At 41.2% G+C, this 72089-nt stretch overlaps 1 protein-coding gene across 3 annotated transcripts; it reads left to right on the forward strand.

Annotated features, from left to right (window-relative positions):
* Positions 1–583: 583 nt before the first annotated feature.
* map3k12 (mitogen-activated protein kinase kinase kinase 12) lies at positions 584–50970 on the forward strand. 3 transcript variants are annotated; one of them, XM_042730571.1, is made up of 14 exons: positions 584–605; positions 9015–9535; positions 10975–11158; positions 17898–18089; positions 18206–18364; positions 25641–25799; positions 26562–26670; positions 32313–32422; positions 32814–32930; positions 43044–43163; positions 44118–44778; positions 47715–47782; positions 48301–48586; positions 48883–50970. In XM_042730571.1, the coding sequence occupies exons 2-14, from the start codon at positions 9112–9114 to the stop codon at positions 48997–48999; spliced, it is 2706 nt and encodes a 901-aa protein (XP_042586505.1). In that variant the 5' UTR covers positions 584–605; positions 9015–9111; the 3' UTR covers positions 49000–50970. The 3 variants fall into 3 exon arrangements, with proteins under 3 accessions (XP_042586505.1, XP_042586504.1, XP_042586506.1); XM_042730570.1 differs by lacking the exon at positions 584–605 and adding an exon at positions 1480–1699; XM_042730572.1 differs by lacking the exon at positions 584–605 and adding an exon at positions 1480–1699 and having other exon boundaries at positions 48346–48586.
* Positions 50971–72089: the final 21119 nt, after the last annotated feature.

A 72089-nucleotide genomic window follows, 5' to 3' on the forward strand; every position in this document is an offset into this window, starting at 1 on the left:
GTTTTGATTGCTTCTGTTGATTGCTTTCTGTTGTCCTCATTTGTCCTCATCAAGTCGCTTTGGATGAAAACATCTGCTAAATGACTACATGTATCTATTTTATTTATTAAGTCTATTATTATTATAATACATATCAATTAGTAACATTTCGTGCAGTCGTCGGTGTGTATCATATAGCTATTTCCATATCAAGTGTGATATGAATCATATCTATCGACGCAGCGTATAAACACCTTCGATCAAGAGAGCAGATTCTTAAACGCTTTTAAACGTGAATTTCATCAGAAGGTCACAGACACATCGCATGAGGCTTTGACATCATGTCCGCGCTGACTCTGACGCGCGCGCGCCCTAGCGCGGTGTCACAGCGCCGCGTGACGTCACTTCAGCACCGTAGAGGAGGAACAGCTCCTTCCGCTCGCCTAATGAAGCCCAAATCCGCGATCAGCAGTCCAGCCGACGGGATCCGGTGAAAGCACGCCGAGCCTGGAGAGCAGCAGCAGCGCTCGGTGACAGAGGAGAACGCGTTTACCGCGGAGGACCCCACAGCGGATACACCCGTCTCCTGACACCGCGACGGCAGCAGATCATCCTCCGGAGATACGGTACTTGCTCCCATCATCACCGCGCACGAAGCGACGCAGAGCTCGGGCCAGCCGCGGAGAGCGCTTTTAATCGAGACGCGGTTGTGTGTGTGTGTGTGTGTGTGTGTGTGTGTGTGTGGTGTGATGCTGGGAGCGCATCACTCGTTGCGGTAATTCACGCGTTCACACACGCCATTGACGCCACTGACATCACATCTGATCGAACGGTCCATTGACTGCAACTTTCATCCGCGTTGCGCGATGCTTTTGACTGCGAGGAATAGGTAACCTGACAAGATTGAAACAGCGTGTGACAGTGGGTTGCGTTACTGCAATCCATTGTAGAATGCAGAGAGCGACGGAACGCGGAGCGCGACCGATATGCGTTGCAGTAAGCAGGGCCAGAATGGATCGGTGCGCAAACAGCACATTCATCCAGCGTTGAAGATCATCATTTATTGCTTTGAGTAATGGGGTGAAATTAAGAATATCCAGCTCTGACAGCCTGGGGGAAATATTAATTAATGTCTTTTTGTTGGTTTTGATTGCTTCTGTTGTCCTCATTTGTCCTCATCAAGTCGCTTTGGATGAAAACATCTGCTAAATGACTACATGTATCTATTTATTTATTAAGTCTATTATTATTATAATACATATCAATTAGTAACATTTCGTGCAGTCGGTGTGTATCATATAGCTATTTCCATATCAAGTGTGATATGAATCATATCTATCGACGCAGCGTATAAACACCTTCGATCAAGAGAGCAGATTCTTAAACGCTTTTAAACGTGAATTCATCAGAAGGTCACAGACACATCGCATGAGGCTTTGACATCATGTCCGCGCTGACTCTGACGCGCGCGCCCCCTAGCGGTGTCACAGCGCCGCGTGACGTCACTTCAGCACCGTAGAGGAGGAACAGCTCCTTCCGCTCGACTAATGAAGCCCAAATCCGCGATCAGCAGTCCAGCCGACGGGATCCGGTGAAAGCACGCCGAGCCTGGAGAGCAGCAGCGCTCGGTGACAGAGGAGAACGCGTTTACCGCGGAGGACCACAGCGGATACTCCCGTCTCCTGACACCGCGACGGCAGCAGCATCCTCCGGAGATACGGTACTGCTCCATCATCACCGCGCACGAAGCGACGCAGAGCTCGGGCCAGCCGCGGAGAGCGCTTTAATCGAGACGCGATGTGTGTGTGTGTGTGTGTGTGTGTGTGTGTGTGTGTGTGTTTGATGCTGGGAGCGCATCACTCGTTGCGGTAATTCACGCGTTCACACACGCCATTGACGCCAATGACATCACATCTGATCGAACGCGTCCATTTACTGCACTTTCATCCGCGTTTGCGCGATGCTTTTGACTGCACGCGCGTAATAGTGTAATGACACGACGCGCGTGAAGAATCGTGTTGTGTGAGAACGCGTGCGTTTGTTATGCAATCCTGTCGTATTGTGCAGAGAGCGACGGAACGCGAGCGCGAGCGAGTGCGTTGCAGTAAGCAGGGCCAGCCCGTGGGATTGTGGGTAAATCACAAATAACATGTCCGTGAACATCAGGGGTTTTGTTTAGAATGGATGTAAATACAGACCTGTACAGTATATTCAGCTGCCCTGTCACCAGTTCACTTGAAATACATCGAGCAGCTCACCAAAAACAGCAGTGTGACAATGTCAAAACGGAATGTATAGATTTATTATAGAATTAGAAAAATGGTTTAAAATGGTTTTAGCTTAATATTTAAATATTGAATGTCAACTAAGCATTTAACCATGCAAAACAGTTATCTAGGCCAACAAAATCAATGTCAACAAAAAGTAGTGGAACAACAACATAACAACACAAAAAAAAAAAAAAAAAAAAAAAAATAGATGTAAATCTAAGCACTAAGCACTGAATATATGCACACCTCTTAGAGATCGACAAAGGTTCGTTTTTTAATGATGTGCAGCAGCGGTGGAGCTAGACTCTTATACATGTGGGGGCAAGGCTAATTCAGGGGGTCCATAGACCATGACAGAAAATCAGTGTATAACTCCAATCTGGCATTAAAAAAAAAAAATAGCATGAACAAATCCTATGATTGCTGATTACTTCACATTACCCCATTAGCTATACATTCTTACCGTAACTTGAAAACTGTTGGAATTGTATTGTAGGGTATTGGAACTTATTTCTCTTATTTCTATAATCTGATTAACCAGCGGTTTCGGCAAAAGATCTAACATTAACTTATACAGTGAATTTTATAAATATTGTTCAGGAAACCTAAAACTTCAGCTTACTTCCAACAGGACTGCCAACTTTTTGTTGGCCAATCAGATGTCAGGGGTGTCCAGTGCTCATATCAGTGCCACTGATGTGCAGATGAATTGCTCATAAAGTCAGATTATTTTTGAGAACACGATTACTGTTCTCATGCTGCAGTAAGTGCTGTCTTTGGCATCTGTCATCAGTCCTCCATTGTTTCACCGCCGGAGCAGATGTAGACAAGAATGTCTCCGATTAAGCGATTGAGGTGTTTTGTTATTGGATGTAATAATGAACATAGCAGTCGTCATTTACTCCCAACATCTGAGCTGCTGAAGACGCAGAGGATTAACATTACTTTCGTTTTTGAAGGGAATGCCCCCTGATCTACCTAAATGTGTCTATGTTTGTGCAAATCATTTGTGATCCAGCTTCACCTTCAGAAGAAGTGAGTATAAGGTTCTTCTATGATTCTTTGCAAATCACCTTTGCTAATAATGTGCTAGTCAGCCAGTTTTGCGGCTAAAAATGCAGCTAAATGTGGCTAAAGTAAACAGGACGGCTCGCCCCCCCCCATACAGAAGAGAGGGGTGGGGTCAGCAGAGCTCATTAGCATTTAAAGAGAAATGCAACAAAACTGGTTGCTTAAAGTAAAAAGTGTGTTTTTTACACAACCATTGAAACATTTTAACCAAAGTATGTTATAGAGTTTTCATTACAACCCTAAACAATTATATCAACTTGTGGAAAATGGGCATCCGATGACCCTTTAAGTTATTAGTCATTTGACATAATAAAGAGTTCATCTTTTACTTAATGTGTTGTTTGGCTTTTCTCAGTTATTAGTTGTTTAATTGTTATGAGTCATTTGAAACAATAAAGAGTTAATCTTTTACTGTTATATGTTATTTTGGCATGTCACTCACATTGCAGCAGTGCAAAAATGAATAATAATACAATAAATCAGCAGTAGTTAGTGTGAAAGTACTCTTGCACTGTACACATTCAGTATATGAAGAACAAAAAACATTCTTGCATCTGCAGTTATATTAAGACTATTTTATGCATATTTCCTCATATTGTCCCAGTCAGAATCAGAATCAGTTTACACATACAAGGAATTTGTTTTCGTGACAGAAGCTTCCGCAGTGTAACAGAATGACAGCGACAAAACAAAAAGTGTGATTTTGCCGGCCCTTTTGCTCACTCTGGATAAGTACAGTTCTTGAATAGAAGGGAGGGTTGTACCGATGATTCGCTCAGCAGTCCGGACTACCCTCTGTAGTCTTCTGAGGTCAGATTTAGAAGCTGAGCTGAACCAGACAGTTATTGAAGTGCAGAGGACGGATTCAATGATGGCAGAGTAGAACTGCTTCAGCAGCTCTTGTGGTAGGTTGAATTTCCTCAGCTGGCGAAGGAAGTACAACCTCTGCTGGGCCTTTTTAACAATGGAGTCAATGTGAATGTCCAACTTCAGGTCCTGAGAGATGGTGGTTCCCAGGAACCTGAATGACTCCACTGCAGGCACAGTGCTGTTCATGATGATGAGTCGGGGGAGAGCAGGGGGGTTTCTCCTGAAGTCCACTATCATCTCCACTGTTTTGAGTGTGTTGATCTCCAGGTTGTTGAGACTGCACCAGACAGCCAGCTCTTTAACCTCCTGTCTGTAGGTAGACTCGTCACCGTCCTGGATGAGACCGATGAGTGTGGTGTCGTCTGCGAACTTCGGGAGCTTGACAGAGAGGTCTTTAGATGTGCAATCATTAGTGTACAGGGAGAAGAGCAGTGGGGAGAGAACGCAGCCCTGGGGAGCTCCGGTGCTGATTGTACGGGTGCTGGATGTTTATTTTCCCAGCCTCACTAGCTGCTGCCTGTCTGTCAGGAAGCTGTTGATCCACTGACAGACGGAGGTGGACATGGAGAGCTGAGTTAGTTTGGGCAGGAGGAGGTTTGGGATGATAGAGATAAAGGCCGAGCTGAAGTCCACAAACACGATCCTCACATAAGTCCCTGGTCTGTCTAGATGTTGCAGAACATAATGCAGTCCACTGTTTACTGCATTGTCCACAGACCTGTTTGCTCTGTAGACAAACTGAAGAGGATCCAGTAAGGGTCCAATAATGTCCTTCAGGTGGGCCAGCACCAGTTTTTCAAATGACTTCATGACCACAGATGTTAGAGCCACAAGCCTGTAGTCATTTAGTCCTGTAATTTTGGATTTTTTTGGGATGAGGATGATGGTGGAGCATTTGAAGCATGAAGGGACTTTGGACAGCTCCAGTGATCTGTTGAAGATCTGTGTGAAGATGGGGGCCAGCTGGTCAGCACAGGATTTCAGACAGACTGATGTAACACAATCTGGGCCTGGTGCTTTTTTCCTTTTCTGCTTCCGGAAGACCTGGCACACCTCCTCTTCGCTGATCTGAATTGCAGGTGTGGGAGAGAGGGGGGTTGCAGGAGGTTTGAATGGTGTGAGCGGTTGTGAAAATCAAGTGAAAGTGAAAGTGACCCTTGCCAAGTATAGTAACCCATATTCGGAATTGGTGCTCTGCATTTAACCCATCCAAGTGCACACACACAGCAGTGAGAAGTGAACACACCATGAACACACACCCGGAGCAGTGGGCAGCTATATATCCAGTGCCCGGGGAGCAACTGGGGGTTCAGTGCCTTGCTCAAGGGCACTTCAGCCATGGGTATTGAGGGTGGAAGAGAGCGCTGTTCATTCACTCCCTTCCACCTACAACTCCTGCCAGCACCGAGACTCGAACCTGAGACCTTCGGGTTACAAGTCCAATTCTCTAACCATTAGGCCACAGCTGCCCCATTGTTTGGAGAGGTGTTCAGGGTGGGTTGCAAGAGGTGTGAATGGTGTGAACAGTTGTGTGGAGAGGTGTTCAGGGCAGGTGATGGGTGTTCTTTCAAACCTGCCATAAAACTCGTTCAGATCGTCCATTGTCCATATCAGTGGCAGCAGCTTCAAAAACACTCCAATCAGTGAGGTCAAAACAAGCTTGTAAATCCTGCTCTGCTTCATTAGTCCATCTTTTCACAGTCCTTACTACAGGTTTAGCTGATTTTAGTTTCTGCCTGTAGGTCGGTATAAGATGAACCAAACAGTGATCAGAGCGCCTCAAAGCTGCTCGTGGAACAGATTGATATGCATCCTTTATTGTGGTGTAACAGTTATCTAGTATGTTACTGTCTCTGGTGGGACATTTAACATGCTGTCTGTATTGTGGCAGTTCACGGGAGAGATTTGCTTTATTAAAGTCCCCAAGAATGATTAAAACAGAGTACGGGTGTTGTTGTTCTGTCTCTGTGATCTGATCAGCGAGTTTCTGTAAAGCTGAGCTCACGTGCGCTTGCGGAGGGATGTAAACACTCACCAGAATGAACGAGTGAAACTCCCGCGGCGAATAGAACAGCTTGCAGTTAATGAAGAGTTTTTATAGATCTGAACAGCACATCTTCTTTAACACTGTTATCTGTGCTCCACCTTTTGTTCATGTAAAAGCATGTCCCGTCGCTGCGTGATTTCCCCATTGATTCTGCATTGCGGTCTGCTCTGAACAGCTGAAAGCCCGGCAGATGGAGCACGCTGTCTGGAATGGCATCGTTTAGCCAAGTTTCCATGAAACACAGAGCAAAATCCTTATTTGTCCATAAAAGCACGGGAGAGCACAAGGAGTTCATCCGTTTTGTTGGGTAGAGAGCGGAGATTTGCCAGATGGATGCTAGGCAACGGCATTCGAAATCCGTGTTTTCTGAGTTTCACAAGCACACCAGCTCTCTTTCCTCGTCTTCTCGTCTTGAAGTGCATGATCAGCGCAGCTGCTTCACAGGCGAAAATGTCCAGCAAAACATCAGAATAGTTGAAAACCGGTAATATATCGGGAGATATGAGGTGCAGAATGTCCAGCAATTCGTCCCTGGTGAAACTGATTGCAGGAATATAACTAAAGACAGGACAAACTAACAAAAACACAAAAACAACTGCAGAGCATGTCACAGAGGCAGCCATCCTGTATCGGCACCAGCCTGTATCACCTATAGCAATGGTTTTCACCTGAGGGCCCACAACCCACTAGAGGGCACGAGAAAACCTAAAATTAATTTAACACAAGTTCTCCCATATTCTGTGATTGTTTCAGAGCAGCCCAAGTTGTTTCTTATTGGGCTGTGTTGAAGCTGCATGAGCCTATGATACACAAACTACAGCTCTCGGCTGGAAAAAGCAAACCAGTGTTGTGCTAGCAAAGTCTGATAGATGACGACTGTAATAGTGCATGTTCTCTTGCCGCACTGATCACTATAACATTGTATTTCTACTTGAACACAGTGCAATACATTCATGTAGTTGTCAAAATGAATGTACAGCGAGTGTTTTGGAGAAGTTGGTGAGGATCAGTGGTGTTTATGTACATATGGACATCAGATGCTTCAAACACAGACACTAAGGTTGTCACGATACCATAAATATATCCTAAAATACTATACCAGCTGAAGTATCAGGATACCATGAGGTATCATAATCCATTAATGAAAACAGACCAGGTTTTCCTTTAATTGCCAATAAGTGGCACTGAATCATTTCTTTCACTGATTCATTCAAAACAGATGATTCATTTAGAAACGAGGAATGGCTCAGTGAGTCATTTATTTGCCTGATTTGTTCAAAAACACAGAAACAAAACAGAACACCGCTGTGCTGTGTGTTGCTCGGAAAAGCACAGCAGTTCTGCTTTGTTTAGAACATCTGCAAAATACAGCAAAATACCATCTTTATTGACAATGTTGTGTCCAAAATGCTGTTTAATATGAACATTTTGTAAACTGAACTACTGTATAAAGTCACATTTGCAGTTGTGCTGATAATACGAAGAACAGCACTCTTGCTTGTACCATATTCCCGAACTATCATGTTATAAATAGAAAACCACTCATACAGGACCATTTTTTTAGAAGGATAACCGAGTGCATATGGCACTGTTGATGAATGGAATTGCATTCGTTATCAAAAGGGCGGTTCATCAGTGGGAGATTTTGAGTCCAAAAATGTATTTCACACATGGGTAGTTTGTAAAGTAGTGCTTTGTTTGACAAAGAATGGGCATGTTGCTGAAGTGATAATGATTCTTCTGAAAAAGGAATAAAAATCTAATTCCAGAAGTTAAAATCCCATTCGTTTTCCTCGATGGGGCATTGATTTTCAATGATAATTTATACACCCTTAAAAACAGAACTACTGTGAGTCATGAAGTTGTTAATCGATGATATTCGCATTTTGTTGAAGCCATCAGCCTACATTATTTAAACTTGTTATAACGTTTAGTTAAATAAGTTATTTAAGCTTGTGTTTTACAGCAGATTTCCTAGTGAAAAACTACATTACCCATGATTCTGCAGAGAGCTCTCCACCAATCAAAGCAAGCAATTGCACATCAGAATCACATCAGAAGAGCTCTTTATGAAGCACTGCAGATGATGTATGTCATTCACAATGTTTCGTGAGGAGCTTCGTCTTTTTGCCCGATTTTCAAGAACACAAATTAAGATATTTTTGATGAAATCAGAGAGCTTTCTCATCCTCCATAGACCCTCGCTACATAACTGAAATGCTTCCAGGCCCAGAAAGGTAGTACAGACATCTTTAAAACAGTCCAAGTGACATCAGTAGTTCAACCTTAATTTACGAAGCTGAATTAAAAGAAAACAAGCTACAAGAACAAGAAAAAGTTTGCAAAGAAAACAAGTTACATTGCTGTCTATGGAGGGTCATAGACCCCTTAGATTTAATATAAAAAATGTAATATAAAAATATCTTAATTTGTGTTCCAAAGATGAACGAAGGTCTTATGGGTTTGGAACAACATGAGGGTGAGTAATTAATGACTGAATTTTCATTTTTGGGTGAACTATTCCTTTAAATGTGCGTTTTTACTCTTTCCAACTTGAATTTGGTTGAGAACACTGTCTGAAAACAGTCTGCTTAGGTGGTTCCTACATACCTGAACAGATCCTCGCATTGTTGGTATTGATCCACACATGTTATCAGTGCACCATAATCACTACTTCTCCAGTACACTCCGCTATTTGATTGCCATTCATAGTAAGCAGTAAGCAGAATCATGCTCTTTCTCAGCACTCACGGCTTGTGTTTGATTGCTCTCTCCAGGTGTGTTGACGAGCAGCGCTGCTACAGAGCGAGTGGTGAGGGCCACTTTTCTTAAGGGTGGGTAGCGCAGTGGGCCACCCTCGCCCCTTCTGCCCCCATGGCTTGTGTCCATGAGCAACATGCCCCTTCCCCATCCCTCTCAGGGTTCAGCACCCCGCTCTCCGAACCCTCCTTCTGTCGGCCCGATTCGGAGGTGCCAGCGAGCACGCCAGACACCGAGCTCACCCCGACCCAGTGCGTGCTCCGTAATGTGCTATCCATTGACCCGGTGGGGGGCTGCAGTGGCACTCACACCCACAGCAACAGTCCCACCCTGAGTGACGAGCCCACCAACTTCTCCAACAGCGTGCTCAAGCTGCAGGAGGGCGGGGCAGAGGGCGGAGCCATGCGCAACCAGTCCGACAGCTTCCGGCTGCAGGCGGGTGGAGGAGGCTTTCTGGAAGGCTTGTTCGGATGCCTCAAGCCAGTGTGGACAATGATCGGGAAAGCCTACTCGACAGAGCACAAGCAGAGCCAGGAGGGTGAGTACGGCAGTCTGAAAACAGTCAGGGTGTTTTAATGTCGTTTTGGACGGGGATAATGGAATGTCCAACCCAGGCTCACTGGAAATACGTGCCTCCAAATACATTTCTGCATCACTGTTATTTTGTGCCTTACTGCATGTTTCCAGGCAGTTTCAAAGTAAAACGTCCAGTGAGTGGCGCTAAAGCGGAGGTTCAATTCGTGACCCTGGCATGTTTTTGTTATGTTGATATAAGCATCTATTGCTGTGTTTTTATTACGTTGCTTCAGGTACATATTGCGGTGGTTCAGAATTTGGATATCCAGGGAGTGTTGCTTAAAGTTAATGCTCTATCGTGTTGGAAATATCCCATACGACAAACCCAACCCTAAACCTACCCGATAGCGTTAACAAATGCAAAACTGGTATTAAAGCAGATTTTTTTGATGCAACTGTGCAATTTGAACCTCCTTATATGCAGGTTTGAATTGTTTTGTGGAACCATAGCTTCACAGGATTCGCACCCGAGCTCTTCACCTCTTAAGTTGAATGCCATACTGCATGAGCTACCGAACAAACCTTCTGAATATAAAACAGAGTGTCTATTTACACTAAATGCAAACAGCCCGCCTTGTTGGCAGAGGCTATTTACACTAACTCCACCCACCAAGGTGTGATTGGGGTAGACTACAAAAGATTCTCATCAAACATCAGTTTCAGTGGAGTAGATGATAAAGCACGTGCTTTTTGACGCGATCGACCCAAGTTTTTGACCACCTTTTCAAATCTCAAATCACATCAGAAAGGCATGTTTTTCAATAAAAATGAAGGAAATTATCAAAAAGTTGACAATAAAAATCGGGTACGGTTAGGGGTAGGTGTAGGGAGGGCTTTATCGTCCCAATAAGGTGGCATCCATCTAATAATTTGAATTAAAATTATAATTTATACTTAATACATTATTATTGCGTACTGTTTTATAATGTACTACAATACTAAAGTGCAGATAATTGGCACTATTTGCAATAAGTCGTATAAATAGAAGAAAATCCTGCTATGTTAACAAAGTGTAAATAGAATCTATAGCTATTTGCAATTAGTGTAAATAGCATACATCGCTAAGAAAATATTCTATTTTCACTTAGTGTAAATAGCCAGTGCAAATATAAAAACCCATACATATGAAGCTGGATATGTTACACTAACATTCAAAAGAAGTTAGTTTTCAAATGTCACAGCATGCTAAAATTGTTTTGAATTCATAACATGATATTCCTCAAGTAAATGTGTGAAAATTAGGCTTTATTAATCAAAAATGTGGACCTGTAAATCATACTTTGTGTGCAAAGGAATAAAAGTTTGGAGTTTAAAACTGAAATCTGCAGGTAGGTTTTTTCAGTTTTGCAGAAGTGTATTTAGGTATTTCTAGTGAGCCGATGTTGGGAATGTCTCTTCCAGAATCCTGGGAGGTGCCATTCGAGGAGATCTCCGAGCTGCAGTGGGTGGGCAGCGGGGCGCAGGGAGCTGTTTTCCTGGGCAAGTTTCATGGTGAGGAGGTGGCTGTGAAGAAAGTCCGAGACATCAAGGAGACTGAGATCAAACATCTGCGCAAGCTCAAACACCCCAACATCATTACCTTCAAGTGAGTGAATGCAAACATGCACACCAGCATCACCCTCATTATATAAAAGTATGATTATAAATAGTGTATTTTCCAGAAAATAAGTCGCCTCAGAGTGTCTGTGTCAAAATTGCATTGTTGAGAGACAAAAAAACACAGATAAGTCGCATCAGTGTATAAGTCACATGATGCTTGTTATTATTATATTCAAAAATTATGTAAAGTATCTTAAATTAAATGTTTACAAACATTATAAATACTATAAACATTGCCATAGTGCCATTCATTCTAACCAATAGACCATAACCAATTATAACGTACTGACGGTTTTCTGACATCATTTGTCGCATACGTGCTTTGTCGCAGTAACATACTGTACAATGGTGGAGGGAGATGAGACGCAACTGCGAGTAATTAAAATGTTCTTTATTTGACCCTCTAACTCTAGCACTCTCTATTCTAATTCTATTCTTAAAAAATAAATAAAAATTGTCCCTTTAAGACTTGCGCTCTGTTTATTTACTAACTGCTTACTAACACTAGATTTTCTAATCTTTTTGTATTCTATCTGTTTTCCTTTTATTTATTATACATTTAACAAAAGCAAAAAAGGCCTCTAACACTAGCTTTATCTATTTTTTTCTATTCTATCTGTTTTCTTTTTATTTATTATATAATTCAAAGAAATAAACCTTGCTACGTGTTCTGTGTTATGCAAATTGAGACTTGTTATAGTACTTGCATATCTTTGCTCTTTCGTTGATATTGATTGCTTCCATTGTCCACATTTGTAAGTCGATTTGGATAAAAGTGTCTGCTAAATGACTAAATGTAAATGTAATGTAAAAATGCTCCAAATACTTTAAAAGCTGACATCTGGGCACATTTCGGCTTTTATGAACAACCTGGTAAGCATGACCTGGAGAAGACACACACTGTGTGTAAATCATGTCACACACAAGGTGCAAGTTAAAATGTTTAGTTCATTTCGTTGTGCGGAAGCAACATGAAACTGCAGTCTAGCCTATTTTCAAAATAAGCTATGGATTCTCTCATTTTAAAAATAATATTACCGATCAAATAATTTATTTTGATTTACACTGTAAAGTTAAACAGAAAAAAGTAAAATGGTATGGTGCTTTACAACAGCTCTTGTTTCTGCATATTTCTTGATCAAAATTGTCAACATAAAAGTGAATAAAAACACAAGGTGACACTTGAAAGTAAATTTTTATAGGCTACAATTTAACAATATACCTTATTGCCTATAATACTTTTATTTCACAAACAAATTAGGAAAATAAAGCATTCGAGCATGCCTGCAGCACTTCAAAAAGGGACTACGTTGAAAATATTGATTTCCTGATTTCAGTTTTTTTTTAAACAAACTGATATCAATCATTAAATGCCAAGGTCAATCTTTGAGTCCATGCTGTTGTCAACTGATGCATTTTAAATTAAAGCATACCTTCCATCCAATACCCATAAAAGTAACAAAGCCTCAGTTTATCATGAAATTCAAACTATACTTCAAACTACATCATTTTGACGTTCTTTAATGTTTGATGACAAATCGTCGCGCCTCAGTTCAAGCAGCAGCCCTCTTTACTACTAGTTATAGCATGAAATAAACATCAGAAGGTATGTTAAAAGAAACATAAAATCTTACTGAAATGTATCACATCTCAGTGTTTCAGCTGCAGATAGAAATCATAAACAGCTTATACAGCCCAGCCCACCTCAAGCCATTCAGTTTCCATAAATAACTCTGGAGAGGAGCATTTCTATAAAGATTTGCACTAAATTGCATATTTTTATTTAATCTGTTTTGTTACTAAGTTATTTATTTTATGTTTGTGTCATTAAAACAAGTGTTCATGACAGTCAACCATTTAAATAATCTTGATCAGCAACGAATTGGAGCATCATCAGTCCATTAGGTAATTTAACGACGTCAAACACAATGTTTAGGTTACAACTGCATCTGTCTCTACTGTAAACTGATGTGTTTTTTTAATACAAGTCTCACACTGGTTACACTTAACAGCCCGAGAGATGGTATGAAAGCATGCTATATAATCTCATGCTATACAGTACATAATCCATAACCATTTGCCTTGTCATTTTAGTTTAAATATCCATTAGAGATCTCTTATAAAGTTGTTTTTACACACGTTTCCATAGTTGGATAAATTCCGCTTTTAGAATGTTACATCCGTAACAATGTTTTTTACTCCGAAATGCGAAAACAAAATAAATACTTATATATATTATTTTTACTCGAAATAAAATGGATCTGTTATGACCTGCAAAGAGCCCAATCCTTCTCCATTTGGTAGATACTGTTGCTTCTGGTTTGTGTGTTGTAATTCACAAAAAGTCTACAAAATATATTGTCTCTGAAAAATTGGTGTCTTTTTTTCATGTCCGTAACACAAGTGTATTTTCCTCACCTAAAATATAAAACAAATTTATAGACTAATATATTTCTGATGTCTGCACTGTGCACTCCTTTGTTAGGGGTTTAGAAAAATATAAACAGATGATTTTTATTTTTTTTTGCAATGAATTTATTTGCTATGAATATACAATTTTATTGCAAATTTTGACTGCAAACGCCACGTCCGTAATGCTAGAATGGCTCTTATATTACCTTACACATGTAAAAACCAACATTTTCTCATGTCATCCTTGATCTGCATTCAAGTTTAAATATATATATATATATATATATATATAAATCAGAAAGCAGAGTGGACTGGTGGACTGGGCAACGATTAATTTTTTTTTAATCGCGATTAATCGCATTATTGTCTGTGATTAATCACAATTAATCCCATTGCTATGCAGGTGCGTTGCACAAGATCCCGGGCCCTATGCATAGGCAGTCCTGATGGGCCCCCATGCCACCCCGCTCTGAAAATATATATTCCAGACTTTTCAAGGGCCCTCTCTTCCTTTGGGGCCCTGGTAATCAGTACTGGTTTTACCCCCAGTCCGACGCCCCTGTTGCTATGCACAAAACTAATAATGCATTCAAAAGTAGTGTATTGTGCAGTTTATTTCATTTAAAGGTTGGCATACTGCTTTATGAACAAAAGTGTAATAACATTTGGTTATAAAAAACTATAAACAAATAAGGTGCTTTTACAGCAGTGTTCCTTTTACATAGTAGCAGTTAAAATATTTATTGTAGCCTAAATCTCAACTTATAACATTAATGTAATTAAATGAAATATAAATCAAGCTATTTGTCACTGCCAGGACATTAAAGTTTTTATAGAAAATATTTTATAGTTTGTTATAGAAAAACAAGTTATGCTATTAGAGACGTGCACGATCGCGCGACCCATCGCAGCCAAGTGCAACACTTGATGGGCGGGTAGAGACACGCGTGTGCGGGATGCGGGAGAATAATTAGGGTGTGCTCACACTAGGCAATCTTAACCGTGCCGGAGTGCGTTTGACCCCCAAATGCCGGTTCGTTTGACTACAGTAGTGTGGTCGTTCCGTTTAGCAGTCCCTGGCTCGGTTGGAAGAGTTGGGCAAGATCGCGGTTCAGTTATATATAGATCAGTGAGTGTGAGCACTAACCGCGCCGGAGTGCAGATCTTCTGAAACGCTGAATGATTGCGTGAATATTTCTAAGCAGCAAAAGCGATAGGCCTTTAAAGCAATATATTGCGAGGGACGTGTGTTACTGCGTCCAATGACTCAAAATAATAAACCACAAAGTTAACAAAACGATGCTGTCTGCACGTGCTATGGGAAACTTCCTATTTCCAACTTATAAAGTCATGATTACAAGCTCGTTTTATTCTTTTCTGTTAAAAAAACAGTGGACAGTGGTTTGTGACTGTTGATGCCTAATTTGATTGGGAACATCCCCTCCTGTGACACATGATTTGTCTGTATGTGTATTCAGAGCCAGTGAGCAACGGACTTCTTTCATAATAATAAAAAACTGCGTTAATGCGCGATAAAATAATTGTCGGCGTTAATCAGTTAATGCGTCAATGCGAAAATAACGCGTTAACTTGCCCAGTCCTAATATATATAGATAGATAGATATATATATATATATATATATATATTGTCACGGGGTGAAGAAACACTCGACAAGAGGTGCGTGAATTAAATGCCCCGGAGGGTGGGTTTATTGATAAGTGAAGGGTGCCTGGTGAAGTGTCCTGATCCGCTTTCTGCTGGTTGGTGCTTCCCGTGTGCTCTCCGTGCTCTTCGGTGCCAATCAAGGTGAAAGTGGGTGTCCTGACGTTCTCCAAAGTGTGTGGGCTGTCGGTCACTCGCTGCTTTCTGTGAAGGAAGGAGAGGGGGATTAGACCAGTGTTGCATTCGGTTCGAGAACTTCCTCTGAGTGAAACATGTGCTCCTTTTAAATGTGCTGGCTGATGGGGAGCAGCTGTGACCGATCAGCCGGTGACGAGGACGTGCAGGTGTTTTGCTTTGGTTTCCAGGGCGACGCTGACTCCTCTGGGAGTGCCCGTCACAATATATATATATATATATATATATATATATATAAAATAAGAAGAAGACTTTTTGATTTTTCTCCCATAGATATGGAAGCTAAATATAATTGACACCCCACTGGCCTGCACTCACACTTTAGGCTGATTTATACTTCTGCGTCGGACATACGCCGTAGGCTGTGCATTGGTTTTCATTTATACTTCTGTGTCGTTGTCCACGTCAACATGCAATACACATGCAAACCACTAGTATACAGTGTCCATAGGCATGCTGCTGGTGTAACCCACATGGACCACGGCAAAAGCTGAAGAAGAAGTGGCTTGTTGGAGAAGCATTATAGCCATGACTGCAGCAAATAAATATCAATTTAATTTTTTTTTATTTCAAACTACAAAAAAGAGACGACAACGGGACAGGCGTTCTTTCAAATCTCCACAAGGATTTGTAACGTACCATGGCAGAACAACTGTATATCGTGGACAACAAAGTGATGTAATGCTACGTTTTATAATAAATGATAATACACTTGTTCTTTGCTTTGTTTTATTTTAAATAAGAAGGTATAATATTAAAATATATTAAAGTGCAAAAAACACACACAAAACTCAAATACACATGGAGGGAGGGGTACTAGGAGACCAATCACAATGCTTGCAGTCCGCGTAGATTTGACACACTGTGACAGTTTTGGAGAGGTGCACGTCAGGCTACTATGCACAACCTATGGCATAGCTACGGCGTAGTTTCGACACAGAAGTATAAATCAGCCTTTAGGTTGGCAGATTGCTGTGCTGTTCAGACTGCATGACTTGATTGTCTGTCTTGAAGTAGTTGTGGTGTTCACACTACGCAACAATACATAAATGATCCGCAACAGGGGGTGACACACTACACGACCTGACAACAACTCTGTCACCCAACAACTCTACACAATCCCAAACCATGTTTTGTCACAAAAAGCACACACAATAAGTTGAATGGGAATGACACGATTATTTGATTATTTGAAAATATTGGGAAGAAATTAGTGCTGCAAGCTGCTTGCGTGATGATCTGTTCTGAAAAAAATTTGCTCCATTTCGTCTACAAACATTTCTTAAAGCCATATTGCTGCTGCTGTTTTTCTTCCGCTGACCTCAATCCATGTCTTGCTCTCTCATTGGCAGTAGCTTGTCGAGACACCTGACACCATGTTGTGTCTATTCGGCCAACGGGTCCAGATATTTAGCATGCTAGATATTTGTTTGCTGTCTGCGAGGTGCCAGCAATGCATCAGTGAGTCTCTTTGATGCGTCATTGAGTAATAAAGATTGGCAAGCGCTGATTACCCACTGATTTTCCCCCGATCATAGTCCGACCTGTCTGCAAACTCATTAACTTGCAAATCGGGCTTAAAATCCTGTTGTGTGAACTTATCCTTACAATTCCTGTTCATCAATAAGGTGAGAACCAGACCTGTTAGATGAAACAATGCTTGCACAACCGTCCAGTAGGTGGCGAGATGCATCAGGACGTAAATCACCATTAAACAGAAGAAGATGAAAGAATAAATATTTTCGTCATGTCTTCAAGTGCACCCAGGAAACTCATATACATCAGGCATTTGTTACAACATGTCTCCCATTCAATTCGGATGCATAACACAGAAGTAGGGTGTCTAATCAAGCTCTTGCATAGTTCAGCTCCTGCACTTCAGCACAGCATGGAAGTGTGTAGTGATCCTGAAGACCATGATTACTGATCTTGACCCTTGAGGAGCAGGACTGGACACACCTGGCCTAAAATAACAAATAATTTTTTAATCTTATTAAATGTGTCATTTTTTGTGCCAAATTGTAATATATATATCGAGTAAACTTTGCTGTGCTCTACTTAGAGACGTGCAGTGGCTCATCTGTGACTTTGTTTAGAACTATGGTTGTTGAGGAAAATAGGACAATATTAATAAAAATAAGTTATTTGTTTATTTATATCTATATATTAATATTTACTTGTTTATAAAACTGTTGTATAGAATTTATATCACATCTGCAATTGTGCTGATATTCGGGGAAAACAGCACTCTTGCTCATATGATGTTGATTAACTATATCATATGTTATAATAATAATATATGAAAATAATTTGGTGGCATTATTATTAATCATGTTGGCATTTTTGCCCCGGCAATTTCCAACTCTGCTTTCTGATAATCCAAATTCAATTTGACAGGCTGCAAAGAAACAGCAGCTCATGTTAAGCTCTTTCACTCTGTAATCTTGTGTTTTAGGGGCGTGTGCACGCAGGCTCCGTGTTACTGCATCATCATGGAGTACTGCGCGCAGGGCCAGCTCTATGAGGTGCTGAGAGCCGGCAGGAAGATCATGCCATCCCTGCTGGTGGACTGGGCCATGGGCATCGCAGGCGGCATGAACTACCTCCACCTGCACAAGATCATCCACAGAGATCTCAAATCACCCAAGTATAATGCTGCTGTAGCCTCATTAGCTGAGACCCTCGTTTATACCAAACCACACAACTGTGCAAAGCAATAGCAAACTGAAAGTGTGCCTTATACACGTATCTTCTCTCTGTCAGTATGCTGATCACACACGATGACCTGGTGAAGATCTCAGACTTCGGCACATCTAAGGAGCTCAGAGAAAAGAGTACCAAGATGTCATTTGCAGGCACTGTGGCCTGGATGGCACCCGAGGTGATTCGGAACGAGCCTGTGTCTGAGAAAGTGGACATCTGGTATGATCATTCGTAATCACTGGGTCTGGGAGTATTCAGGTTCATAGGGTACATATTCCTGCTCCAGTGTACTAATATGCACCTTTTAGTAGGGATGATATAAAAATCTTACAATGCTATAATATAATATAATATAATATAATATAATATAATATAATATAATATAATATAATATGAAGTCCACGAAATCATATTTATTGCATTTTTTTTAAAAAGATGAAAAAAATTAAATTTTGTACATTAATCTAAATTAGTCTGTACATTAGTCTAAATTACATTCACATTGGTTTTTAAGAAAGCCAATCAAATTAGAATATAATAATAATAATAATAACAACAACATCAATGACAGTAGGAGTCATATATTGTAAAACAATTGCACTATAAAATACATGAAAATTAGTATTTTTTATAGGTATATTATTTTTGCTTTACACTGCAGTAAGGAAATTACAATACTTTTTTCCTAATTTCTACACTTGAGAGATATTTTAAATTTGGACTGCATTTAAACCGCTAGCTGTCAGAAATTCATGCTGCACTTTTAATCTTTTATTTTGAAGGAAAACTCCAGCTTCAGTGAAAATGTATACAAAACTACGTCTCACTTCAAATCTAGTGAAAGGCTGTAATCATCTGTCGTGGAAATAAAGCATAACTGGTGTCTGTTTCGTACACAAACGCGCGCTTAACTCACAGAATGTATGATAAACAAGTTCATTGTATTCATTCAGTGTGAACGTAGCCTTTCTTAGGCACGGAAAACACCGGCTCACAAGCTGATTGCCTCAACAATGTGTGCACTTCGCTTTGAAACGCTCAGCGCAAACAGACTTGATGAAGGGATTAAGACATGTTATGCTTTCAGTTTTAGTTAATTTGACAGATACTGTCCCAAAGCATAATGGCCCAAAACACAACTTTAAAGACCTTTTATGTAAGAATGAGAAGTTTAAATATATTTAAATAACCACTTTTTGCCATTTCATCGTTTTATATCATCACGTGACCATGACAATTTCGACATTTCGTGATTTTGCTATTGCGATATCACGATATTGATAACATCGTTACATCCCTACCTTTTAGGGGTAGATAAGGTACATAGTCTTCCTTTTAAGGGTGCTGCCCCAGTGACAAGCTGTTTTTTTATTACTTATGATTTGTTTATGATTTACTTTTGGCGTTTTTGCCTTTATTGTGATAGGACAGTATTAAGACATAAAGTAAAGTGGGAGAGAGAGGAGGGGTGGGATCGGGAAAGGTCCGCGACCAGGGATTTGAACTTTTACGGGACCAACGAGAAGAGAGGCATCCATTTGCAGGCTTTATTTAACAAGAGTGTGGTCAAAACAGGCAGGGATCGATAATAGCGAACAGTGACAGACTAAGCAAGACAGAGGAGTAATCCAGTTCAGGTAGCGGTCGATTGGGGACAAACAAAAAACAGCAGGCAAGGCAAGAGAATAATCCAAACAACTGGCATGATATACAAAAACACGACCAGGCTAGACAGGGCAATGACTTGACTGAACTAGGAAACTGGCTCCGTAATTATGCTTTCAGCAGAACAGTGATACAATACTCATACTCATACAATATTCGGCAGTGAATGGTTGTTTGAGACTGATTCTTATAGTGGGTGTAATTGGCTGCAGGTGTATACGTAATCAGTGAAATGGAGCATGGGAAATGTAGTGCATGGTGACATGTGTAAGTCTGTGTAGTGTGAGAGTCAGTATAATCAGAAGGCTACCCCTGGTGGCGAGCAGACAGAAGAATACGGACCGGATTCATGACAGAGTCCCCCCCCCCAAGAAGGGCGGCTTTCAGACGCTCCCAACATAGTACAATCCAGGAGGGTGGTGGAGAGGAGGCGGAACAGGGGGAGGGGACAGAAGGCCAGGTCCATGTGGAAGTGAAGGGACAGGGGACTGAGGCAAAGCCAGCAGAGCAGAATGCCAAGGCAGAGCAGGTAGCCAGGATGGAGCCGACAGAGCAGGAAACCAGGGTGGAGATGTCAGAGCAGAAAGCCGGGACAGAACCGGCAGAACAGGTGGCACCGAAGACCATCACAGCAGAGCAGACGAGTCGAAGATCCCCACGGCGGAGTGGAAGACCACCAGATCCAGTTTGAAGACCACCACTGTGGAGCAGAAGACCACCAGACATGAGCAGATGGAGAAGAAGACCACCAGACCAGAGCAAACGGAGCAGAAGGCCACCACGACGGAGCAGATGGAGCAGAAAACATCCACAGCAGAGCAGATGGAGACAGAGCAGAAGACCAGCTGGGTGAAGCAGATGGAGCAGAAACCCATAGCAGAGACTGGGACCTGGGGAAAGCTGAGACACAAGAGATAGACAGTGCAGATACAGCCTCAATGACCGAGGCAGGGAACACAAAAAGTTTATCAAAAGTTTTCCTGGTGACAACTGAATGGGCAGAGAGTTCATCAAAAGGCTCACTGACTGAAATAGGATAAACAAACTGTTCACACTCAAGCTCAGTGTTTGAAACTGAACAAACAAACAGTTCATAATTAGACTCCTTCGTAGGAACTAGACAGACAAATTGTACAAAATTAGACTTATTGAGGGACACGGGACTGGCAGATAATTCAGAAACAGATTCATTAGTAACATTAGAACAGACAGACGGTTTGAAATCAGACTCATTGACAGAAACGGGACTGACAGAAAGTTCATTAGACATATTACTTGAAGCGGGGGCTACAGATAATTCAACGTTGATTGATTATGCCTAACCAGGCTGACACTTCACACTCAGATTCATTAGTGGGAACTGAACGATCAGATAGTTCACTTGTGGTCTCTCTGGCAATGACAGGGTTAACAGCACATACAGAAAGTTAATTTACAGTCTTAGTAGCCGCGACAGGCGGGGTTGAGAGTTCCAAAATGGTCTTTATGGTTGGGTCGAGACAAGACACAACTTCATGGATGACCTCTGTGGTAGGTTCAGGACAGAACGAGAGATCAGGGGCAGCCTTTCTGGCTGTAACAGGACAGGCTGGAAGTTCACTGACAGTCTCCTTGCCTGTGACAGGACAAATTAAGAGATCAGAAACAGCCTTCCTAGCCATAACGGGACAGGCAAAGAGCTCAGAAACAGCTTCCTTGAAAATGACAGTGTAATTTGAGAGCTCATGGTCGGCCTTTTTGGTCATGGCAGGGCAAACAGTGAGTTCAAGAAAGACCTTGACAGGTTCAGAGAAGGACAAATGTTCATAAGTGGGTACCACTGACACCTCTGGAGGTTCTGTAGAAGATGCCGCCACCTCTGGAGGTTGTACAGCGGTACCAACAGGAAACAGGGAGAGTTTATTAACATTCTCCTTAACAGGAAAGGTACGGAGTTCAGCAACGGTCCCTTTGACCATTACAGGACAGACTGAGAGTTCATAAATGGCCCCCATATCCGTGACAGGTCAGACAGAGAATTTACAGGCGGTCTCCATATCCATGACAGGACAGTCAAAGAGTTCATAAATGGCCTCCTTGGCAGTGGCTGGGCAGGCAGAGAGTTCATAAATGGACATCCACTGACACGTCTAGAGGTTCTACAGCAGTAACATCAGGAAACAGGGAGAGTTCAGTAACGGTCTCAGAATCAGAATCAGAAAGAGCTTTACTGCCAAGTATGCTTGCGCATACAAGGAATTTGTTTTAGTTACATAAGCACAGTACACAGAGACAACAACAACACACAGACAAAATAAATAAATAAATAAATTCTCCTATGTAAATATAAATAGACAAATATTGAAAAGAAAATCAAAAAATAAATAAATTGTGCTATAGATAATGGAATAGAATAGAGTGAGATGCAGGGATGTACCAGGATGGAGGTGGTAACAAATAAATATGAGGTTATTGCACATTTTAATTGCATAAGTGGGGAACATTTAACTGTTCATGAAGTAGATTGCCTGGGGAAAGAAACTGTTCTTTTGCCTGGCTGTCCTTGTATTTGCGGCTCTGAAGCACTGGCCAGATGGCAAAAGTTCAAAAAGGGGATAACTTGGATGTGAGGGATCCAGAGTGATTTTCTAAGCCCTTTTCCTCACTCTGGGTGTATACAGTTCTTGAAGGGTGGGTAGGGGAGCACCAATAATCTTTTCAGCATTCCGAACCGTTCTCTGTAGTCTTTTGATTTCTGATTCTGTAGCTGAACCAAACCAGACAGTTATTGAAGTACACAGGACAGACTCAATGAAGGCTGAGTAGAACTGTTTTAGCAGCTCCTGTGGCAGGTTAAACTTCCTCAGCTGGCGAAGGAAGTACAACCTTTTTTGGGCCTTTTTAATAATGGAGTCAATGTGATTGTCCCACTTCAGGTACTGAGAGATGGTGGTTCCCAGGAATGTGAATGACTGCACTGCAGCCACAGTGCTGTCTATGATGGTGAGTGCAGGGGGGTTTCTCCTGAAGTCCACTATCATCTCCACTGTTTTGAGCATATTGAGCTCCAGGTTGTTAAGACTGCACCAGACAGCCAGCTGCTCAACCTCCTGTCTGTAAGCAGACTCGTCACCGTCCTGGATGAGACCGATGACTGTAGTGTCATCTGCAAACTTCAGAAGCTTGACAGAGGGGTCTTTAGAGGTGCAGTCATTGGTGTACAGGGAGAAGAGCAGTGGGGAAAGAACACATCCCTGAGGGGCACCAGTGTTGCATCTGTTTGACATGAATTTCCCCAGTCTCACTAGCTGTTGCCTATCCGTAAGAAAGCTGGTGATCCACTGACAGATAGAGCTAGGAACAGAGAGCTGGGTCAGTTTGGTCTGGAGGGCTGTTGGGATGATAGTGTTGAAAGCCGAACTAAAGTCCACAGACAGGATCCTCACGTAAGTCCCTGTTTTGTCCAGATGTTGCAGGAGGAAGTGGAGTCCCATGTTGACTGCATCATCCATGGACATGTTTGCTTGGTAAAGCAAACTGCAGGGGGTCCAGTAAGGGTCCAGTAATGTCCTTCAGATAAGCCAGAACCAGTTTTTCAAACGACTTCATGGTGACAGACGTTAGAGCCACAGGTCTGTAGTTGTTAAGTCCTGTTATCTAGGGTTTCTTTGGAACAGGGATGATGGTGGAATGTTTGAAACAGGAAGGGACTTCACACAACTCCAGAGATCTGTGAAAATATGGGGGCCAGCTGGTCAGCACAGATTTTCATACAGGCTGGTGTAACACCATCTGTGCCTGGTGCCTTCCTTCTTTTGTTCTTCCTGAAGACCTGGCGCACATCATTGCTCTTTAACTGCAACACAACAGGTTGAGAGTGCATTGCTGGGCACCACCACCACGCAAGGAGCTGAAGTGAGCGTCTCCGCCTCGGGAGGTTCTGTGGTGGTGTATGCAGCCCAAACATACCATAAAGCGATCCACATCAAGGGAAGACAGGGGAATCAGTTCAGGAACAGGAAGGCCAGAGTGATTGGATTTGGGGATACCAGCTGGCCGTGCAGACACCAGCGGTGCATCCCTGACACTGGATACCAGACTGGGATACTGAAAGACTGACCTTGATAATCTGGGTGCAACAGACAGGACGTGACGTGACTCTGGATGATCAGCTGTGATGGGACGTGACTCTGGATGATCACTTGTGATGTGACGTGACTCTGGATGATCACTTGTGATGTGACGTGACTCTGGACGAATAGCTGAGACATGACGTGACTCTGGACGAACAGCTGAGACGTGACGTGACTCCGGAAGATCAGCTGGGATGTGACTTGACTCTGGAAGATCAGATGAGACGTGGCGAGACTCTAGAAGATCAGCTAAGATGTGACGATGCTCTGGCAGATAAGCTGAGACGTGGCGAGACTCTAGAAAATCCTTTGAGATGTGACGATGCTATGGAAGGCTGTGACTTGACTGGACTCAGGAAGATCAACTGTGACTTGACTTGACTCATGAAGATCAACCGTAACTTGGCTAGACTCATGAAGATCAACTGTTACTTGACTTGATTCATGACGATCAGCTGTGACTTGACTTGACTCATGAAGATCAATTGAGACATTAACAGGCTCTGATGTGGCAGCTGCAACATAACTGGGGTCTAGAATGACTGCCATTACGTGACGATGCTTGGATATGACAGCTGTTACATGACGGGGCTCAGGACTAGCAGCTGTGACATGACGGAGTTCTGCTGACATAGCCATTACAGGGACGGGCTTTGTTGTCGCCGCCATTACATGCACAGGCGCGGTATCACACTCCTCCTCCGCGACTCCCACAGTGAACAAAGAGCCAGCAGACAGTCAAGCATAGTCCATAAAGTCCTTTAAACTACAGTTAAACTTTCCTTCAGGTAACCATGATTTCATGGGTTAATTTAGTCCGAAACGAAAAATGTCTTTTAATGCGACCTTGTCAAAAGGTAGCCTATAAGATAAATCACAGAACTGAGTAGCGTACTCCTCAATTGGTAAACTCCCTTGTTGCAGGTCGAGCAGCTGTTTGACTGGGTCCATAGTTAGCCCGGATAGCTCCATAAACGCCACTGGATCCATGTTGGCCGAGTATTCTGTTACGGGACCAGCAAGATAAGAGCAATATGGATCCATTTGCAGGCTTTATTTAACAAGAGCATGGTTGAAACAGGCAGGGATCGATAATATCGCACATTGACAGACTAGGCAAGACAGAAGAGTAATCCAGTTCAGGTAGAGGTCAGTCGGGGACAAACAATAACCAGCTGGCAAGGCAAGAGAAAAATCCAAACAACAGGCAAGATATCCAAAAACACGACTAGGCTAGACAGGGCAACAAAACAGGCTATCAGATAAATGGCATCCAATACTGGTGACGTGGAAGTCTTTGCAGTGTGAGAGTCAATATAACCAGAAATGGGAAATGTAGTCCATGGTGACGTGGAAGTCTTTGCAGTGTGAGAGTCAATATAATCAGAAGGCTACCTCTGGTGACGAGAATGAAACGCAACAGTGCTACATTTCCACGAGGCTATCAGCGTGACATGACGAGCTGTTTCACACTGAAAAAAAAAAAACGAAAAAAAATAAACCTCTAACTCTAGAACTTTAGTGTAAAAAGAATACAGTTTTACAGATTTAACTAATATATACAGTAAAAAAAATAAAAAAATTCCCACATTGTCTAATATGATCACAAATGTTGGCGTTTTTCTCTTCAGCTGGAATTATTGTTCAAGCCAAGCCCATGGGGCTCATAAAAGAAACAAGTCTTTTGAATATTGTGCTGTGATATGTGGCATCCACAGGTCGTTTGGTGTGGTGCTGTGGGAGATGCTAACCGGTGAGATCCCGTATAAAGACGTGGACTCCTCCGCTATCATATGGGGTGTGGGAAACAACAGCCTGCAGCTTCCTCTTCCTGAAAGCTGCCCTGATGGCTTCAAAATCCTGCTCAGACAGTGCTGGTGAGAAACCAAGAAAGAAAGAAAGCATGCTGAAGTGTACTGAATGTGCAATTGTAGTAGATTTTATAACTGTACTGCAGATAACATGTTAATGGTAAAAAAGCCACTTGAGTGAACTTACAGAGACATGCACTGTTATGACTATGTTTCTTAACAGACTTTTAAATGCAGTTTGTAATAATGGCAAATGCAAAGTTTTACTTCAAAGTTTTAATAATCTTTTGTCGTGTTTAAGAAAAGTACACTTATTTTGATGTGCTGACCAACATACTAAAAGCACATGCAAAGCACTGTAATATAATTGTAACTGTAGTGTGTTCTTTAATATGTAGTGTAAATATACAAAATTGCAACTTCCTCATTAAAAATGTCTAATTACAAATATATTTAAATACAAAGTTCAACAGAACTGATGTACGTATATGTACACTTTAACCATATTTCAAAGACTATAGAAGTAATTATGAAATTATATATAAAAATGTTATGAAGTCCTACTTAAGTTCAGCTAATTACATTTAATATAAATTTAAACTATAATAAATTTACATGCAATTTAAATGTACTTCAATGTCCGAAAATATTTAATTCAATTTGTACTTAATGTGCATTTTTTCACAGGGACAATAAAGGAAGTAGGAAGACAAGAGAGAGTTATGTGGAAATAGATTTTCCCTCTGGAAAATGTCAAGGAAAAGATCCAATAAGTAGAAACTGTTTAAGTGACTGATAGTAATTTGTAATGCTAATTTGTGTATGTAGGAACTGCAAACCCAGGAACAGGCCATCGTTCCGGCAGATTCTGCTGCATCTGGACATCGCGTCTGCAGACGTGCTCTCCACTCCACAGGAGACCTACTTCAGATCTCAGGTGAGTTGCTCAGTCACCTCTGTACAACCACACCAGAGTCATGTGTCACGAAACAGAGAGCATGTACTTCTGTTTGCCTAAGAATGGAACAAGAATAAGTATGTTGAAAGTCTAGTTCAAAACACCTGCAAGGATCCTGGAAATGCACTAAATGCTGGAAATGCTAAATGCTTTTTACAAAAAATGTCATGTAGTGTAACCCCTATGATAAATGTTATAGTATATTTCCCTGACACAGTGCAATTATTTTAATTAGTATTTTTCAGGGTAAAAAGTATTTTTTAGGAGAATCATGAATTAATATTAGAATTACTATAATTTAAGTTTTTGGAGTGTCACAACATGACATTTTACAATCTGAACCAGACATGTACTGGCCATTGGGAGCACTGAGACATTCCCGAAGCAAGGTAGACCTCCCTTGTGTTAGGTGCTGTTTTTAAATTACAGCGCATGCCAAACTGCAAAAAGCAAATCGCCTGCTCCAAAAGTGTGAAGGGGCGCTACCTATGCATCTGCCAGCTGTGGACAAAAGCAGAGCGGGACCTGCACAGCGCTGCGGCAAATACAGTGCAAGTCTCTTGATCCATTCAGATGTGACTCAGAATCGTGTTATACAGTGTTGTGATATGAGAACATGAGTCCCATCTGTAATAGCAGTAAATTTACTGCATTCTAGCTCAAAATCAGTGATTTACTTTTTCTATCTGACAAAAAAGTTTGTTGCATTTGCCATGAATTCAGTAATATCTATCATTATTTATTCATGTTTTATTTATTCATTTATTTACTCCAATTGAAGGCCCTGTAACCCAGCAAAACATTCACAGGGAACTCGTGGGCCAAATTTTAACCCCCTGATCTAAAGAAGAGCATAACAACATACTAGAACTATACATACAGGTCCTTCTCAAAAAATTAGCATATTGTGATAAAAGTTCATTATTTTCCATAATGTAATGATAAAAATTAAACTTTCATATATTTTAGATTCATTGCACACCAACTGAAATATTTCAGGTCTTTTATTGTTTTAATACTGATGATTTTGGCATACAGCTTATGAAAACCCAAAATTCCTATCTCAAAAAATTTGCATCATCAGAGGCATCTTACCTGGGCTAAGGAGAAGAAGAACTGGACTGTTGCCCAGTGGTCCAAAGTCCTCTTTTCAGATGAGAACAAGTTTTGTATTTTATTTGGAAACCAAGGTCCTAGAGTCCAAAGGAAGGGTGGAGAAGCTCATAGCCCAAGTTGCTTGAAGTCCAGTGTTAAGTTTCCACAGTCTGTGATGATTTGGGTTGCGATGTCATCTGCTGGTGTGGGTCCATTGTGTTTTTTGAAAACCAAAGACACTGCACCCGTTTATCAAGAAATTTTGGAGCACTTCATGCTTCCTTCTGCTGACCAGCTTTTTGAAGATGCTGATTTCATTTTCCAGCAGGATTTGGCACGTGCCCACACTGCCAAAAGCACCAAAAGTTGGTTAAAGGACCATGGTGTTGTTGTGCTTGACTGGCCAGCAAACTCACCAGACTTGAACCCCATAGAGAATCTATGGGATATTGTGAAGAGAAAGTTGAGAGAGTATCTCTGGAGGAGGGGGCTCGTCTGGCTCGTGGGATTCTGGAGTAGAAGAAGAGAAGTGTTTAAGGAGGGGAAATGTGAAACAAGGGGTGAATCCTATACCTGGGTGGTAACTGTAGTTGGTAGGTAACCTCGTTGATCTGCCTCTCGATCGTAAATGGACCAATGTAGCAGGGACACAGCTTTCTACTGGGCAGACGGAGGCCCAGATCCCGGGTGGACAGCCATACCTTGTCTCCTGGATGGTAAGAGGGAGTGGAGACATGCCGGGCATCTGTGAAGGTCTTGTGTCTCTGTACTGCACGCTGAAGATGGACATGAGCTGAGTCCCACACTCTCTCGCTCGCTTGGAACCAGTAGTCAACAACTGAAACCTCAGAGGGCTCTCCTGTTTACGGGAAGAGTGAGGGCTGGTGGCCAAGTATGCACTGGAAGGGCGTGAGGCCGGTGGTATTCTGTCGGAGGGAGTTTTGTGCATACTTGGCCCAAGGGAGGAATGGAAGGGGCTCAAACAGTCTGTGGCCTGGATGAGTTGAATCCTTGGTGATGTTGCTAGCCGCCTTATAAAGGCTAGCATAAATCATCGTCCAGGTCGGGGAGCTTGGTTCCCACAATTCTCTGTGCAGTCTTAACTATCCGGGCAAGATCTCTTCGGTTCTGTGTAGTGCAGCTGGTATACCACACCGTAATTCAATGGCAGAGAATGCTTTCTACTGTGCTCCTCTAAAAACTCACTAAGAGCTGAGAAGGTACTTTAGCTTTCTTGAGCTTTCTCAGGAAAAAAAGCCTCTGCTGAGCTTTCTTCAGTCGATAGTGAGTGTTAACAGTCCATGTTAGATCGTTTGTGATATACAGACCCAGGAATTTGATGTTGTTAACCTTTTCAACTTCCTTACAGACTGGGGAATGGGCCACTCTGTGACCTTCCTCTGGTCCACCTGATTTCCCTTCCTGGCCGATGATGTAGCTGAGGAACTGCACTGTGGGGCGGTGGAACTCAAATTTCTCCAGCTTGAGGTACAGATGGAGCTGACGGAGCCTCTGAAGGACCTGCATAACGTGGTGGTGATGGTAGGCCAGGTTCCGGGAGTAGATGAGGATATTATCGATGTAAACGATCACAAACTTGTGGAGGAACTCCCGGAACACCTTGTTCATAAACCCCTGGAAGATGTTGGCAAGGCCATACAGCATAATGAGGTACTCATAGTGGCCAGACAGGGTAATGAAGGCCGTCTTCCATTCATTGCTTTCCCGGATTATATGCGCTTCGCAGGTCCAGCTTGGAGAAGATACGAGCCCCACAGAGTTCCTCAAGTGTGGCGGGGACCAGGGGAAGTGGATAAGGGAGTTTGACCATCTGGGAGTTTAGTGATCTGAAAAGCCGGTGGCTTGTGGAGTGGACGTTTAAGTGCAGAGAGCCTGTGTTGGTGACAGAATTTACTCCAGCGAATAACCTCACATGAGTCCCATCTGATCTCTGGAGAAAGGATGATGAGCCAGGGGTGTCCCAGGATGACGTCCACCGTGGGTCCCTCCAGTACCAGAAAGGTGATCTCCTCTTCATGGATGTAACCGATCTTGAGTTTCAAGGGAGGGGCCTTATGTCTCACATGCCCACGTCCTAGCGGCTTTCCTTAAATAGTTTTGACTTGGAGCTCCTGGGCATGATGGCGGTGAGGCAGCTGAAGAAGACTTAGGAGGTCTTGTGAGATAAAGTTGGCTGATTGAGCCCGAGTCGACCAGGGTTAAGACTGTAACAGAACATGCTGGGGTGAATAGTTGCACTGAAATCATTGAAAGTGTGGAAATTGTTGAGTCAAATTGAATGATACTCACTGCAGGACGTGGGGGTTTGATGGGGCAGGCCCCAGTGTGGTGATCGGTAGCGGCTTAATAGAGGCAGAGTCCAGCCGCAAGTCATTAAATACATTACTCAAAACAAATCTCATTGGAACCCACACTCATGGGCTCTGGTACTGGGGAACCGCTGGCGGGGGAGACAGACTGGTGGGCAGTTTCGGTGGTGTGGCAGGCGGCCAAGCACTGATACATGATACAATCCTTTACCATAAATACCTACAATACAACAGAATCATCATAAATCGCCATTTGAGTGTGGATACGGGGATCCAATCCTTGCCTGTAGGTGCTGAGAAGAGCTACCTCATTCCATCTGCTAGCCACCGCCAGAGTTCGGAACTGCACAGTGTTAGTCATTGGTGAAAGAGGCACCCTGACGCAACTGCAGTAACTGGTCTGAAACAGAGAGCTCTCCTGTAGTGGAACCAGGGGCGTCTGACTGGGGGTAAAACCAGTACTGATTACCAGGACCCCAAAGAAAGAGAGGGCCCTTGAAAAGTCTGGGATATATTTTATTTTACCTGGATATTTTCACTGGGGGGTCATGGGGGCCCATCAGGACTGCCTATGCATAGGGCCCGGGATCTTGTGCAACGCCCCTGAGTGGAACCAAACACCTCCTTGAAGTGGTTAGTGAAAGCCTCATAGGAGTTAATTATGACACTGCTGGTATTCCATATTGCTTTCGCCCATGATAATCCATGACCAGAAAGGAGAGAAATCAGGAATGCTACCTTGGAGCGCTCTGTGGTGAATTTCTGCAGCTGCATCTCTATATACAGCGCCACTTGAAGGAGGAAACTGCCACATCCAGCTGGTTCCCCTGCGTAGGAAGCAGACATAGCCATGGGACTGGTAGAGGCAGATTGAGGGCTGGGTGCTGGTGTGAGAGAGGCACAAAGAGTGTTGACCAGCTCCTGTGGAATGTCTGCAGGAGTGGGAGACCGGGGATCCATGGAAGTGTTGGTGCTGGTCTGGTCTTCTATCACAAATCGAGCCAGAAACAACAGGTAAGAGGAATAACAAGGTGATTTATTGACAGACTTGAATATGGATCGTGAGGAGCAAATGGCAAGTGAGTATCTTGAATATTGAGAGGTCAGTTCAGGTCTTAGCTGATGACTGATGAAGAATATGGAAGGATGAAGGATCATCTTGAATTAATCTTTAATTGTAGATTGTAGATTATTGTGGTAACACTTTGTTTTAAGGTCCAGTTCTGACTATTCACCAGCTACTAATTAGCATGCATATTAACATATGCCTTATTCTGCATGACCATATTTTAGTTCCCTTAAACCTACCACATTCCTAAACTTAAGAACTTTCTTACTAACTATTAATAAGCAGCATTCACTAAGGGGAAACTCTTGATTAATAGTGAATATAATTAATAGTCTTAATTAATCTCTTAAATAATAGTGAATAGGCCTACTTCCCTATTCACCATTATTGCATTATACATTCAAAACAGAATCAACATTCTCTGACAGTGTCTGATAATTTAACTATACATTTAATGCTGTGATTTCCAGAAAACAAAAAAGCTGCAACACAATTTGAATGATAAGTAATCAGTGGCTAGCTGACCCACTTGATATCTAGAAAAAATATGAAAATATTTTACTTTGACATTATTTCAGTGTGCACTTTTTAAAAGTGTTCTCAAGTGTGCTGACAAACATAGTCATGAAAGTGTCTCTATTTAAATATACTTAAAGGGGTCATATGATGCTTTTTTAAAGATCATTATTTTGTGTATTTGGTGTAACAGAATATGCTGACATGCTTTAATGTTCAAAAAACACATTATTTTTCAAATAATGTACATCACTGTAGGTCCTCTATGCCCGGCCTCTCTCAAACGTGTCATTTTCTACAAAGTCCCTCCTTCTGACAAGTGCAGTCTGCTCTGATTGGCCAACTGATCCAGTGCATTGTGATTGGCCGAGCACCACAAGCACTCATTGGAAATGCCAAATTTTTTTTTAAAGAAATTCTTTAAAACATTTTTGACTTCATGCTTTAATAGTATAAAACATTTTACATCAGGCTTACATCAAGTCACTGAGTTACATTTTTGAAGAAATTCATAGAAAGGACAAAAGTGAGTGCCACTTCAATAGCCCTTTTAACAGTGTTGTTAAAGCAAATGACTGATGCTGATATGAGATCTCTGTATGCGAGTGCAGGCCGAGTGGCGTGAGGAGGTCAAGCAACACTTTGAGAAGATCAAGTCAGAGGGCACGTGTCTTCACCGTCTGGACGAAGAACTGATCAACCGGCGACGAGAGGAACTCAGGTCAGCAAGAGATACATGCACATAACACTTTGTTTTAAGCTGTCCTTGTTACAGTGTACAGTAGTTGTACTGAGTATTATTAGGGTTGGGATTAAGGTTTGGTTTAGGGTTAGTTGCATGTAGTTATCCATAAGAACATTGGGACAATGTGAAATAAAGTGCTGAAAATGAATTTATTGCAATTAAATCACAGTAACCTAACTTATTTTTTGACTGAGACATGCTGTAATGACATAGGCTGAATATTTGATGAGGTGACTTTGTGACATTGTGTAGTTACTGACACAATAACTGTATTTTTACAGTGAGAGAAGAAATAAAGCAGTGGGCATTTGCAGAGTGACCTTGTGTCTGTTACTGAGCATGACGTCTGTCTGACTCATTTTAACAGGCATGCTCTTGACATCAGAGAACACTACGAGAGAAAGCTAGAGAGAGCCAACAATCTGTACATGGAACTCAATGCCGTGATGCTGCAGCTGGAGCTCAAAGAGAAAGAGCTGCTCAGGTAAAACACACACTTACTATATATACCTCTAAAACATACACATGTAGCACTTATTTTAACCCGTTTAGTATGACTATATAATAATTGCTATTGTTTTGTGATTATTATTAAATAATAATAAAAATAAAGAAATAATATAAGAACTATTCCATAGCAGACAATTACATTTCTGTAGATATTTTTGTTGGATGCAAGTTTTCAAGTTACCCAATAAAGTTCTAGTATTGATATTGCTGCATACAGTGTATTGAGGAAGTAAAGATGCTGCCTTTAAAAATGCAATCTGTCAAAAACAGAATCTTGCAGACATTCTTTTTGGAAATTTTATTTGTTGTGTGTCACTCAAAATCCACCAGATGCCACTCTGAAACAGTGTTTTATAGCTCAGCACACAGTTGCCTGGCCAGATCACACTGCTCTTGGTTACTTCAATTAGTTTTGAATTGATCTTTAATTGCAGATGATTGCATTATATGTTCAACACAGAATTAACATTATCTGATAGTATCTGATAATCTGTCAACTGTACGTTTAATGTCATGATTTCCAGAAAACAAAATAGCCACAGTAAAATGTGAATTGTGAAAATCCTAGTGGCAAAACAGAGAAACAAATAGAGACATAATTAGAATAGCTGCTGTTCCAGCCAAGTAAAATTAATTAGTTTAACCAAGCTAAAGAATAATAATGCGCATTTGATCAGATATAACTGCAGTCCAAAATTATGAGATGCATTATCTGAATGCTTGGTCAAAGAGATGTGTTTTTAATCTAGATTTAAACAGAGAGAGTGTGTCTGAACCCCGAACATTATCAGGAAGGCTATTCCAGAGTTTGGGACCCAAATGCGAAAAAGCTCTACCTCCTTTAGTGGACTTTTTCTATCCTAGGTACTAACAAAAGTCCAGTGTTTTGTGACCTTAGGGAGCGTGATGGATTGTAGCGTGGTAGAAGACTAGTTAGGTATGCAGGAGCTAAACCATTAAGGGCCTTATAAGTAAGTAATAATATTTTGTAACTGATACGGAACTCTAATAGGTAGCCAGTGCAGAGACTGTAAGATTGGGGTAATATTAGGGATGGACGATATGGGCTTAAAAATGTATCACGATAATTTCTGATATTTACTACGATAACGATATCAATGACGATAATTTAGTGAATCCTGTTTTTTTTTAGAGAAAATTATTATCTTTCCGAGTTTTACCCAAAATAGGTGTGTGTGAGCAGTACACACGATGTTTAATTCATACTGGAAGGCGGAGGACGCCCTCGCGCAGAAACCCCACATATGCACAGTAGAAGTAATGCTCCAGGAAATCACTAATATGAACAGAGGTATCCAGTGATCGCTGTAGCTGAATAAAACGCAGATAGAGAAATCTTGACTGAGGAAACCTGAAGACAATAAACATGTGATTGCACAAAATACATGGTCTGTGTTCTTCAAGCAATCTTGGGTATTTCATAAGAATAAAAGTATATTTATAATGCAATGGTAATCGACATAGCCTTTATCACTGTATATAATGCTATAAAATAGTATGATTTCTGCCTTATTCTGTGATACGAAACCACATCTGATCTCAAAAATAAGTTATTTGAAACCTGTTATGAAGTTAATATCAGGGCTCCAAACAAAAAAATCGAGTAAGGAGCCACTGGCTCCTATAAGAAAAAACTTAGGAGCCAAATAATTTTTTAGGTGCCACAGAATAAACGTGTTTTATTTATTTTACGATTATTATATTTATTTATATTTTAACATTTCAATCATACTGTCATGTGTTTATGTCTCAACTTTTCTTGACTTTATCAGCATTTTAATCCATCTTGTAGATGACCTGGGAACTAAGGTTCACTTAAAGGTAGGAACTAAATGTCTTTTCCAACTTGAAATCTCCAGTCACAAAGAATTGTTCATTACACAGAATCTGTACCAGTATCATGGAGCATAAGCATCACTTGGCCACTGAGTGTAGCTTGGGCTCCTCCTACATGAGACATTTCAGTAAGCTGTACTGTAGGATCTCTTATAAAATAGACTACCTTTTGATGTCAATTCATGTTCACTATGTACTATATTAGTAAAGAGAAAGATTAAATGGGTTCACTTGCACTTGAACTGAGGCGCAAAAGCGACCGCGCCTGCCCCATTAAGGAGCGCCAAAACTGTATTGTTTGAATTTCGTATGAATTCGGAAGAATTTTAAAGCTGGTACTTTTTTTATTAAGTGACAAAGCACAGAGCTTTTTGCGATTACTGGACGGCAGTTGCACTTCAAATAATGAAGTTCACGCATTAAAAGAACACAGACCAAGATCTTGTTTAGAAGAAGCCATATTAGTAATTATTATAACGAGAATTGTTAACGATATTGCCAATATCCACACAGCTGAGAGCTTTACCTGTTCTAGTTTGTTCAAGTTGTGCACGAAATAGCCGCTGTATTTTCTGCACTTTCCCTTCTTACGTCTCCGTCCTTTCTGTCTCACTGTACAGCGGAGCTGCGTTTATCAGACTGTGTGCGGCAGAGATGAGGACTGTCTGAAACTCCCTTTTTCCACTAAAACTTGAATGCGCATCGTCTCCTTTTATTACGTGAACATAACAAAAGATTTGATCTCAAAACAATTAGGAAAAAAAGGCATTACATTCAAATTTTTAAGTTATAACATGTAAATATATACCCAGATAGCAATAACACTCTGGCTGATTCTGGCTGAAATGCGTCTCTGTCGGTTCAGTCTCGGCATCGGTGAGAAGATAATGGACCAGAGCCACGCCGACTCTACAAAACACTTCTGGCTGACAGACGGCTTTTTCTCTATGGGCCGATCTCGGATGAAAGCTGTTGTACACGCGGCAGGTCCACACTCGGTGTAGTTGTGTATTAACCTTCGGCCCGAGTTCGTTTTATCACAGACGGGGCGCTGCTAGAATGAAGCAAATCATCCGCCTCAGAAAACTTTTTTAGCAGTTAAATCCTGAGGAGCTTTCGGCGGGTAGTCGCCACTGGCGACCTCAGCAAAAACGTCACTTGCAAATTAATATATATGGTCGCAAATGCGACTGTTTTAGTCGAAGTTTGGAGCCCTGTAATATGGTGAAAAAGCACGTCAATGAATAATATCTTTGTTGGACAACAGGTTTGTAAACGACTCATACACATGTAAAACTATTGCACACGTGCTACTGTAGTACATTTACTCAAGGCTCAGAGCGATTTTGGTCGCACTCTACAGTGTTATCCAAACCTGTTCCAGATTGTAGGAGGAGCTGCTCAATTTCACGTCCGCATTCCTTCACATCACTCCACACAGTCGCACACAGAAATGTGTCATCTACTAGACTTTATCGTTATTATCGTGGGAAGACTAAATTCAACCCATTTAACAACATTAAAATATATATCACAAAAAATAACATACCTACCACCCCTACTTAATATGATCATATTTTCTTGACCTGGTAAGGACTCTAGCCGCAGCATTTTGGACTACCTGTAGCTTGTTTATTGAGGATGCAGGACAACCACATAGAAGTGCAATAGTCCAGTCTAGAGGTCATGAATGCATGAGCTAGCTTTTCTGCATCAGAAACAGGTAACATGTTTCGTAGCTTGGCAATGTTTCTAAGATGGAAGAATGCTGTTTTTGTAACATAGGAAATATGATTATCAAAAGACAAGTTGCTGTCTAATATAAAACCCAGATTTTTGACTGTAGAGGGAGTAACAGTACAACCGTCTAGTTGCAAATTGTAATCTACGAGATTCTGTGTAATGTTTTTTGGTCCAATAAGTAATATCTCTGTCTTATCGGAATTTAATAGGAGAAAATTATTGGTCATCCAATCTTTTACATTTTTAACACACTCTGTTAGCTTAGATAATTTAGAAGTTATACCTGGTCTTGTTGAGATAAATAGTTGAGTATCATCAGCATAACAGTGGAAACTAATCCCATATTTTCTTATAATATTACCAAGGGAAAACATGTATATTGGAGATAGCAGAGGACCTAGGACAGATCCTTGTGGCACTCCATATTTTACTGGTGATAAATGAGATGACTCCCCATTTAAATAAACAAAGTGGTAGCGATCGGACAGGTAACCATAAAGCCTTTCCTTGAATACCATAGAAGTCTGGGGGAACACATTTCAGATAAATATAAAACCTTTATCTATTCTACAGAAGAGAGCCATAAGAATTATTCATAAAGTTAACTATCGAGAACATACAAGTAAATTATTTGCGAAATCCAGAATATTAAAGTTAGAAGATTTGGTTAAGTTTCAAACACTAATAATTTTGTTTAAAGCAAGATATAAAATTTTACCAGAGAAAATACAACACCTTTATCAGTTAGAAAAAGAGTTCATTAGGAGAAGTATAATTTTAAACATCAATTTACACGTACAACAATAAAACAAATGTGCCCTTCAGTTATGGGAGTAAAATTGTTTTTAATCTTAAAAGTTGTAGTAATATGGTCAGTTTAAGTATAAGTATATAAACAGAGTATATTCAGTCAGTATTAGATTACTTGTTGTTCTATTAATATTTTGCTTGGTTTTGTTTTGCTCTATATATATTGGGTCTAGTAATATTGGTCAGTATGTATTTATTGGATTACTTGTTGTTTTGTTTTTTGGGCATTGCCTGATTTATTATACTGCATGAATGCTGATTTTTAAACCAACATTGTTTTTTGTCAGTGTAATTTTGGTTGTATGCTGCTTAAGAAAGGTTATTTTGCTTTTGGAATAGGGGACAGATATTATCAGATTTTATCTTCTTTCTGATCCCTTGTGCACATGGGAATTTAAATTATCTAAAGAAGAAAATGAAATGTTTTGTGTTTTACCATGGAGCAATAAAATAAAAATGAAAATGAAAAATGAAATTTAAGCTGGTAGAACAAAAGTCATCATAGCAGTTATTTGAGAATTGGCTTACTAGTCATATGGAGTGTAGAGTCCTGGAGGTGTTGTCAGACAGGACCACTTCTGAAAACAATACATTTATTGGCCATTCTTGAATTTGACTCTTAAACATACAAGACCGTTTAAGATACATCCTTTAGGCATGAATCCACCAGCCTGAAAATAACTAAATATTTCTTAACCACGCACATATGCAGAAATACAACAACTACAAAATAAAGGGAGTGACATGAAATTTAGTCATAAAAGTTCTAGAAGAACACAAAGTTGTATTGTGGAGGTGGGTGCAGATGTCTTTGCGACAGACTGAAGAGCGTGCATTTGAATGGTCTTAAATACGGTTGTTGATTAGTGTAGGTGGAGTAAGTGATCAGCTGGAAGTGATCAATAGGGTAGCAATCAGTGGTCTGCATAAGCTATGCTTCAAATACGTTCGGTCACTCAAGCTCTATTTAGTAGCTAGCTAACCTGCTTTATATCTAGAAAAATATTAAATGTTTTTAAATTTAAAAAATTAAATAAATAAAAATTAAAGACAACTAATGATTTTTCTGGTCAACTAGTAGTTGTTCATTTTAAGCATGTTTATATTAATAAACCCTGTAATTCATAATCATCAACCTTTAATTGCCTATAGCCTATCAGCACTCAAGAGCACGAATAAAGCTGGACACAGTGCATCGTAGAAGTAATGGTAATAAATGCTTCAGGGAAAAAACAGCAAGAAGACTTAACATTACAGTAATTAATTGATAAAGTAGTGTTTTCTGTATTTTCGGCTGCATTGATGAAGTCGACGACACTGACTCGTCGTCTCCACAGTGAATGTGCACGTTTCATACAGATTACACAATCTGAAAATATGAATTTTCCATTTGAATTAGGTTGATTTAAAAGTAGGCATTTTTATAGATATATTTTTAATGTTTGTGAGGCACAGAGGTTTTTTTTTTGTTGACATGTTCAAGTTCAACTATACGGCAGAAAGCTCACCCTGTTCATTATTTTACAAAAGCACAGTGTTTGTTGTTACTGTGAGTGTGCATAAATAAAAGTAGACCTTTTACAGATTTGAAATATGTATTGTATTATTATATGTATTATATATTATTACACTTATCAGTATGAGTGAAAATGAAGTTAAAAAATTTAAGTTAAAAGCAAATGCTCACTCATGCAGTGAGCCTACCACTGTTCAGCTTACCACACTCCACACAAACACTTCAATAGCACACATTTTTCTAGGTTAACGTTAAAGCAAGCGGCCATGTAATGATGCTGCTACTACTTACATGTTTCAGATGATAAGACGCATTTGAGGTTGATGGACGAAACCTACATTTGCATGTCCTGACCGATGTACTGCAATTACCACATAGACCAGCTGTTAATGATCTGTCCGTCACAGACTACATGACTTCACCACTAGTTTTTACTGTAGTGAATAAGTCTTGTTTAATATCAGAAGTCAGAAAGAGCTTTATTACAAAGTATGTTCACACACACAAGGAATCTGACTTGACAAAAGGAGCTTCCAGTGCAGAAGAAAGTATGGACATAGTGCATGATAGTGCAGACATCCGTGAGCTTTATTGCCAAGTATTATAATCAGAATCAGAATCAGAATCAGAAAGAGCTTTATTGCCAAGTATGCTTACGCATACAAGGAATTTGTTTTAGTGACATAAGCTTCCAGTACACAGAGACAACAACAACAAAAAACAAAAAACAAATTGCAAATAAATAAATTGTATGAACAGTTGTCCTATAGATGACAATGGACTAGAATAGAGTAAGATGCAGAGATGTACTTGGATGAAGGGGTAACAAATAAATGTAAGAATATTGCACATTTTTTCAAGTGGTGAACATTTAACTGTTCATGAGGTAGATTGCCTGGGGGAAGAAACTGTTCTTGTGCCTGACTGTCCTGGTATTTGCGGCTCTGAAGCGCCGGCCAGATGCAAAAGTTCAAAAAAGGGGGTAACTTGGATGAGAGGGATCCAGAGTGATTTTTCTGAGCCCTTTTCCTCACTCTGGATGTATACAGTTCTTGAAGGGTGGGTAGGGGAGCACCAATAATTCTTTCAGCAGTCCGAACCGTTCTCTGTACTCTTCTGATGTCTGATTTTGTAGCTGAACCAAAACCAGACAGTTATTGAAGTGCACAGGACAGACTCAATGACGGCTGAGTAGAACTGTTTCAACAGCTCCTGTGGCAGGTTAAAACTTCATCAGCTGGCGAAGGAAGTACAACCTTTGTTGGGCCTTTTTAACCAATGGAGTCAATGTGATTGTCCCACTTGAGGTCCTGAGAGATGGTGGTTCCCAGGAATCTGAATGACTCCACTGCAGTCACAGTGCTGTTTCATGATGGTGAGTGGGGGAAGTGCAGGGGGGTTTCTCCTGAAGTCCACAATCATCTCCACTGTTTTGAGAGTGTTCAGCTCCAGGTTGTTAAGACTGCAACAGACAGCCAGCTGCTCAACCTCTTGTCTGTAAGCAGACTCGTCACCGTCCTGGATGAGGCCGATGACTGTAGTGTCGTCTGCAAACTTCAGGAGCTCGACAGAGGGGTCTTTGGAGGTGCAGTCGTTGGTGTACAGGGAGAAGAGCAGTGGGGAGAGAACACATCCCTGAGGGGCACCAGTGTTGGCGGAGCAGCTGTTTGACATGAACTTCCCCAGTCTCACTAGCTGTTGCCTATCTGTCAGAAAGCTGGTGATCCTCTGACAGATAGAGCTAGGAACAGAGAGCTGGGTCAGTTTGGTCTGGAGGGCTGTTGGGATGATGGTGTTGAAAGGCGAACTAAAGTCTACAAACAGGATCCTCACATAAGTCTCTGTTTTGTCCAGATGTTGCGTCCAGATGTTGCAGGATGAAGTGCAATCCCATGTTGATTGCATCATCCACAGACCTGTTTGCTCGGTAAGCAAACTGCAGGGGGTCCAGTGATGTCCTTCAGATAAGCCAGAACCAGTTTTTCAAATGACTTCATGACGACAGACGTTAGAGCCACAGGTCTGTAGTCGTTAAGTCCTGTTATCTTGGGTTTCTTTGGAACGGGGATGATGGTGCGCGTTTGAAGCAGGACGGCACTTCACACAACTCCAGAGATCTGTTGAAGATCTGTGAAAAGATGGGGGCCAATTGGTCAGCACAGGTTCTCAGACAGGCTGGTGTAACACCATCTGGGCCTAGTGCTTTTCTTCTTTTGTTCTTCCTGAAGACCTGGCGCACATCGTTTTCACTAATTTGAAGAGCAGGAGGTGTGGAGAGGGGAATTGCAGGAGGTGTTAACGGTTGTGTAGAGAGATGGTCAGAATGGGTGTGGGGAGTTTCAAATCTACAATAAAACTCATTCAGGTCGTTAGCAAGTCGTTGATTAGCCTCAGTGCAGGGGGATGGTGTCTTGTAGTTGGTAATGGCTCTCATTCCTTTCCATACTGAAGTTGAGTTGTTGGAAGTAAACTGGTCTTCCAACTTATTAGAGTAGGTCCTTTTAGCCGCTCTAATCTCTTTGTTCAGTGTGTTTTCTGGCCTGATTATACAAGACTATGTCCCCATTTCGGTAGGCATCCTCTTTGGCCTGACAAAGATGTCTGAGTTTTGCTGTAAACCATGGCTTATCGTTGTTGAATGTTAAATAAGTCCTGGTAGGAATGCATATATCCTCACAGAAACTAATATAGGATGTTACAGTCTCTGTGAGTTCGTCCAGATCGGTGGTAGCAGCTTCAAAAACACTCCAATCAGTGAGGTCAAAACAGGCTTTTAAATCCTGCTCTGTTTCGCTGGTCCATCTCTTTACAGTCTTTACTACAGGTTTAGCAGATTTAAGTTTTTGCCTGTAGGTCGGTATAAGATGAACCAGACAGTGATCAGACAGTCCCAAAGCTGCTCGTGGAACAGAGTGATATGCATCCTTTATTGTGGTGTAACAGTGATCCAATATATTACTGTCTCTGGTGGGACATGTAACATGCTGTCTGTATTTTGGCAGTTCACGGAAGAGATTGGCTTTATTAAAGTCCCCAAGAATGATTAAAACTGAGTCTGGGTGTTGTTGTTCTGTCTCTGTGATCTGATCAGCGAGTTTCTGTAAAGCCAGGCTTACGTGCGCTTGCGGAGGGATGTAAACGCTCACCAGAATGTACGAGTGAAACTCCCGCGGCGAATAGAACGGCTTGCAGTTGACAAAAAGCACTTCTAGATCTGAACAGCACATCTTCTTTAACACAGTTACATCTGTGCACCACCGTTCATTGATATAAAAGCATGTGTCGCCGCCGCACGATTTCCCCGTTGATTCTGCGTCGCGGTCCGCTCTGAAAAGCTGAAAGACCGGCAGATGGAGCTCGCTATCCAGTATGGCGTCATTGAGCCAGGTTTCCGTGAAACACAGAGCAGCAGAGTGTGATAAATCCTTATTTGTCCTGGGAAAGCAGAAGGATTTTGTCCATTTTGTTGGGTAGAGAGCGGAGATTTGCCAGATGGATGCTAGGCAATGGCGTTCGAAATCCGCGCCTCCTGAGTCTAACGAGCGCACCGGCTCGCTTTCCCCGTTTGCGCTTTTTGAAGCGTTTGATCAGCGCCGCTGCTCCACCAACAAGAACGTTCAGTAAAACGTCCGAATAATTTGAAATCCAGTAAAAGATTTTGTGGTGTGTTTCTGCCGAATGTTCAGCAGTTCATCCATGGTAAAACTGATCGTGTTTGACAAACAAAAAAACAGCAAAAACGAACAAAAACAGTACAAACACTGGAGAGCCAAGCACTGAAGCAGCCGTCTGCGGCGCCATCGAGGTATATAACACTAATATAAGAAAAAACTTAAATTAAATAAAAATGTTCTATATACAGAAGTAGAAGTATAGGGGAAAACATTATTATCAGAATAAAGCAGATGAATTGCTCCACCAGCTATGAGCAGTCATGAACCACCACAGAGAAATATAAATGTAGACAAAGCTCTCAATCTGTCAGACCTTTCTGTGTGAGCTCTTGCATGTTTAGGCCCTATTCTGTTCCCTATTCATGGAAAGTGCTCCCAATATTCCATGTCACATTACTCAGCGATGATTAATATTCAGTCAAATCAGCTCCTGATACCTTCATTTATAACACTGTGAAGTGCTAATACTGCTTTGTTCTTGATTAAGGAGGGAACAGTGTCTGGATAAGAAATATCCTGGTCTCTTCAAACATCACACCTCAACCACAGTGGACAAACTCATCAAGAAGAGAAGCGTCCCTCAGAAACTGCCTCCTCATGGCAAGAGGTGAGAACAGACATTGGCACAGGCAGGACCACTTACACTAGCTCTCAGTTATTAATAATTACCTGGATAGTTTGTGTTTATATCCACAGCAGAACTAATTCATTTCTGCCTAATTCATAACACATACAGTATGTATGCACATTTAATTCAATTCAAGTTTATTTGTATAGGGCTTTTTACAGTACAAATCATTGCAAAGCAAAAGAACACATTAAATCTTCCCTACACATGTATAAGGTTTGTGTCATACACAGTTATACAATGTAGTAGAGGTTTGCCTTCTATGTGAATGTATGTATAGAACAACATATGAGTAGTTCCAGTTTCACTGTAATTTCTCAAAAAAGTCTAAACTGTGTACATGATTAAATGTTTGGAAAAGAATGTTTGATATTTCCATAAACATGGACACGACTGAACATTCTAAATGAATGCATTCCCAGACAACATTATTCTGGGGAATAAGGATGAGACTTATTTAATAACGGTTGCATTTTGCACATATTACATTATAGGCTAGCATTACTGCAAAAAAAAAAGTACAAAATAAACATTTGTCGAGAGAACGTTCTTGGATATTCCTTGACTTGTAAACTATTAGGAAGTATATTATATACTACATAGCAGCTGATTGACCTCTATTGTAACAGCAGCCAGTACTTTGGTGTAGTGTCCTGCAGGGTTCAGAGGTCCTCTGAAACCCTTCACCTCCTCCAGCTCCACCTGTCTAGATCAGTTTTGGGGATCAGCTTAAAGGGATAGTTCACCCAAAAATGAAAATTCTGTCATTAATTACTCACCCAGCATTGCTGTCTATAGAGGGCCACAAAACCCACACATTACCTGTTCCGAAGATGAACAAAGGTCTTATGGGTTTGAAACGACATGAGGGTGACTAATTAATGACAGAATTTTGTTTAACCAATGGCTTTCTTTTTTAACTGCCATATCCAGACCTGACCTTCTGAGATCAGAGATCATTCTCCCCAAGATGGACGCTGGCGTACTGCAGGTGACCGTCCCGTCATGTGCAAACCGAGGACCTACCTCACCTAGCCGCGCCCGCAGGGTAAAAACTCGTCACCGGAGGAGCGGCAAGGGAAGCAGTGGGGATCTGTCAGGGCCCAAGCCCCCTCCTGCCCCTGCTAGCCGAGAAAGAGAGCCCCCGCTGCCCAACACAACGCCGCCGGCGCCGCCACTCACTGAGACTGCTTCAGGGGCCGCGATGAGGGAGGGCCAGCTGGAGCCGCCCCCGCTGAAGCTGTCCTCGTCCAGCCCAGATCTGCTCTGCTCCACCCGCCGCGCTGAAGACGGAGTCAGTGGAGCTGCCACAACCGAAGCCCTGGGCAGAGAGACCAGCGGTGGAGCTGAAGCGGGGGCCGGTCTGGACGAGACTCCACCCAGAAGCGACACGGCGAGTGAGGACGCCGCTTCACTGCCGTTCTCCAGCAGCCCGGATTCACCCTGCTGTGGCCGAAGTGGAGCGGTGGGCAGAGCTCATGTAGGAGAGGAGAGAGAAGAGGGAACCGGGGCGGTGCGATTGCCCAGAGGATCCAGCGGCAGTCATCTGACTCCATCAGCCATACTGTATCGAGCTGCTATCACACGCAAACAGGTACTCGTCTCTCTATCTCTCTAATCCCTAGTTTTCGTTTTCATTCTGGGAACCGACTGACTATAGTTTTATTAAAATAACTTGACTTGGCAAGAGAAGGTGCATTTCTTAGATCTCGTGACTGGTCACCATTACTTTTACGTTTTTCCTCGCCTTTTCTATCAAGTCTCAATTAATATGAGCTCCTTAGACTTGAATTTAAAGGTATCCTGAAGTGCCTTGACACACAGCATTATTCTATGTGGTGACGTAATTTCAGCCCCGCCTCCTTTTTACAAACCCTGCGGGCGCATATCTAACCCTGCCACCTCCTTTTAACGTTTTGTTTATATCTGCTCGGGCCAGAGCGGTTGAGCTCGGTAAAGCCGCATTTGACAGCCACAGTTTAATAGATTACCCCCTAGATTCAATATGAAACTCTTAGGAAAACAAATCATGCTGAGGCTGCGTAGTTGTAAAAGTTTTTAATATATGCTGACTCGTGCTTATGATCCGCTCCGTGCGATCGCGTCTCTGGACCGGAGCCAAAGTCCAGATCAGACTGTGTGCGCTGTTGTGGTTCGCGTGAAACAACATGAAACCAGACCTCATTTGCACCAATCGAAAGCTTATTTACACTGAATCCTTCCCTATTACCTACATTGTGCACTACAAGCCATTCACTGTACAGGAAACACTACACTGTGAACAAGTGACCGATCTCAGTCGGCGCTTCAGCTTCTATCTATAATGCAGGGGGCGGGCACTTCAGATTCTAGAGAGCATTTGATTGGTCAGAAGATTTGATGAGAAGTTGAGCCGTTTTGGTGGAGGTGACAAACTGCAAGCTTTGAATGCTTATATCTTCTAAATGCGACTTTTGTCACTGTTTTGGAGCACACTGACTAATATATTAATAATAATACCCAAAAAACTTGAATTTGGATTTTATGGGGACTTTAAAAAAAGTCTCATTAAGAGTTTCAGTTATCATTTTACACAACAAGACATTGCTTAACTTTTACAACTATTTGTATTTGTTATATTTAATTTAGTCACTTTCATAATAAAGCAATAATAATAATCAGATTGTGGGGAGATGAGGGAATCCGCCAGTCTATATGTTTCTGCATCAAATTATTATCCATTTTTTATTCCCACTCCCACCCAGGTGACACTACTCCAATAACAGACCAAGCAAAACAACAAAAAATAATAATACCCTTAAAATATTTTCAAGTTATGTTGCAAACAACAATAAAATCAGAGGACTTTAACTTAGGCGACACAATCATATGAAAAACAAAAATATTGTTTCCTCTTTTTTCCTGATGTTTGTTATTATTTAAAATTTTATACACATTTTTATAAACTTTTTTTTTTTATTTAACATTGTCTATGACAGTGGTCCTTAAAGTGTGTTATGCAGAGGAATAAGTAAACTAAATATAAATTGATGTTAAAACAACAAATTTCAATGACAAAATATACAATACAATTAATTTAATCTTTATTTATGATTTTTTTTTTTTACATTTAAGTACAGTACCGTTTTTATTATTAACTTTTAGGAAATTTTAATTTAATCATTATTTAAGTTTTTTATTTACCTGTATGTAAGCACAGTGCAGTGTTAATGTTAAACTGTATTTACAATATTAAAGTGGTTGAAAAGAAATATTCTTATTAGGAATAAAACTGCCTCGTTTTTGGACTGTGCAGAGCTGTATCTGAATAGTTAGGCCTACTACGCTACTGTATTTTTATGTGGGTCATTATGGTGGTACTTGGAGAGCCAAATATTTTCTGAGGTGGTACTTGGTCTAAAAAGTTTGAGAACCACTTATCTATGACAAGATATGTTTTCAGTGGACATTAAAAATTTTCTTTGTCTGAGAAAGCATGAAAATATACAGGTTTTTTTTTTTCTCACTTGATTTAGTTGAGTTAGTTTTGTATCAAACGCAATGTCATTTTTGGCAATCGAGATCTGGCAGCAACAGCGCATCTTTTCATTTGAGCGAGTGCTTTGCGGACAGCTTACCTTGCGCATGCGCATGCCAGCAAAACACTGAGAAAGCGCAACAATCCTGGCGAGTCACAGCAACAGAGCGCGAAAGCTGCTGTGAATCCGCTAGCCCGGAAGCTCCCATAACCGACATAGATCGCAGAAATAAATTATCTTATGCACTTATTCCTTACATCTCAAATGACAAGGGATCAACTTATAATCATGTTTATATTAATTAACCTGTGAACTCATTCTCTCAGCCAGCATGGGTATGTGGAGCATTCGCAGCTCATATGGATGGAACATCACTGCTATGTCATAGTGTCATAAACACAGCTCAAAGGCTCCTTACCAGTGGCCCTCCCTCACAAAACTTAACATCTACCCCAGTTTTGTTATTGGTAGAGTATAACATAGAGTATAATATATATAAAATATTTCAGTACAAGCATTTCAGTCAAACAGAATTTATGCAATAAGTCAAACCATAAAACCGCCGGAAACAGTTGAAAATTTCCGCGGGAAAACCGTAGACTTGGCAACCCTGTATCTAAGAATGTGACATGCAGTGTTAACTAGACCAGCCTATTGATAGACCGATTTAAAAGTGAGCAGACCCACTGTAAACTGTTGATTCAGTTGATATTCAGGTTTATTTAATTTGAGTCAAACCAGTCAGTTTACATGTTACCACATGAAGCATGTCACATGATCAAACATTTAGTAGTTTTAAAGGAGAGCCCATTATAGAGTGCATTTGGGACATTCATTTAGGAGTAATAAATTTATCACACTGCAGGTTTGTCACAAATGAAAAGAAAAAAAAAAAACCCCGGCAAAAATCAAAATGCAAAAGATAGTTAAAATAGGCAAATGTGAAATTTACGTTTGTTATTGGGCCTTAATCATTGAGCATGTCTGAATGAATTGTGTTGAATTCCACCAGCGACGTGGCGTTTCCTCAGAAGAAGAAGAGGGCGAGGTGGACAGTGAGGTGGAGTTACCAAGGAGACGGTAAGAATATAATCATTTATTCTTTCTGAAGTATTTTCTGTGTGAACTAATGTACTTAGGAGTTGATTTATTTATGTAAAGCACCCGTAATAAAAAAGGCCATGTTTTCACCCACTGGGTGAGCATTGTATGCCTGGTCATGGCACACATGCTAAGGTGCTCAGTTATGTTGTAAACTTGTTAGATCAGTGTCTCCCAACCCAGTTCCTCTAGGACAAGGAAGCAAAACGTACCTGGATGACCTACTACTTGCACATTCAATGGACACTATACTCTCCCATGAAGACACGGGAGCCACTTTATTTTACAGTCTGGTTCCACATATATATACTTGATAAGTACTTAATTATAGCGATTAGAATAACTGGGTAATAACTAGGTACTAAACCTGAACCTACCGCTAAGCCTTACCCATGTAGTTACCTTATATTACTATTACTTTCATATGTTTTTGACAGTTCTGATACTAGTATTCCCTCGTTTCATGGTTTGTATGTTCTGTAATGTTAATTTTGCAGACGACCGACCAGTATAACCAAGTGCCAATCAGTATCCACTTTCAGCTCAGAGAACCTGTCCGTTTCCGAGGGAGAGGAGGGCCACACCACTGACCACTCCCACAGCGGCACACCAGATGTGGTCAGCACCAACACAGACGAGCGACTGGACGATCGCAGCGATGACCTCATCTCCCAGGGGTCTGAGATCCCTGTTGATATTACAGACCCTACTCTGTCCGAAAGAGAGGCCGCTGCCCTCGAGCAGGAGAGGGCCAACTTTGACCTGGAACAAAATATCCTGGAGGTACCAGTATTGTGTGAAACCTTTCAAAACATATCTCCCCGAGAAAAACAAATATTGCATGGTTTTCCAAACCTGGCTCTGGAGGTCCACTGCCCTGCAGAAATTAGCTGGAGCAAACCAGCCTGAACAAGCAATTTGCAGACAGACTTTGTGTAGGTCGGACCTCCAGGACCAGACTCTGGAAGCCTGCCTTCTGTTTAAAGTTTTTGTTAGTAACTGTGTTCATTTAGCCAATCTTGAGAGCTTCATATATAACATGTCCAAGAGTTTGATCACGCTTTTTGTCCTGTTCCCAGACTCGTGCATTGTGTGAGGACTCGGACTGTGACAGTGCTGAACTCGACCAATCAGGGAGCGGAGAGCCGAGTCGTCCCCCGAGCGCAGGAGGCTGGGGACAGGGTCCTCAAAACTGAAACGCACACACACACATCGGCACACACTCTCACTTTTAGTTGCACCAAAGCAAAACGAACACAGATTTTCGTGAAACACGTGTGCGCACACATCCTCTGAGAAACGCAACGGTACACTACACAAAACGACTAGCCACCTTGAGAACAAATACTCAGACACTGGTCATAACAACTTTGGGATCGTAAACTGCCTCGTGACCAGGACGTAGCCACGGAAAATATAGCAAGACAAGATTAGCAGCAAGCTGCTGCTAGAGTTGAGGATTACAGGAACTACATGAACAGATCAATGCAATTAAAAACTTCAGGGCATTCCCAATAAGCAGCAATGATGGAATCAATAGGTTTGTGCTGTTGTAGTGCAGACAGACTTCCTGGTGGGCCAGAATCGTGTCCGTTCATGTGTCCAAGGCTTGTGGTTAGTGGTCAATGTAAAGTCAAAGAGTCTAGATCAAATCTGTAGTGCTGGATGAAACTCCTGATCACAGGAATCTCTGTCCTCCAGCCTGGATAAAGTAGTTTTGCCAAAACTGCGCCCCAGTATTCTGTTCAGTTTGGGACTGACTTCACTACTATGTACAGATGCTTCCTTTCCAAAGCATTTACAAGGTGCATATACAAATGTGATTCTATTATGACTATAATGCCCTGAATTTCTGTAAATATATATTTAGTAAGGTAAAACTAAGAAAACAAAAAAAGTAAACTAATTGCTAACATAACGAAAACACAATAAAACCGGTCCAGTTTCTACTATTCTCCTGTGCTTGTGCCACCCTACCATGGCAGCTCAGATCGGTTTGGAGATCAGCAGGTGTGTAAATGTACAGTTATATATAAATATATATAGTCAGGTTGGCTTTGCTAATGCAGGACTGTAAAACCCTTGGATACAAGTATACACAAACACAGACTGAACGGCACATATAAATGTACAGAACATGATTTATGATATGGAGATACCTGTTCCAACTGTCTGCTCTCCTCTTACCTCTCAGATTATCTTTCAGTACTTTTTCTTTCATAGGGACATGCAATATGTACATTTCAACCTAATCTGAAGAAAGCACTTTTATTTTCTTCACTGTATAAATAAAAAGGAATAAATTACAATAATTTAATGTATATGAATTTTAGCTTGCCAGATGTAGGTCTGAGAAGGGTAAAGTCCCGAAGAACAAATGCATGATATACATTTTTATGTATTTTAATTTTTAAATCAATTGTTTTTATACATCTAAAGAAATGTTTGCACCTTTTTTACCTTGAATGTGTAATAATGTTGTGTTGCTTGTAGGCACTTTACAGTAGGATGTTTATATACATGGACATGATCACTTTCTCATGTTGCACTGAAAATGTATTTATGATAATGATGATGGTTCAGTAGATGCAAATCTCCAGTTTTAAGAGTATGTATGTTAAGACAACCATTTAAAACCTTTTTGAAGATGATAACTTGAACCACTTTTTTCTCTCTTTTTCTAATGATGATGTTAGAAGTCTTCTGGGCTCTGTTTCCCAAAAGCATCTTATTCTTAAGTAGGTCACAGAACCTTTGCCACCAATGGTCTCTACAATGAACTTAGCCTACGATGTTTTTGGGAAACGCAGCCCTGGACTGTACAACTCATGTTTTTCTTGGACAACTGTACATGGTCAAAATCCAGAAATATTGGCAGCTCTATTCTGACAAAAACAAAATCAAAGGTCCTTAAATTGGTTACATTTACATAGACAGCAATAATCTGACTATGAATAAGAAATTGTTATTTAAAAAATACAATTATGGTACATTTGGAAAAACAGGCATGAAGTAATTGAGATGTATTTTAGTCACATTATTAAGTTGTGTAAACACCATAATCCATCATCCTACAGCAAACTATTTGACAACACATTCTATGTTTGTGAACTTGTAAAAGTAAAAAAAATATATAATTATTAAATAACAGCTAAACTATAAAAATATATGTGAAGATATTGCTTTTCAATATTATGTGTAATTTAATACTAATCTGGTTCTATGAACAAGAATATGAATCAAACAGTTTTATAAACATCTTAATTGTAATATTATCTTGTGGGGAGAAAACAGTGAGAAACAGAATGTTGCCCTTCATATAACTATAGGTAATACCAGACGTGAAGCCCCCTAGTATAAATAACGGCTCGGTTACGTATTGTAACCCTCGTTCCCTGAAGGAGGGAAGAGAGAAGTCACGTTGGTGACTGATGAATTAGGAATCTCGCTAGAGAGACCAATCTACTTCAAGTGTAAACTAAATGAGCCAATGCACATTGGCATGCGATGATTGCATCCAGCTGCCGCTGATCGCAGCATGAGTATAAAAAGGCAGCAGATGCACCGCATACTCTGGTTTTTGCTGAGGAGCCGAGCTGATGACCCAGCTGCTCAGCAGTGGTACAGCAGCCATGGCAACAAATTAGAAATCCCGACCAAAGTGCCATGGATGCTGCCCCTTCCAGTGTCCTGTGCGAGCTGCCTGCGCCCCTTTTTGGTGTAGGCCGGGGCTTGCAACAAGAAGGCCAGTCACTGTTGTCATAGCACTACCCACCTAGTGAGATTGGATAACACTGGAAAAATGCAGGCCTCCATCAGCGACGAGCATACTGAGGCGCTGCCTCCGCCGGCCAGGTGGAGGCAGCAGCTGCAGGATGTGTTTGATGGCATCGGTCTGCTTCTGTGTGGCGGAGAACTGTTGGGTGAAGTTCACTACTGCGTTGCCGAAGAGGCTGGTCTGGGACATGTGGGCATTTAGGAACCGCATCTTATCAGTCTCCCTCGTCAACCAGACACAGGCAGAGATGGCGTTCCTAGACCATCATAGTGGACATCGCATGGCCCAGAGACTGTGTAGTGCGTAGCCCCCCATAGTGCGAGGTCAGTAGCAGTGCGAAGCTCTTTGAGAACTTCTGGGTGGGCACAACCCAGAAGTTGCAAGTGCTTCAAGTGCTTCAGTGCCTCGGCTTGATGAACCTGCAACAAAGCCATAATGTGTAGGGCGGAGGCAGCTTCTCAGCAGGCTGCATAAGCACTGCCAGTCAGGGACAACGAGTACTAGGAGGGGAGCGACGGCTTGCCCTGCCAGGTGGCAGTGGTATTTGGACACAGTTGCATCGCAACTGACTGCTCCACCGGATGGATCTCCGTATACCCCTGAGCCCCACCAAATGTTCTGAAAATGCCCCACCGTCGAGGTTGGCAGTGAAAGCTGCCGTCCATGACCCAGTGAGCTCATCATGCACCTCCGGGAAGAAAGGCCATGGCATGGGGCCCTGAGAACAAGCGCGGGCCACCCCGAGAAACCAGTCATCCAGCCTTGAGGGTTCGGGACATGGTGGAGGTTTCCACTCGTGCCCAACCCTCTCGGCCGGTGGAAGGAGGAGCCCTCGAAGGTTGGTTCCTCGGAGGGGAATTCCTCAACATCACCCTAAGACCAGTCTGGCTACTTCCAGAAGTAGCGCCCCCAGCAGCCACCAAGGGGAACCCTAGATCTAGGTAGTGGCACAGTCATTTTCCCGCAATGTGAGCATGACTTTTTCCACAAACGTGGCCTTAGCATGCTTAACACCCAGACACATGAGACAGCGATCATGACCATCACCCGGTGCCAGGTAACGACTGCATCCAAAAATGCACGGGTGGAAAGGCATTTTTAAAAAAACGCATCTTAAAAAAAGATGTCCACCCATGAATTCTCTTTTAGTGTGCTGAAGCACACAGGGGAGATGGCCGCCTGCAACACAAACAGGGGGTAGTGCAGCCTGATGTGTGCAACCCACTCGACATGGGAAGAACTACCACCACTGAAGTGCCGTAACGACAGCAACAGAGCTTCCCAAGAGTGCACTGAACTTGTTGAGTTTCTTCTCTATAAAGCAGTTGTCAGGAGCAGAGCGAAACAACCGCTCGGCTCCGAAGCAAAAAGCTGAGTATGCAGTGCATCTGCTGCCTATTTATACTCACGCAATTGCAATTTTGCAACTCTTCTGTAGTTACATTGTGTACTAAGACCGACGGAAAATGAAAAGTTGTGATTTTCTAGGCCGATATGGATAGGAACTACACTCTCATTCCGGTGTAATAATCAAGGAAATTTGCTGCCGTACCATGGGTGCAGCAGGTGCAATGATATTACACATTGCCTGAAAATAGTCCCAGCTTGGTAACTTCAAATAAGTCTATTTTAAGGGGCTGTGTAAAATCATTAAAGGAGTGTTACTATAAGGAATATGAGTCTGACAGCATCTGCCCATACAGTCCAGATGATATGTGAAAATAATGTTCACTTTTTCATAAAAGCATGAAACTTGGTACACTTGTGTAGTTTGCGGCCCTAAACATTTAGCAAAAATACCTTGTGGTTGCCATGGCGACCATTTTACTTTCCGCCATAACCAAATTATGTATTTTTGTATCATATCTCCTGAACCAAACATGATAACACAGAAAAGGTGATGTCTGTCCCTATGTTTTGATGGTCAAGGATAACAATGATGCCATATATAAACTGTTCAGGTTAAGAGTTAATGGTGAAATCAGCAATGTAAGAAGGAAATCACAGTATCTGAGCATCACAGTATCACAGCATTTACAAAAGTCCATATTTTCTTTCTTTACATCATTTTTTTTTCTTTGATAATTAACTAATATTTTATTCAAATAATACATTAAAAGATTGTTTTCAAAAATACTATCATATGTTTCAGATATATTAAAAAAAATCAGCTCAGGTAAGTGTATTTTTCCTTACTTCTCAGTCAGGTTGGCGGTAGTGTGTTTCCAATACCTTCTTGTTCTCTCTCAACAACTCTCTAACATAAGATGGCAACGCAATCAGGTGAACAGTCAATGGTTAATTCAGTGACTGAGAAGGATTACAATGAAATCTCAGGAGATGCAGAACAAAATTTCAAACATATTTCATGTAAACTTACTTTACATTCACTCTCTGGGGCCAGAGATGTCTATTATGTTGTCCACAAGGGGCAAGACAGAGTCCTGCATGAGGAGTGGTACATGCAGGTGAATCGCTAATATTTGATTCAACAGGTGGAATAATATTTATGTGTAGGGTGTGATGCGGGTGCAGGATGGACAGTGACAAAAATAGGCAGGTTGTGGGTCCAATAACCCAGACTATTTAAACTCTGTCCAGTACACGCTGAGCAATGTAGTCAATTGTGCTGCCACTAATTGACAGCTGTAGTGATTATATTAAAGGTAGTGCTCTTTGCTTGCTTTCTGTATTTATTCTATTCCCAATTTGAATAAAAGTTTTAATTTATGAGTTTTGTCTACCTCATGTAGGAGATTTAATGCAGATGCGGTTCGGGTCCCAGTTTTTATGTCAAAATGGGTGGGGTATGGGATTAAATTAGTGTTGCTGTCAGATAACATGTCAGTGTTCTGTTAATTACTGTGATTGTGGGAAGATTGCAGGGAGATAAAGAGAGGTGTGAAGTGGGCTCTTTTGGGCTCATGGAAGACCAGTCGTGCCGCTGGATTCTTAAACATTTGTCGAGGTTTGATTGCGCATGAAGAGCTTGAAGAGCATTGCAATAGTCCTGCCTAGAAATGACAAGGGCCTGGGTAAGAAGTTGTACAGCATGCTCTGTTTGGAAGGGCCTGATCCTCCTGGTGATGTGCAATGCAAATCAGCATGATTGAGCTGTCTTTACAATATGGTCCTTGAAGGTCAGCAGGTCACCAAAGAATAATTTTTGATGAACCTAGCAGGATGATGAAATCTTTGCCAGGTTGAGCTGCAGGTGATGCCACGATATTTGCCAGGCAGCCTGAGATCCATGCAGCTACTATTGGATTGTCTGGTTGAAATGAATGATAGAGCTGTGTGTCATCAGCATAGCAAGAACTGATCCCTGAGGAAACCTTGTGACCAGTTGATGTTCTTTGGATACCTCTCCTCCCAAGAAAACCCTGAAATACCTACCTGTGAGATAATATTCAAACCAGTGGAGTGCAGATCCTGTGATGGTAGACAAGAAAATCGGATGATTCACAGTTTCAAAAGTAGCATATAGATCCAGAAGAATAAGAAATAATGATTTGGAATTAGCTTTCGCTATCTGTGCTACAGTGACACACAGCAAAGCAGTCTCAGTTAAATGCCCACTGCTGAAACCTGGTTGGTTATAGTTCAGTTGGTCAAAGTTCAGTTGGTCATTCTGTGAAAGAAATAATGTAACTGTTTCTATAAATGTGTGAACCAAATGGTCCATACCATTAGAATAACAAAGGAACAGCATTCCTCAGTAACGTCTTGTAGATTGCAGGATCTCCAGTGGGAAGGTCCTAGCAATATTGTTTGTAAAATTATATCCCACAGACAGAACTTTGAGAGAAGCTAGGATTCATACAAGGGTAAAATTGTTTGAAGGAAGACATGCCAACATAGCTATTGAAGAACTGCTACACTACCATCTTCAATAAATTCTTCTCGCCACAAAATTTTTGGTCAAGCCTACTTACTTTTTTTGTATTTGTGAACTCTAATACATTAGTGAGCCACCCCAAAGACTGCTCAGCAAAATACAGTAAAGATGATGATGATGCACGGGGCAACTTTTTAGGTTAGAAGGGGTATTATGCATTGGCCTGTCTAGACTGATATTGTCTTGACAAGAAGGTAAAGTGGATCATAAAGTGTCAGTTGCTGTATTTACATCCAGCGATGAGAAATGGGTGGGTGAGGGAAGAGAGGATGACACTACAAAGGAAAGATGGAAGGGTGAAAGGGAACGTAGGTTTTGCCTAAAAATAACTGGTAGAGAAATTGCTGGCATACAGGTAGTAATATGTAGGTTAAATGTAATAAAGAAATGAGCAGATATGTCTAGACTCTAGAGGTTTTACCAAATGATGTCTGTGATACAATTGCATATGTAAATTAAGTCAAGCTGGTTGCCTGATTTGTTCATGCTTGTGGTGGTAAGCCATTTGAGATCGAATTAAGCTAGGAGTGGAAGTGGAAGTCTGCAGTGTAAGGCTTCTCCAGATGGATTTCAAAGTCACTTAAGACTACAAGTGGACTGCCATCCACAAAGAATGAGGACAGCAGCCCATAAAGCTTCTCTATAAAGGTGCCCAGTTGGCTAGGAAGGCGATAAATCATTACAATATGAAGTTTAACAGGAGCTGTTACCATAATAGCATGAAACTCATAATAATTTTGTGGGTTGAGTGTTTCCAATTATTAGAAATGAGAAGATCATTACCCTTCCAACCTGACAGGGGTGTGAGAGAAAGGTAAGTTGTTGGAGAGAACAGCAGGGGTTGCGGAGTCTTCTGGATGAATCTAGGTCTCAGTCAAGCCCAAGATACTACGAGTAGACTGAGAAGCAATGGCCAGAATAAAGTTCGTTGACAGCTGACTGACAATTCCAGAGACCCACAGAAAATGACAGAGGTGCAGCAGAAGAGGTGCAGATAGGAAGCAGTTTAGCAAGATTGCTTTGCCGTCTGCGTGTATACACTTACTTAAGATTATATTTTTTATATTTCTGAAATAAATGATTGTATTCTTGAAAACAATCTTTTATTGTACTATTGAATAAAATATTAGTTAAGCTGGTGTGTGGTGGGCGTTCTGGTGCAATATGGCTGCCGTTGCATCATCCAGGTGGATGCTGCACATTGGAGTACCCAAAAAAGCCTATATAAATGTAACAAATTAATAATTAATTAAAGTATTTTTTTATTGTACTATTGAATAAAATATTACTTATCAAAGAAAGAGAAAAAAAATAATAGCCATAATATGGACTTTTGTACATGCTTTGATACTATGATGCTCAGAAACTGTTATTTCCTTCTCACATTGCTGATTTCAATATTAACTCTTCACCTGAACAGTTTATGTTTTTGTATATGGTATCATTGTAATTCTTGACCATCAAAATATTAGGGGAGACGTCACCTTTTCTGTGTTATCATGTTTGGTTCAGGAGCTATGACACAAAATACATAATTTGGTTATGGTGGAAAGCAAAATGGTTGCCATGACAACCACAAGGTGTTTTTGCAATGGCTCCATTTCTGAAAATGTTCAGTGCCCTAACCTGTACAACTGTACCAATTTTCTTGCTTTTATGAAAAAGTGAACATATCACCTCAAACTTTGCACATATCCACTGCATGGTACAGCACGGTACAGTTCACTTTTGGGGGGCTTTCCACTGGGTACAGTACCTGGTACTTTTTTTAGTACCACCTCGGTTCAGGTTACAAGTGAACCGTACCATTACCAAAACGTGACGTGTAAACTCAGCTGATCACAGGGAGAGAATCACACACATCAGAACCACTAGTTTTCAATCAGCACAGCCAGCAAATGATCGAACACAACTGTTTTGAACGATCACACCTTTTTTTAACAACCAAAAAGTAGCTGTTTTGTTATCTTTTGAGGAAGTACAGACATTCCTCTCGTTGATAGCAGAGTAGTGGATCCAGCGAGAGCTTGATGGGGCGACGCAGAATGAAAAAGTTTTTCAGGAGTCCCGGCGGTTGAGGTGGCACAACTATAATGACATGAATAATCCTGCCCACTCTAAAGCAATACTAAACTGCAGTGGAAACGCAAACCAAGCCGAGCCATGCCATACTGAGCTGTACTGAGGCAAGTCGTACCAAAGTGCCATTAGTGTATGGTGAGGACACTAGCAGAAAACTCCCTGATTGTTGACACACCACTGAAACAGACTCATGGGAAGAAGGTCCAGTGGAAAAACCAGTTGGCAGCCATGCCTTATTTAGTAATTGGTTCTCACTTCACCAGTGACGTTGTGATTTTTGGAACACCTGTCACTTAAGGTGCAGTTATGAGTACATCAGATGACCACTTCTCCCCTTCTTTTGTTTGGGGCACTAGTCAAGGACTTTTACCTTGGCAGTATGAGAACACTCCTAAAAGGGAACCGTTTAACAGTTTAGAATTAATGTAAACTGAGTTGGTCAACAGATTCATCTGAAAGATTGGTGAGATAATGTTAAGTTGTTAAGCCTTTTACTGTATTATTAACACAAAGAAGACACAAGTTTAATATATCATTTTATTAACAAAAGATAAAGTAGAGTATTCAGCAACTGTTCAGAAGCCTCAAAGTGCACAGCCCTCCAGAGAAAAGGCAAACAAGTCTTTTCAAAACCAGTGTGGACTCTTCGTCTTTGCCTCCAGGACATCTTCAAGTTGCACAGGCAGAGTTAAACAGTTACCTGTTGACCCCTGTGTTTGACAGAGAAGATGATCCCTTGGACTGGTGGAAGATACACAAGATCAACTTTCTATGACTGTGCAAGACAGCCCCCAAGTATCTTTGGGCCTGTTTATACCTGGTCACTTCATAGATTTTCTCTGATCAGATAGCTATGTGATTTGTTAAAACGGTTCCTTTTATGCTTGGCCACATAAACGTCTCTCCACAAAATGGAAATAAATTCCATCTTCAAAAAGATACTTTAGTTTTACAACTTTAATGAAGATGATTGTGTGTTGAGTGTCTGTGGCTTACTTTCTATTTCATTTGTGGCAGTTTGCTGAAGAGATAGTCAGCGGTGGTGATGCGTGTTGCATTAGCACTGTCATATCTGACTATAACACATCATACAGCCTATAACATGCTTCCACACGTTTATTATTTTAACATTTTGGGAGGACTAAAACTTACATATGTGGTTTAAACAATCAGATGCATTGACACATGTCCAGTTTTGTCTTAATGTGGCCCAGACCACCTGCTGAAGTGGTTTGAGCGATCATATTTAAATCCATCTCAAAAAGCATTTCGGAGGGCATTTACACCTGGTCGTTTCATAGTCGGATAGCTATCCAATCAGAGAAAATGCACAAGTGACCGGGTGTGAACGATCTCAGCTTCACCATGGATAGTGTGGAGCTAACTGATCTCTGCTTCATTACAGTTTGCACATATCTTTTTGTCGTGAACGTTGATCTGCCTTTAAAACACCTGGTAAAAGAGTTGCACGATATCGTGCGTCATCACCACGACACACCCTTTACGGTATTGGTTTTTCAATTTCAATTTCAATTTTATTTGTATAGCGCATTTACAACAGCCTCCAGGCTGACCAAAGTGCTTTACAGAAGAGCAAGAATATTACACATACATGAAAAATAGACCAGACAAAAATTTAAAAACTACCCATTTCAAAATTTAGCATATCACAGTAGTCAGTACACTAAGGAAAATAAAAAAGTTTTTAGCAAGGACTTAAAAATAGACAAGGAAGGAGCCAGTCTGATCTCTAAAGGCAGGGTATTCCAGAGTTGTGGCCCAGCCACCGCAAATGCACGCTCCCCTCTACGCTTTAGCCTAACGCGAGGAACCACCAACAGAGCCTGGTCACAGGATCGTAGGCTTCTTGATGGAGTATAAGGATGAAGAAGTTCAGATAAATAGACAGGAGCTTTGTTATGAAGGGATTTATAAATGAAGAGGAGAATTTTAAAGTCTATTCTCAGAGAAATCGGCAACCAGTGAAGGGATCTAAGAATTGGAGTGATGTGTTCATGTTTACGACAGTTTAAAAGAAGTCTGGCTGCAGCATTTTGGACAAGCTGAAGTCGTGCAATTTGAGATTTAGATATACCGCAATATAAAGAATTGCAGAATCTAGACGTGATGTAACAAATGCATGAACAGCCATTTCTAGAGTTTTTGGAGTGAGAAAGTTTTTAATTTTAGACAGTAAACGAAGCTGATAGAAACTGGATCCAATAACAGAAGAGATATGTCTATTAAATTTTAAGTGTTGGTCAATAATAATACCTAGGTTCTGCACCCGTGAGGATCTAAAAATGGATAAACTTTCTAGCTCAGGGCTTATACACTGAGAGTTCTCATTAGGACCGAAAACACTTACCTCGGTCTTGTCCTCGTTTAAGAAGAGGAAATTTTGGGCAAGCCATAATTTAACCTCCTCTAAACATTGGAGAAGAGAAGTGATCGCAGTGGAGTTGTTTTTCTTAACTGGAAGATAGATTTGAGTGTCATCTGCGTAGAAATGAAAAGACACACCATGTTTTCTTAGAATAGAACCCAGAGGTAGCATGTACAGAGAGAATAAAGAAACAGATAAAACAGAGCCTTGTGGAAGGCCACAGGTCAAAGGAGCAGGGGAAGAGAAAAAATTTCCCAGTTTCACTAACAGCTTTCTGTCAGATAGGTATGACTGAAACCATTTCAGAGCATTTGCTTTTAGACCTACCCAAGACTCTAATCTAGATAATAGTAAGGAGTGGTCTATGGTATCAAAAGCAGCCGATAAATCTAAAAGAATAAGAACCACAGAGTCCCCGAAATCAGTGGAGAGGTAAATATCATTTAACACTCTCAAAAGGGCGGACTCAGTGCTGTGAGCAGACTTAAAACCAGATTGAAAAACCTCATAAATAGAATTACTAGTCAGAAAGTGTTCAAGTTGATTCAGCACAATTTTCTCTAAAACTTTTTAAATGAAAGGCAAAAAAGAAATAGGACGAAAATTTTTTAGAACAGTGTGGTCCAGTTAAGGCTTCTTGAGTAGAGGAGTGACTGTAGCAACTTTAAAGTTGGCAGGAACAGAGCCAGTTTGGAGACACTTATTAATAAGAGACAGCAGACCTGGCCCAATCGAATCAATAATTAATTTTAAAAATTTGGGGTGAATGATATCGCTAGAACAGAATGAGGGTTTAAGATTGTCAATCACCTCCTTCAATTACTGGAGACTGATGGGTTCAAAAGCATCCAAAAATGCAGAGGAAGATGACATGGTTGGAGAGATGGTTAAAGTTAAAGTGGGGCAGACACCAAGTCTTAAGTTAGTAATTTTGTCACTAAAATATCTCAAGAAGCTTTCACAGAGAGCATCAGAGGCAACAGGCAAGGTGTTAACAGAAGTATTGGTAACAGATTGAATAATTGAAAACAAAACCTTAGGTTTAGAGTGATTAGTTTCAATTAGGTTAGAAAAGTATGCAGCTTTTGCAGACTTAGCTGCAGTCTGGTAAGAAGTAAGAGAGTCTCTGAACATTTGAAGAGAGATATGCAGCCTGTCTTGTTTCCATTTACGTTCTGCCTTTCTACAGATTTGTCTTAGGAGACGGGTATCAGAGTTTTGCCACAGTACAGATTTTTTTTGCTTGTGAGGCTTAAGGGGGACAGTTGCATTTGATGCCTTAAGCCAGGCAGAGTTCAAGAGGCTAAGATGTTGATCAGCATCCAAGTCAGATAACGGTTGAATGATATATTAACGGTTGCAACTGTGAGCAACATTCAGCAAAACACAAGTTGAAATTTGTGTTAAACTGTGGAGAGTAGAAGCGAGAAAGACTTACAGTTGTATTTGAAAAATAAGAGAGCTCTGGAAGAGACAGTGTGAATAATATAGGCTTATGGTCAGAGATCATAAAATCTGAGAGCACAATATCAGTCACATCAAGCCCATATGAGAGTACAAGATCCAGCGTATGTCCCTGAAAATATGAGTAGCATCACTGATCCACTGGGATAGATAAAAAGCATCGATAATATTAAGAAACTCATGTGATAAGGGGTTAGACGGACAGCAGACATGGATATTAAAGTCGCCCACCAATAGAAAGCGATCGTAATTAGTGGCAATATTGCCGATCAGTTCAGTGAAATGCTGTATAAAATCCTTAGTGCAGTGCGGAGGACGGTAAATCACCACTAGACATACAGGACCATTCCAGTCCAAGTGAAGAAACTGAGCTTCAAAGCTGGAAAAGGCCGTTCCAGGGACCAATCGACAGCGTGCAGAGAGAGAGTTCTTTAAAACTGTTACTATGCCACCCCCGCGTCCACTCGGACGAGGAGAGTTAAAAAATGTACAGTCATCAGGGATCAGATCAGAAAATGGAGTTAGATCACCAACCTTTATCCAGGAATCCGTGATAAACATAAAATCCAAGTTGTGAGCTAAGTAAAAGTCATTTAGTAAGAAGGTCTTATTCACCAAGGAATGGGCATTTAATAATGCCATCTTTGGTGGAGAGATAATAACAGGAGATGAGGATGCTCTTTCCAGTGCGCGTAGATTTCTGTGAGTTACTCCCCGAAGTCGGGAGCCTAGGCCGATTCAGTGGAGACCGGAACAAGAAACAGGGCTCGGGTGCAGGGGGAGAACATGACGAAGCCACCGGTATGCCACGTCCAGTGGGCGCCAGGTAGTAGAGCCGCCGTAAAGCAATTCGTGAGAAGGATCCGAGAGAAAGCCAGCCCGCAGATGAGCTTTCAGCTTCACGATGTATCCTCCATGGTTTCCTCATTTCCTCCTTCGCTTTCTCCGCGGGATGTTGAGGGGCGGATATGTCCCGGGATAGCCGTTGTGAACGACCCATCAGTCTTGTTAAAGGAGCAGTCCACATCTAAAGTGTAAGATTTTGTGAAAGAGGTCGCAACCGAGTTGCGAATATCAAAGAGTGCTTGAAGGTCGTAGATTAAAAGCGTGTAGCAGTTTAAAAATAGAGCAGACAACCAGACAAGCAACCACAAGAGCGACAGATGGCAGGCCCAGTACACAGGCGCCATCTTGTATCAATCATCCAATCATTGAGCGGAGTGTCGCAAAACACAGTGATGATGGCTGGTTATTGCTTTTGTTCACACAGAGCACGTTCTGGGACTGAACCTGGCAATGTTTCTAGGTCCCCAACCCGGGACCAATCCCGGAATCAATCCCGTAATCAATCCCGGGGGACATGTTTGTGTTCACACAGAAGGCGATCCAGGAATTTTCCAGGACCAACGTGCAGTGTGAAAGGGGCTTATCACTCTCTGTTCACTAGCTAGGACCATGCCACAAACAAGCTATGAAACAGTTAGTTGAACAGGGAGTTGGGGAAGAGTAGAAAGAGGACGAAGGGGTCGAGGGAATGGGATGATGGTCAGGTTAATCAGGGCATCTACAACTGATGGCTCAGAGAGACTCAGAGTTGGGGTACCGTCTCTAGCATATATTTAGGCCAGACAATTAGGACCCCCAATACAACCTGATAGAAAGATAATGTGGGATAAGGTTGGCTAAATGGATGAGAAATGGAGGTAAGGGTGGGTTCGAGAGAATGAGACTAGCAGTATGGTATGAGGTGGCCCGATATATATATGGAAGTTTCAGGAAGTCAGGTGATTGTTTGGGGTGTGCCCCTGCTCCTGAACATCTGTTAACCAATTAACTCCATTTCACTAGCTAGGACCACGCCACAAACAAGCTATGAAACGGTTAGTTGAACCGGGAGTTGGGGAAGAGTAGAAAGAGGATGAAGGGGTCGAGGGAATGGGATGATGGTCAGGTTGATCAGGGCATCTAGAATTGATGGTTCAGAGAGACTCAGAGTGGGGGTACCTCTAGCATATATTTAGGCCAGACAATAAAGTCCAATAAAGTTAAAGATATGCCTATTATTTATGTTAATGGACAAAAAATTAACATTGTGACAGAGATAAAATATCTAGGTGTCCATTTGGACCAAACTCTAAGTTTTAAAAAACATATTAAAAGAATGTCCAACTCTACTAAATATAATATCTCCATCTTTAGACACATTAGGAATACTTTGACAACTGAAGCATCTTTCATGTATTTTAATGCCATAATCTCTCAACACATCACCTACTGTTTGTCTTGTTGGTCTCAGGCCAACGAGACCACACTCAAACCGCTTAGATCGGTCTATAATCAGGCGTTGAAGGTGCTTGACAGAAACGCCCCTCGCTATCATCACTGCAATATTCTCAGTAAATATAAAATATTACGTTTTGACTCCCTAATTCGATATACAAATTTAAGAACCATTTTCAAAATTGTTAAAAATATTGCTCCACCACCAATGAAAAAAATCATAAAACTTTATTCTGAACAAACAAACTCCACAGCTCACAGAAATTGTGCTATCCCGAAGAGATCTTCTGCCTTTGCACAGATAGCCTTCTCATTTAAAACCATTAAACAATGGAATCAACTCCCAGACAGTCTAAACTTGTCTGTAGATCTGAAAAATTTATCTCGAAACTTAAAGAAATACATCCTCGATAACCAGCTGTGTCAGCATCAGCACACTTAAAGTATACAAATGTAATATTTAAGTAAATGTTTTTGACTATGTTGTATATATTTTAGGCTGTGATGGTTTTTTGATAAGCTTTTCATTAAAACATCTAATTAGTTTTAAATGATCATTGTTTAATTAATATTGCATGTATTTGTTAGTGCTACTGACAGTTATTTGTAATGTAATGTTTTAATATTGTGTGCTCCTGCCCGGGACCGCAGATGGAAATTAGCATTTGCTAACTCTGGTACAAAACATCTTTTTGTAAGATTAATGTATTTTGTACATTGTCCCTGACAAATAAACTAATTAAATAAATAAAAAACAATTAGGACCCCCAAAGTTGGGAAGAGCTGATTTAAGCATGAGCTCGGAATGCCTGATCATACGGAGAGGATGCGGAGGCTGAATAGTTGAAGCGTTAGATGGTTAACGCAGGTTCTTGTTTTCGTAAGCCTTTATTAGTACGAATGTGTGAGAATGAGAGAAGCTGGGCAATCGTAGCCAGCGGTTATTCATAGGAGTAGTTGATCCCTGACAAGTAGGTTTAGAAATGCACGTGGGGATCTTAGGAAGGAATGAGCATAAGATATTAAGTTGTGAATGGACGGCGGGTCGGTTGATGGGAAAGGAAGGTTTGAGACAGTTCCAGCTGGAGAGGTACTCTGTAGATCATGCTTGGAGCAAGGCAATTAAGAATGGCTTCTTGGGAAGCATGTTTGGTGTTTGATCTGTGGTATGACCGGTCGAGGGATACATGTTTATTCTGGAGCCAAGTCTAACTTCTGGAAATGGGAAATGAGACGAAGAGTCTGTTACGAGATTGAGGAGTCCTGATTTATGAGTTGACTCGGAGGAGGAATTGTTGTTCAACTTCTGCTGCATAGTCTGAGTGAATGAGTAGATTCGGACCCCAAAGGATGGCTGTTATGACTATGAGATATATTTCATAATGCTGTGGAGACTGCTCTTGACTGTGGATTGTGGGAACTGAATTTCGGAGGCTGTTCAGAATCATCCCAGCAGCCACCATATTAAGTGCTGAAGTATATATAAGGTGATGCATGAGTGTGCATTTGGATGCAGCAGGGATGAGAGATATAGATATTGTGTAATAAAATGTTGTTCCATGATGAGAGGTGTTGTTGCTGGAGGCACATTTCCATTGCGACGGCTGCTGCTTTTGACAGAATGTCTGACGCGAAGGATTTCCCTTGAGGTATTATCTGGATGGCATTGTTAAGGTGGCCTAGAAGTCCTGGTAGCTGATGCTTAATACATCTGTCTAGCTCAAATGAAGTGTGAGGCTTTGAGGTTTCTACTCTGATAATGGAAGGCAGAGTTCAGTGAAAACGTAGATTGTTGTGGATATCCTAATTATGGTGGTGCAGATGAAGGTGCAATGATTTGAAGTCTTCGAGGAGGTGAAGAACGTAAAGGAGTCTCTGGTTGTTAGTAAGAATCCATCGTAGCTTCGGAAAGAGTCTAACATCCTAGGGCTGCTTCTGCTATCTAATGTGGCTCACGGTGAATTAATGGCACCTTCCCAGAAGCCTCAAGGCAAGACTTGGCATTAGTGGTATCGGCTTTGGCAAGCCAAGCTCCGTGGCTTGCTAAGTGAATGAGTATTCTGGGGTTGTGATGATACTGTTAATGGATGGAATGCGAGTGTCGTGGAGAGAAGATAAGTTGATTTAATTCAGCCTCTTCAGCTAGTGGCCCGTCAACTATATCAGGTTCTTGATAGGAGTGTGGAGGTGCTTTGCAAGTCAGTCTGCTGGTGTTGTAGGGTTATAAGGGCAGGAGTTCTCGCATGGGCTCTGTCACAGAATGCACAGGTGTGAAGGAGACTGCAGTTAGACAAGTGGCAGCCCAGATGATTGAGGTTGTTGCATGCCGTCCTGCCTCTCTGTTGCAGGATTGGTCAGCCTCTATGTCAATGATTTAAGGAAAGGTTAATGTTTACTGAGGGGCATTTCTATCAGCATTGGAATAACTGGAGGGGATGGAGCTGCAGCTGTAGCTGTAGTTTGCATGGAGAAGTGTTGAGGTTTGGGGGGGGGGGCTTTAATTGAGCATGCTGAAGCTGTATGTGAGGGGGCTCCACAAGTGTTTGCTTCACGTAATCACGTAAGAGGATAGCAAATGATGTTTAAAATTTGAATATCCAGCAGTAGAGTTGTGATGGCCGGGTCCTCTCTCGGAGGCGCCGCATCACCTCCTTCTTCCCCACAAAAAAGAGAGCCGTGACCACAGGCTGAGAAAGGGCTTCTGAATCGACCCTTGGGTTGGAATGCTGTCAACAGACGACAGCGCGGGAACGGCATGACCTGCTGCTGAATTATTTGTGAGCACAATCGATTGCCGAGTAGCGAAACACAGAGCTTTCCGTACTGAGACAGAAGGTGATGGACTGCTGAAGCTGGCCGAGTAGGTGGTGTCGCTATGCTAAGTATGTACCTGCTGCTAGATGGCAGGATGTGCAGGTATTGGTGGAGGGAGGAAAGGGGAAATGGTAGACCAGAGGAAATGGAATTGGAGGTTGGAGGAGTCCTGACTGGCCCACGTGAGGTAGGGTCCCTTGGGCACCAGACAACTAAACTTAAAAAGCAGAAGTATCAATCATAATAAAAATAAAACCCGTATCCTTAAACTGAAGGAAGGGTGGAAGAATGGATGTTGGGATGAAAGAATGTTTGTGAGTGGGGGGGTTATTGAGAATGAGAGGATATTGGTGGGGGGAGGAGGCAGAATGAGGGAGGGAGGGAGAGAGTGAGATTGGGAGGTATAGGGAGAGGGAAGAATAAGAAGCTATTAATTAGTAGTATATTTTAATTTAATGCCAGGTCAGCATCTTACGCTATTTTTATGGCAAACAATTAAAATAAGTATAAGTATAATAAGTATAACAAATACAATAAGACTTCATAAAACTCTAAAACTTTCTAAGTAGAGGTTAGAGATTATTAAAGACACAGGGCCCTATTCCTGTAAACAGCTGAAGTCAGGGTGGAAAAATTAATGTTGGGATGAAAGGATGTTTGTGAGTGGGGTGTGTTGCAAGATGCAGGGAGGAAGGGAGGGAGGGAGGGGTGAATGGATAGAAGATTTGGAAATAGAATTGGAGGTTGAAGAAGAGCGGCTGGTCTGCGTGAGCAAAGACTTTAGATTACCCCAGATGTGTCACTCCTTTAGTTTTGAATGGGGAAAAAAATGCACCGCTCAATATGGCCCCTCAGTCACATGAAGCCCTGCCTTCTGAATGAAAGAGCCAATCGCTAATTGGAAACATCAGCGTGTCACTGCAGTTGCTGTTAGAAGCATCCCGGTTGCTATAGAAACAGTCAGCAGTCTGAGACGTGCGCTTAGGACTGCGCATCCACACTGACTGATCTAGCCTGAATAATTAAGCTTTTAATAACTCTATTTGAGCAAAAGTAATGACATTTATGACACAGTTGTTGTCAGATTTGTTTGGTGATTTCAATATGAAATTTAATCATAAGCTTAGTGAACAGTTTTGGAGAATTTGAGGTTTCCCCATACAAAGAGATAGGAGTTGCTCTTGCATGACTGAGAGGCGTTTCAAAGATGGCCACAGAGTGACATGACTTGTCTTAAAAGGACTTTGGCGTGAGGTAAAGTCTCAAGGGACAGTGAATGGGCATCTGAAATTTAGAAGTAGCAATAGATAATAATTAGAAAACATGGAGCCGTATTGCTGATTGTTTGTTTATTACTTATTAAGCCATACCAGCATATGTGGCTATATTTCATGGTGAAACCAGTTAATACATAAATAAATTCGTACACAAGTCTGTAATACATACGAGTCAAAGGGGAACAATTTAGAATGTTCAATGTAACCAGCCTGCGTGTCTTTGGGCTGTTAGCCGTATTGCTGTAATCAGCTGAAGGAAAGGGTATAGGAATGGATGATGGGATGAAAGGATGTTTGTGAGCTGAGTTTTATGAGCAAACTGTGAGCATAGAGAAGAAAAGAATTTTGGGAGAGATCAGATTGAGCGAGTGCAGGTGGAATTACATCTTGCCTGCCGCTAGAGGGAGCTGCTGTCTGATGCTGTGGAGGAGAATTCTTGTGATGTCACTTGTGAGAATTCTCGTGATGTCACTGCTCTTCTGTTCCGATCAAAACATTAAACAGGTTCTCCCCACTCAGTGATGCACCCACTGAGAAAACTGATCAAGGTGCCCTAGTTATTGGCAATTCTATTGTACGGAATGCGAAAATAGAGACACCAGCCACCATAGTCCAATGTGTTCCTGTGTCGCAGCATTAGCAGCGCAAAAGGTTGTGGGTTCGATTCCCAGGGAACATGTTAGGTAAAAAAAATAATAATGTTAGCCTGAATGCAAGTTGCTTTGGATAAAAGCATCTGCTAAATGCATAAATGTAAATGTAATGTTTACCGGAAGCCAGAGCACCTGACATCTTGGCAAATTTAAAAGTGCTGGCTAATGCTAAACGTAAATACAGTAAGATTGTTATTCACGCCGGTGCTAATGATGTTCGACTTTGCCAGTCAGAGATCACTAAAATAACATTAAAGAGGTGTGTGAACTTGCAAACATGATGTTAGATACTGTAATATGCTCTGGTCCCCTCCCTGCTTACCGTGGTGATGAGATACACAGCAGACTGTCGTCACTCAATGGCTGGATGTCTAAGTGGTGCCCACAGAATAACATAGGTTTCATAGACAATTGGACGAGTTTTGGGGCAGACCTGACCTATTGAAAAGAGATGGTCTTCATCCTTCCTGGGGTGGTGCCGCTCTTCTCTCTAGAAATATGGCACATAGTCTTAGAGTTTGTACTTGACTAACTGGGGCCAAGGTCAAGAAGCAGACAGACTGGCTAAACCGACCGTCTGTTAGCCGCCTCCAGTCACAGAAGTCAGTTAATTCTCAGCACATAGAGACTCTTTCACCTACATAACACACTATAGAGACTGTGTCTGTTCCTCCAACTAGAAAATACAAAAAACGTATAAAACCAATTTAACAGTAACAATTTAATTGAGGTTCAACAAATAAAAAACAGATGCAATACGGATAAACAAATTATAAAGCTTGGCTCATTGAATATCAGGTCCCTTTCTACGAAAGCACTCTTTGTAAATGATATGATCACTGATCATAAACTCTGCTCTGTTTGACAGAAACCTGGCTAAAACCTGATGATTATATTATTTTAAATGAATCTACCCCCCAAGATTACTGTTATAAACATGAGCCACGTCCAAAAGGTTTTCGTTAATTTCGATCTTGAATCTCCCTTTTCTGTCCAAGATACTAGAAAAGGTAGTATCCTCACAATTATATTCCTTCTTAGAGAAAAATGGTATCTGTGAGGATTTCCAGTCAGGATTTAGACTGTATCATAGTACTGAGACTGCTCTTAAAGTTACAAATGACCTGCTCTTATCATCTGATCGTTGCTGTATCTCTCTATTAGTGCTATTGGATCTTAGCCCTGCGTTCGAACAACTACTGACCACAACTTTCTTTTTTTAAATAGACTATAAAACGTTGTTGGTATTAATGGAAGTGCATTAGCATGGTTCAAGTTGTACTTATAACACCGCCATCAATATGTAGCAGTGAATAAAGAGGCATCATATTGATCACATGTGCAGTATGGAGTACCTCAAGGCTCAGTACTAGGGCTGTTACACTTCACACTTTACATGTTATACTTGGGAGATATCATCAGGAAACATGGTGTTAGCTTTCACTGTTATGTTGATGATACTCAGCTCTATATTTTTTGCGGCCCGGCAAAACATACCAATTAAAAAAATAATAGCGGAATGCATAGTAGATATAAAGAACTGGATGATGAGTCATTTCTTACTGCTAAATTCTGAAAAAACAGAGGTGTTAATTATAGGGCCTAAAAGCTCTGCATGTAATAACCTAGAACGTTGTCTAAGACTTGATGGCTGCTCTGTCAATTCTTTCTTATCAGTTAGGAACCTAGGTTGTTATTTGATAGCAATCTTTCCTCAGAAAGCCACATTTCTAGCATTTGTAAAACTGCATTTTTCCATCTCAAAAATATATCTAAATTATGACCTATGCAGAAATGTTAATCCATGCGTTATGACCTCAAGGTTAGATCATTGTAATGCTTTATTGGGTGGTTGTTCTGCACGCTTAATAAACAAACTCCAGCTGGTCCAAAATGCAGCAGCTAGAGTTCTTACTAGAACCAGGAAGTATGACCATATTAGACCGGTTTTGTCAACACTATAATGGCTACCTATTAAACATTGTATCTTGCTTATTACTTATAAAGCCCTGAATGGTTTAGCACCTCAGTATTTGAACAAGCTCTTGTTACATTATAGTCCTCCACATCCGCTGCGTTCTCAAAACTCTGGCAATTTGATAAGACCTAGAATATCAAAATCAACTGCGGGCGGCAGATCCTTTTCCAATTTAGTGGCCAAACTCTGGAATAACCTACCTAACATTGTTCGGGAGGCATACACACTCTGTCAGTTTAAATCTAGATTAAAGACCCATCTCTGTAACCTGTCTTACACATAACACACTAACACATTTCTAATATCCAAATCCGTTAAAGGATTTTTAGGCTGCATTAATTAGGTCAACCGGAACTGGGAACACTTCCCATAACACCCGATGTACTTGCTACATCGTTAGAAGAATGGCATCTACGCTCATATTATTCTGTTTCTCTCTTATTCCGAGGTCACTGTAGCCACCAGATCCAGTCTGTATCCAGATCAGATGGTCACTGCAGTCATGAATAAGAAGTGATTAATAATATATTAACTAGTTAACTTATTTACCATTTACTAAGGATTTGTTTGGTTATTTCATGAAATGTTTTTTTTTTTTTTTTAAGATAACTTACAAAAGATTTGCAAATTGTTAGCACATTACATAATCATTTGTGAATGTATAGTCATGTTTTGTAAATGATTAGCAACTACACCCCTACATTTATGATCAGGAAATATTTGTGTCACTCTCTCTCATAGCTACATGGAGAGTAGATAGGAGCCATCATTTTGAGGTAAATACAGATACATCTCAATAAATTGTCGCAGAAAAGTCGTGGAATGTCATGGAAAAGTTCATTTATTTCAGTAATTCAACTCAAATTGTGAAACTCGTGTATTAAATAAATTCAGTGCACACAGACTGAAGTAGTTTAAGTCTTTGGTTCTTTTAATTGTGATGATTTTGGCTCACATTTAATTTTGGAGCACTTCATTCTTCCTTCTGCTGACCAGCTTTTTGAAGATGCTGATTTCATTTTCCAGCAGGATTTGGCACCTGCCCACACTGCCAGAAGCACCAAAAGTTGGTTAAATGACCATGGTGTGCTTGACTGGCCAGCAAACTCACCAGACCTGAACCCCGTAGAGAATCATGGAGTATTGTCAAGAGGAAAATGAGAAACAAGAGACCAAACTACGCAGATGAGCTGAAGGCCACTGTCAAATAAACCTGGGCTTCCATACCACCTCAGCAGTGCCACAAACTGATCACCTCCATGCCACGACGAATTGAGGCAGTAATTAAAGCAAAAGGAGCACCTACCAAGTATTGAGTACATGTACAGTAAATGAACATACTTTCCAGAAGGCCAACAATTCACTAAAAAGGTTTTTATTATTATTATTAAGTATTCTAATTTGTTGAGAAAGTGAATTGGTGGGTTTTTGTTAAATGTGAGCCAAAATCATCACAATTAAAAAAAACAAAGACTTAAACTACTTCAGTCTGTGTGCACTAAATTTATTTAATATACAAGGTTTCACAATTTGAGATTAATTACTGAAATGAACTTTTCCACAACATTCTAATTTACTGAGATGCACCTGCATGTTCAAAAGTCTGAAAAATCTGTGTAATTTTAAGAAACATCACTACCAAACACCGTTTTTTACTGCAATTAAGCACACTTTTT

Source organism: Cyprinus carpio, chromosome B9 (genome assembly GCF_018340385.1).
Source record: "Cyprinus carpio isolate SPL01 chromosome B9, ASM1834038v1, whole genome shotgun sequence".
Taxonomy (NCBI): domain Eukaryota; kingdom Metazoa; phylum Chordata; class Actinopteri; order Cypriniformes; family Cyprinidae; genus Cyprinus; species Cyprinus carpio.

Bases quoted from the DNA above. Each gene is read 5' to 3' on its own strand.
- map3k12 (XM_042730571.1), top strand. From the start codon at position 9,112: ATGGCTTGTGTCCATGAGCAACATGCCCCTTCCCCATCCCTCTCAGGG. The intron at 18,090-18,205 runs GTATAATGCTGC...TCTCTCTGTCAG, and splicing joins AGAGATCTCAAATCACCCAA to TATGCTGATCACACACGATG. The intron at 25,800-26,561 runs GTGAGAAACCAA...TTGTGTATGTAG, and splicing joins ATCCTGCTCAGACAGTGCTG to GAACTGCAAACCCAGGAACA.